Raw genomic sequence first — 72,089 nt, forward strand, 5'->3', positions numbered from 1 at the left:
TACATTATACATATGGGTAGTATATTCAGTTCATGAATCAATTTGTAAATTTTGAGAGTTACAGGTCATGGCAACCCATTTTACAGACAAGTACACCTGAATGTCCCATCAAAATGTTTAGGCCAAACAGATATGTTATAGCCAGCTAATGAGTTCTCTACTCTGTCCATAGGGAAATTTGAAATATTTTTAGTTAATGTAACCACCCAGGCTGCTTGAGGAAACCTGATCTTTGGATCATACTACTAGGTTTTTAGTTCTAAAAATGAACAATGCTTGGATGATAAATTTTATAAGCTACACTAAAATCAATACCTACAACTTAGCAGAACCATATTTTATGTTATTTTTATGTCTATTCATAATATGAATTTGTTTAACATCCTTTAACCAATTATTAATTTGTTAGTAATCAGAAAGGTACTAAGAAAACGACAATCCATATTTACAGAACAGCCTTAAATCAACTCCCTTCTGCTTTAGAAGAAACTCATGAGGACATGCATGTGTCAAAGTAGTTAAATTAGCTGAACAGCCAAACAAAATCTTTCAGATCATTGCAGATGAAGTCATCATATGTACGGTAAAAGCCAGACAATTTACAGATTTACATACAACAACAAATGATATGCTGTATGTATGCAGCCAACAAATGGTCAAACTAGGGCAACAGATTTTTCTACCTAATAATCCTGAATTCCAGAAGCACTTGTAGAGTTATGGTCAGTTTTGGAGAAGACTTCAACTAACAACCATAAGAAGAGTTCTAGCTCATCGACTCACTGGCAAATCTTAATGCACTTTCTTAGCTCATCAACAAATTTGCCTTCCTTCTTGGTGTCCCTCTTAACATACTCCACACTAATTCATGGATTTTATTCACGGATGTCTCAATTGATTTTCAAGCCTTTTTGAACAATGACTTCCATAACTTACACTTACACAGATTTTAGACGCTTGACTAGAAGAACTAGTCTTTGCAATGATTTGGAGATTTTGTTATTGAGGACATGAGTTGGTGCTAGAAATAAAGGGTGAAGTGGGTTAGAGAAGGAGACTATGATTTGGGATTCTTTCATAGAGTAGCTAGTGGAAGGAGGAGGAAGAATGTCATTAAGGAATTGGAGTAAGATTTTGAGAACAGGTACAAGTCATAGTCAGATTGGAGTGTGGAGTGGAGATTACAAACTTCCAAAAGCAGATACCGAGGACTGCCTGAGTAGGCTGATGTTGGAGGGCCTTGATTGGGGTCCCATCGACGTAAGCTCAGCTCAATGGCTTGAAAGGCCTTTTGAAGTGGAAGAAGTTGGGAAACAGTGTTTGAGATGTGTAGGGAGAAAGCCCCTGGCCCTCACAGTTACACAATGGCCTTTTTTCAGGATTTGGGAGATTTTACATGAAGCTATAATTACTTTTTTTTGAAGAATTCCATAGAAATGGGTTGGTGTGAATTGGGTTTTTTGGGTCATGTGATGAGCAAGAAAGGCTTCAGTGACGTGTGGATAAAGTGGATTACAACTGAGTTCAACCTGTGTTTTTGTCACTGTCAATGTTCAACCTAGACTTAGAGAGTGGTTCAGTGCTTCCTGGGTGCTTAGGCAAGGAGATCTGTTGTCTTTGTTTTTTTTACCCTGGTGACAGCATGATACTACGTTATTTCTTGAGGACAATATTGTAAAATTTTGGGAGACAATTATTTTGCTGAAAATTTTGAAAAGATTTTAGGATAAAGATCAACTTGTTCAAGAGTGAGGCAGTGGGCATTAATGCGGATGGAAGAGTCGAAAGGGTGGAAAAAGATGTACTTATATTTAGCATGTTGTGCCACCCTCATTACAGCTTCCTTTTCTAATGTCCCTACTTAATTCCTTCCTATTTTCAGAGCACCTGAGGCTGTCGCTAGGATCCTTGAGAGGACGAAGCACGATTTTCTTTTTTTGAGGGTTTTGGGGTGAATGAGAGAGATCACTATATTAGTTGGAAGGTGGTTAGTACATCTACACACCAAAATCAAAAGTGGGGCTGGGACTCGGTAATGTGGTTTCCAAAAACATATTTCCAGAAAATGGTAGTGAAGGTTCCCCTAACAGGTTAATTCCTCACGGGACAAGGTGATTAAAAGTAAAGTATGAGGTTTATGTGAATTGGTGGGATTCTAAACGAAGTGGCATTGCCTCTCGTGCAAGCACCTACAAGTTTTTGTGTTAGGTTGCTTATCCTTTTTTCCCCTTCACATGATTCCAAGTGCGCAATGGCGACAGGGTTCAATTTCAGGGGGTGCTTGAGTGGATGAGGGTTCTTTGGGTTGATGGTGCCTTACTTGTTTAGATTCTCTAACCTTCACAATGCACCTATCAATGCCTTTTTTGTCTTTTAAGGGGGCCTATTTCTTGAATTTCTATTTTTCTAGGACTCTAAATGAAAAAGAGATCAATGAGCTTTCCATTTACTTAACAATTTGGATCATTTTGTTATGTTCTGTACGGGAAATGAGAGGGTTTGGGAGGGTGATATGTTCAGTCTCTTTTCCACTAAATCTTTCTTCCTTACCTATTCAAATCACCTTACCCAGTTTCTTGCCTTGGAGCAGCATCATTTGTAAGGCAAAGAGGCTTTAAGATTCAGACTTTATTTTGGATTGTGATTCTAAATAGAATTAACACACACAATTTGTTACAAATTAAAAGGCCCTGTGAGGCCCTCAACCTTGACACTTTGTGTGATGTGCTGCAAGTCCAATAAAACAAATGCTTAGCTCTTCCTTCATTCTCTGTACTCTTGTAGTGTACTCTTTTAGCTTGGGTGGCACGTGGACAGTGGGTGAAATATTGGGTTTTGGCAAGAGTAGGAAGGGAGAAGTTTTATGGTGCAGTGTTATTTTTACTATTTTGAGAGGAATGCGAGAACTTTCAAGGATTCTGTGGTTCCTAATGGAAGGGATAACAAAGCTACTTTGTCCCCCCACCCCCTCCCCCCACTGCTACTAAATCCCCACCCCAAAATTGGTTTCCGAGCAATATGAAAACTGAAATTTGAGGGGAAAAAAAAGCGTTCATTGTCTAATGGATAGGACAGAGGTCTTCTACAAAAATATTTTTTTTTAGTGGGGCAATAGCTCTGAAAAGACAAATTGCCTATCTTTTCTTTCAGCGCAGGAGAAATACGATCAGGGGAGCTAATTTGGGTACAAATATCTAAATTTAATAATTTTAGATACTTTTTTTACACCTATTGCTGATAGAAAGTAGCAGTCAAAAGTTTGTATCATGGAGTTTCTCCATTATTCATAGGGTTTTGTTTTTGTATTTTTTTTAAAAATAAAATAAATCTCACTACCTCTCCTTGTTTGTTGTGGGAGAAGTTTTATTGCGCAGCACAATTTTTGCTTTTTTGTGGACCTTATGAATTGTTGTGGAATAGCACAATATTTTTGGCCTCTGCCCATACCACTAGTTTATTATTTATTTATTTTTTGGGCTTTGTTGCTGCCCAATCTTGTTAGCGATTGGAAGGCAACATTATTGTAATTTTTTGGATTGTAATTTTTTTGAACTACTTCTTGTACGTTGCTCAATGTCAGCATCATTAAAAAAAAAAAAAAGTTTCTTCTCCCACTTATATAAAATAATACAAATATTAACTGCATTACGATATGAGAATAACATGTGACAAGCTATCCACATAAGATAAATGTGAAGAAGAATAAGAAACTAATGCAAACCAACGGCAGCATTCAAATGGGTATTGCTGGATTAAAAGTGCAAATAGAACATGCAAGTGTTTGCATCCAATTAAATGATGACAAGTCAAGAAATGAGGAAGACTATGCATCAGGATATAATCAGGCACATTCAGGAAGTGAAGAAAGGATTTACAGCAGGCTAAAACTTGATTTAACAGCGAGTTCAAAACTCAAAAAGAACACTGCAGGTCTAGATATATGTATAGCAAGCTGCACGTACCACCTGTACTTTTAAATCCAAATAACTTTATATAATATTATTGTTAATGGTTATTTTATTCTTTAGGTGTTATTATTAAGTGTGCTAGTGTTATGTTAATTAATGAGAGTTAGTAACGGTATTTTGGTTATTAGAATGTATTTGATTTGTATTATAAATAGAGGGCAAGAGTGAGGGACTTATCTTTGAGTTAGGTCATTCATTTAATAAAAAATCTCAACATGGTATCAGAGCATGATCCAAACTAAACTCTATCACCAACCAACACTCAGCCGCCCTTGGAAAACAGCCTCCCATCGCTGCCCTTCTCAGAACCACCGCAACCCTTCATTATTTCACAAAACCAACCATATAGCCAAAAGCAGAACCCTCTAAACCATTACCCTACAAAATCCCATTGCCGGAAACCTCCCCACATGCCACCATGCGCTGGCCAACTGCCAGCATTCCTGACCCAATGCGCCAGCACGTGAGAGTGATTCTAACCACCTTTTCTGATTTTTTCCTCCATAATATCCAAATTCCTTCCTAGACCATATTATCAAGCTATTGGGCATGTTTTTTCGCTCAAAGATCCAACCTTTTTCGACCATGCACTCATGATAATCCATCAACTGCTGTTCAGTGTTCGTAAAATTTTTTGTGAGTCTGTTGGAGCAGTGGCAGTGTTCATAAGTTGATTTGTTAGGCAGTGTTATATCAGTTTGTACGTAGTTCACCTCATCTGTGGTTGTTTCGGTGGTTCACCTCCTTTGGGATTGTCCCGATTAGTTTTGATTGTTCTTCTTGTTTGACAGTGGTGTGGTAGCTAGTTTGTGAGCATTGGGTGGAGTCTATAAATCCCAAAAGCATGTTCCCTTCATCATTGCCACAGATAACAATTGAAAAGTTGGATGGAAAGAATTATGTTGAGAGGTATAAGATTTTTTGAGTTTATTTAGCAGGATTAGGAAAATTAAACCACTTGGTCCAATTTGGTCCTTCTAATGAGAAGAGAAAAAGTGAGGATTCAAGAAGATGTCTTGATAGTTTCCCTCTTGAGGAATTCACTGGAGCCCCAGATTGAACAAATGTGCATCCATCTAGACACACGCAAGGAGATTTGAGATTATGCCAAGCTTCTATACTCTAGTAACATTACACGTATATATGATTTATCCCAGGAGTACTTTCAGCTACAACAGGGAGATAGGAGCATTACATATTATTTTGGAGAGATGAAACATATTCATAAGGAGCTTAACATCGTGCAACCTATAACTACCGATGTTCGTGTGATGCAAAAACAGAGGGAGCAGATGACAGTCATTTGGGTTCTAGCAGGTTTCAAACTTGAGTTTGAGACAGTCTAGTCCAGATACTTAGTAGTGCAGATTTGCCATCATTTGTCGATATTTATTCTCGTGTCCTTTGTGCTTTCTTCAACATACACTATTGCTTTTGCATCTAGTTTTGAGAGGACATCCTTTGTCACGCATGGTGATTCTAGTTCTATACCAAATGACTGCTGAAGTTATTGAGGTGGTTCGAGTGGTCGTGGTGGTAGAGATAGACGAGGTAGAGGCACTCCTCGCAAGTGTGCTCATTGTGGAGGAGGTAATCATACTATTAAGCAGCGTTGGGATCTCCATGGTAAAACTTCACGTGTTGCCAATGCAGCCACCACCGACTCCATACCTATGGGGGCAAGTAGGGGGACAACATATTGTATCTATGTTAGAGGACGAGTATTTTAAGTTCCATTAGTATTAAGCGTCACAAGAAGCTTCTCTTACCATTGCATCTCTTGCCCAAATTGGTAATCTCACAACATGCATGCCATCCAGTAATTTTGTCCTAGTCCTTGGGTTATAGATTCCACTGTCACATATCATATCATAGGTATACCTAATTTCTCATCTACTCTCCAGCTAGTATCTTGAAAACTTACCTTATGTTACTCTTGCTGATGGATCCACCACTATTGTTAAGGGAATTGGGACTGTAAATCTCACTTCTTCTATTTGTCTTCCTTCGGTTTTGTGTATTCCCAAGTTTCCTTTTAATCTTATGTTCGTTAAAAAGATTACCAATTCCATACGTTGTTCAGTAACATTCTTTCCTAATTTTGTGGTTATTCAGGATTTGAAGACGAGGAAGACGATTAGCGGAGGGCATGAAGCTAGTGAACTTTATCACTTTGAGCTACTATCTCCTTTTAATTTTGTGGTTATTCAGGATTTGAAGACGAGGAAGATGATTGAAGAAAGACATGAAGCCAGTGAACTTTATCACATTGAGCCGCTATCTCCTTCTAGTGCCTACACTACTACTATCACACCTCTCCAAATTCATTGTCACACTGGTCATCCTTTGTTGGGAAAATTGAAACGTTTATTTCTTGATTTGAGTTTTGTGTCTAGTCTTGATTGTGAGTCTTGTCAGTTAGGAAAACATCATTGTGTCCCTTTTGCTTCTCAAATTGATAAACGAGGTACAAGCCCTTTCATGTTAGTCCATTATAATGTTTGAGGTCTTAGTAAAGTTGTATCCAAGTTGGGTTTCCAGTATTTCATAACCTTTGTGGATGATTATTCAAGAATGACTTGGCTATATTTAATAAAAGAATGTTCCGAGTTATTTCATACATTTTGTGCCTTTTGTTTTGAAATAAAGACTCAATTTGGTTAGCTAATTCGAATACTTCAGAGTGATAATTTAAAGAGTGTTTTAGTACTGAATTCATTACTTATATAACTTAGATTGGTATCGTTCATCCTATGCACACATTCCTCAACAAAATGGGGTTGCAGAGAGCAAAAATAGACATATCCTCGAAATCACTCGCACCTTATTTTATCAAATGCATGTACATAAAGTGTTTTTTGAAGTGATGTTGTACTTATTGCTTGCTATCTTATTGACAGGAAGCCGTCCTCGGCTTTTATTGGTAAAATTCCCTACTCCATTCTCTTTCCTAATTTGCCCCTATTCTCTCTTCCTCTTCATTATATTTGGGTGTGTGTCCTTTGTTCATCAACTAACTTTTGGGGTGGATAAGTTGGATTCTCGTGCTATAAAATGAGTCTTTCTAGGCTACTTATATGCTCAAATGGGATATCATTGTTATAGTCCTACTTTGCATCACTTCTTTGTTTCCACAGATATACCTTCTTTGAGTCTACACCTTACTACACTCAATCTCTAAGTGCTTCTAATCTCAATGAGTCTCTTCTTCTGCCTAATCTTCCAGATTCTAGTTTGCTATCATTACCCAATCAACCACTTGTGTCTTCATGTAGTTTGAGTCCTTCTCATTGTCTTGATCATCCTAATTTGCAGGTGTATCACAATGAAGGCTCCAAGGACGAGAGTCCCCTTTAGCTTATACTACCATGCCTTTGGTCTCCTCATTTGATGATCATATTTTCCACGATGTTGATCCTCCCATTGCTGCCCTAAAGGTAAACACACATGTACACAACATCCCATCTCCAACTATGTTTGCAATGGCTTCTTATCACCCTCCTATACGTTTTGTTAATACTTTGTTGTTTCCTATGCTTCCTAAATCTATTTTGGAAGCCTTAGCCCACTCTAGGCAGAGGAATGCCATGGTTGAAGAGATGAATGCTTTACAAGACAATGACACTTCATACTTGGTGGTATCTCTTCTTCCTGAGAAGCCATGGTTGGTTGATGCTGGGTATACACAATGAAAGTCAACCCTAATGGTTTTGTGGCTCATCTAAAGGCATGTCTTGCTACTAAGGAGTATACTTAGGTGTATGCACTTTTTCCCCAATTGCCAAACTTACGCTAGTATGTTTGTTCATCTCTTTGGCTATCACTTGTCACTGGCCTTTGCATCAATTTGATGTGAAGAATGTCTTCTTGCATGGTGATCTTGAAGAGGAGGTCTATATGGAGCAACCACCTGAGTTTGTTGCTCAAGGGGAGTCAGACTTAATGTGTTGGCTTAAGACGGAACTGCATGGTTTAAAACACTCTCCCAAAGCATGATTTGGTCGATTCAGTGTTGTAGCACTTGAGTTTGATCTACGATGGTGTGCAGTGGATTACTTTGTGTTTTATCATCACACTTCATCAAGTAGGATCCTTCGTATTGTATTTGTGGATGATATTGTAATTATAGGTGATGATGATCAAGGTATTCTGAGCCTTAAACAATTTCTATAGACTAAGTTTCAAATTAAATATTTTGGATCGTTGAGATGCTTCTTGGGTATAAAAGTATCCCGATTTTGTATGAGAACTGTTTTGTCACAAAGGAAGTATGTTCTTGATCTGTTGATGAGATTGAGTTGTTAGGATCCAAACCAGTTGAAACACCCATGGATCCTAACAACATATTAGTGCCGGATATTGGTGACTTGTTGCCTAATCCTGGGCGATATCAGAGATTTATTGGCAAGTTGAGCAAGTTGAATTATCTCATAGTCACTTGGTCGGACATATCATTTGTAACAAGCGTTGTGAGTAAATTTCTAGAATCTCCAAGGACAAGTCACTATGACGCTGTAATTTGCATTTTTAGATATATCAAAGGTGCACTTGTGCGAGGTCTTTTATATTGAAATCAAGGTCAAACTTATATTCAAGGATATATAGATGCAAATTGGGTTAGATTGCATTCCAACCAAAGATCCACAATAGGGTATTGTATCTTGGTTAGTAGTAATTTGATTTCTTGCCAGAATAAGAAACAACCTATAGTGGCTAGGTCAAGTGTTAAGTCATGGTATAAAGCTGTGACTCACACTATGTGTGAACTTATTTGGTTGAAAACATTTTGGAATAATGGGATTTTCCATATTCTCAGCCTATGGAGTTGATCTCTTCATATTGCTTCTTACCAAGTCTTCCATGAGTGAACAAAACACATTGAAGTTGATTGTCATTTTATTTTGGAGAAATTTGTGCAAAAGCTCATTATTACCACTTTTGTGAAGTCCAATATGCAACTTGTTGATTTGTTTACCAAAGCTTTTGGGGGGTGCTTATGTTAAAATTTATTTGTAACAAGCTAGAAGCATATAATATCTATGCTCCAGTTTGAGGAGTGTTAATGGTTATTTTAGTAATTTAGTAGTAATATTTAGTGTGTTGGTATTATATTAATTAGTGTGAGTTTGTAAGAGCATTATGGTCATAAGAATGTATTTGATTTGTATTATAAATAGAGGGAGAGAGACCTATCTTTGAGTTAGGTCATTCATTTAACAAAAAATCTCAACAATTATGATACACAATATCTTTCAGGCCCAATTACAATGTTACTATAGCAATTATATTAACTCATTAAAATAGCAAAATAAATACATATTTTCTTTGAATGGTCCAGAAGAAACTTCACATAACCTCAGCGCTCAAGATTTTATTTGTCAATTGATTTTACCAGTAGAAAAACAGTACTAAAGAATCCCACTTTTTTTTTTTTTTCCCTACAAAAGGCAAGGCCAAAAAAAAAAAAAAAAAAAAGAAAGCAAAATATTGGGAGATATATAGCTAAACTATATACTAAAATAGCAAAACATTTTAAACCAACAAATGTACCTTGGACATGAATAGAAACATAAACTCAAGAGAGAAAAACAGTGATCACATTAATCTGAATGGCAGATTTAGGGATCTATGGAAGCAGCAGCTACTCAGCTTCCCATATACAAAGAGTATGTTCATATAATTCACATACATCCACACCAACATGTACACAGAACACCATTTCATCATAAGAAGATCAGATTAAAATGCTTCCAACAAATAGACAGCACAGCTAGCCATCTAGGTTTTAAATGGATTAACAGATAACACGCATCAAATTCACCTAGGTCAATCAAGGAAATAATGCATGGAGGATACAATTGACATTCAATTTACTTGATAACAAAGAATGATGATTAGCTCTAATCATTATGCTTCTAATTAAACCCCAAAGAGTAAACAGTAAATATGATAACAAAAAACGGAAACAACTTGAAACAAACAATATGGAAGTCATTACTGCGATCTTAAAACAAATCATGAAGTGAACTTGAAAGCTCAAAGATACAACAAAATAGAACGCTTGGAAAAAATAAAAATAAAAATTAAGATGTATAAATGACAATTTCAAATACTAGAAAGATTCACAAACTAAAACCCCTAATACTTCATAAATAGTGAAAGGATAGCATGTCTAATCCAATAGTAATGGAGAGGAAAAGGGTACCTAGAAAAAATAAAAATAAAAATTAAGATGTATAAATGACAATTTCAAATACTAGAAAGATTCACAAACTAAAACCCCTAATACTTCATAAATAGTGAAAGGATAACATGTCTAATCCAATAGTAATGGAGAGGAAAAGGGGTACATAGAAAGATGATCGCAACATACACTTTACAGAAACAGCATGATCAAATAAGAGAGATATGATTGATGATCAGCCCTAATCCCTTTGAAACTACTGTTCAAGACCCTGAGAGAGACAGAAAGATCAGGCAGGGCAAGGGTAGAGAGCAAGTCAAGACTCATGAGAAGAGCAATTACTTTGGGCCTTTTGGCATATTAGGGAAAAGGGTTAAATGGGTTGGGGGCAGAGGAGCAAATCCATTACTACCAATTTAATTCTTGGGTCTAAATGGGTCACATTAATGACACATAGTTATAAGGTGTACCCTGGGTCCCTAACCCATTTATCTGTACAGGGTATGGTTAAGGGTGGGGCTATAATTGCCACATCTAACCATAATTAGAGCCTGACCAAAATAACTGGACACCACAGTCACCTTACCAAAAAAAAGGAAGAAGCCTACATTACAATCAGCTCTCTCAACTGAACTACTTGTTCTATACTTTTTTTTTCAAGGGTTGTATAAGTTAATCCAATTCTGCAACCCACAATTCTGAATCCAGTCCATCTACTCTCTCTCCAACTGAAAAAGCATGCACCTGGTCACCAATCTGAACCCAACTGCATCCAGGGCTTTTTCTCACTCTCCTTGACTTCATCAATTCCCTAATCCTATTGGCCTCATCCCATTTTCCCGTTTCTGCATACATGTTTGAAAGAAGTATATAGTAACCACAATGCCCAGGCTTCAGCTTGAATAGATGCTCTGCTGCCCAACACCCCAACTCTATATTCCCATAAATTCGGCAAGCCCCAAGCAAGGCACCCCAAATATTGGCATCTGGTACAATGGGCAGGCCTTTAATAAGCTCTACTGCTTCTTGCATGAGGCCAGCTCGACCAAGAAGATCAACCATACAAGCATAGTGCATATGTGTTGGCTTAATATCTTGAGCTTGCATCATGTCAAAGCATTCTCTGCCTTTCTCAATCAGCCCACCATGACTACATGCTGATAAAACTGCAATATATGAAACTGAATCATATTCCATGCCATCTTCTCTCATTGCTTCAAAGAGATCAATTGCAATGTCAACCTCGCCCAGCATCCCATAACCCAAAATCATGGCATTCCATGACGCTACATCCTTCCTAGCAATTCGGTCAAAGATCTTCTTGGCAATTTCAATCTGTCCACATTTTGTATAAAGGTCTAAAAGTGAGTTTGCCACAAAGAGATGTAAGTGACACAGTCTTCTCACTAAAAATCCATGGATCTCTTTTCCCTGCTTGATGGCAGCAAGATTTGCACAAGCAGAGAGAACGCCCACAAAGGAAACAACATCATGCATCATACCTCTAAGCCCCATTTCTGAAAATAAAAATAGAGACTCCATGCAATCACTAGTTTGAGAATAGCCTACTACTAGTATATTGTAAGTTATTTCATCTCTGACGGAAGAATTAAAGACACTTCGAGCAAGGGTCAGGCAACCACATTTCGCATACATGTCTACTAGAGCATTGGAGACAAAAAGATCAAAGGCATGTCCTGTTCGGATTGACCTGGCATGAATTTCTTTCCCAGCATGAAGAAACCCGACTCTAGCACAAGCTGGAAGAACATTTGTCAGGGTCACAGTGTTGGGTATCTCACCATGAGCTTGCATTTGTTGTATAAGTCCAATGGCTTCTAGCTCAAGACTGTTTTGAGCAAAATTAGCAGCCATGGCATTCCAGGAGACAATGTTTTTCACCTTTATATTGTAAAACACCTCGGAAGCTTCAGCTGAATGCCCTGACTTTGCATATATGTCAATCAGTGAATTTGCAACGAAAACATCAGATTCCACACCCATTCTAATACTATAGGCATGAATTTCTTTTCCTGCTTTGAAAAATTCTAATTCAACCAACACAGGTAGCATACTAGAAATAGTGACAGAGTCTGGTTTTGCTCCTACATCAATCATCAATCTGAACAGGTCGAAGCAGTCTTTATCAAGTCCTCCATGAGAAAAACTAGTAATGATAGCATTCCAAGAAACCACATTCCTTTCAGACATTTCATCAAAAACTTGCTTAGCAGTCCTTGTATTCCCACATTTCCCGTACACATCAACAAAAGCATTGCCAATATTCAATTGCAGATCGATACCCACCTTCACAGCATAACAGTGAACCACATTTGCTGTTACCTCATCTTCAAGCTCTGCACACACGGGCGACACAGTGACAACAGTAACCGCATTTGGCATAAACCCAGATCTCAATTTCATCTCTCGAAACAAATTAAGTGCCTTGACGAAGAAACCATTAGCTGATAACACCTCGAGAGTCGTGTTCCACGACACCACATCCCGTTCACACATTTCATCGAACACCTTCTGTGCATCCTCCACGGCTCCGCAACTGCCATAAAACATCAAAAGGGTGTTCCCCACATAAACATCCGAATTAAAACCCAACTTAAAGGCCAACCCATGAATCTCCTTACCCTTTCCAGCCTCCAAAAGATCAGCACAGACCTTGAGAACGAAGGGGAGCGTGTGATCGTCGGGTCGCACGCCGTTCCGAATCATTCGATTGTACGTATCAAACCCGCCACGGACGCCAGCAATGGAGCAGCCCCTTATGAGAGTGTTCCACAAGAAGGCGGTATGACAATGGGGAACAGTTGGTTCGAATAGAAGATGAGACGCCGAAGGGTCTCCAAAGGTGGCGTAGCTTAGAATGAGGGAGGCACTGATGGACACACTGTGAGGAAGCAAGCCGTGGAGAAGTGCAAAGGCATGAGCTTGTTTGGTCTGATTGAGGGACTGGGCAGAGGAGCAGAGCGTGAGGATGGCAGAGCAGGAGTCTGATTGGAGACGCGGCCATGGCAGTGCGGCGGCGAGAGATGAGTGGAGGAAGAATTGCTGGGTTTGGGTTGGTTTGGGAAAATTGAAAGGAGAGGGGAAGACTAGACGGAGAAGACGAGCATGGTGTAACATAGAAAGATGGAGAGACCTTGGAGTTGGTACAGACGACGCTGCTTCTGCATCTGAGGTTGCCGAAGGAGTTCGGGGTTACGACAGCAGAGGTTTCGCTCTCTTCGATCTCCACTGTAGGAGGGAGAAAGACGGGACTTTTGTAAGTTTAAATATTAATACAATTGGAGGTTCCAAATCTTTTGTAGGAACTGTAAGGTGTTAAATTTCAATTTCAACTCTGAAGCTACAAAAATACTGACAAAAAAAATTAATTTTGATGTCAATTTCAATTTTAATTTAAAAAATAACAGAAATTAGTAGTGAAGCATGAAATTCTTTTCTTTGTAAAATTTTATAAATGGTTAATAGACATTATAGTATAAATTTTAGGAGTAATATATTACAAATTAAATACATCTATATTTTGTATGAGGTGAAAAAGTTATACAATAGTATGTGCATCAAATATATTTGTAAGATAGTATACATTAAATATATTCAGTTAATACAAATAAAATTCATAAATCATTTAAATATAATTTATTATACAAATAATGATAATGTAGACATGAATGATTAAATAAAATGTTATTGTAAGTTATTTTTTCATATAATATAATAGGCACTTATAATAATATTTTGTTTCAATAAAATAAGTAAAATAAATTAAGATAGAAATTTCACTTCACTCTCTAAATTTCTCATTTGAATTCTAACAAATTTTCATTGCATAATTAAAATTCAACAAGTTTCACTAAATTTCGAGATTTTGATAAGTTTCAGACGATTCATTGAGATTTCAATGTAAATTATGTAAGACGGAAATCGAATGTCATTTTGATTTTGAGGGTGAAGGAAATCGAACATTTTGACGAAAATTTCAACAATTTCGTGGAAATTTAAGACCATGTTCGCAAGTCTTTCTCACTAGTTTTGTGCTTTGTTAAAAATTTAAAAAAAAAAATTGGTTTTTACAAAATTATAAGTTCTTTTAGTTGAGAATGTAAGACATGAGGTGACCAAGAAAAATTATATGTATACAAAAAAGTTTGGCCAAATAAAATGAAAGGTGGGCTTACATAAAAGCCTAATTTATTTACAATCTCTCCTTTCTCAGCATTTGATTACATTATTTTACAAATAATATAAATAATTTAAAAAATAATTTCAATTTTAAATATTTAAAATATTAACCCATATGCGAGCAAACATATTAATATTTGGACTCACATTATTTGCATGTTTGGTGTATAGGGGGGAAACTAAATCATACATATCACTTACTATCTTTGTAATTTTAATTAAAACTTCATTCCATTTTATTGTTACCCCATTTTATTTTGCAAACAAAATGCACATGTTGAACTAATATCTCTGCAACAAATTACAACCTATGCTGAAAGTTTACAAATTAAAGCTTCTGGTTGATGGAGAAAGGCCTTCGATTTTTCTGGTGGTAAGAATTGCTTCCAATCCTGATGAAGGTTGAACAATCTCTGCATGCCTCCACTCACTCCTGGGGATTTTGATTTTTGTTTTTTTGGCTTAGTCAAGCAGGGGAAGTTAAAAACTCACACATACTGCACATTGGTAAGCAGCAAGCACATCACATTCCAAAACTGAATTTCCTTGATTACAACTACAAGAGTGCAATGGTCATCTTAACATTCAGCAGCAAGGACCAGCTTTAAATTAAGACTTTAATTCAAATGTCCTGAGTTTGATATCTCCTATGGTAATGTTTGAAAACATAGAAATATTTTGTCCAACATCTCAGGAAATTTCTGGCGCAAGCATTCAATTTGTTCAGACATGTTTAGTATTAAATTGGGACTAAGACAAAAAAGGCTCAGCTCTAGTACAAATTAGATCCGAAATCTATGCTGCCAAATAAGATCAAGCTTGTAATTAACATGAGGTTGCTGCACTAAATGTCCCACATGTAACTGATCCATTTACGAGTAACCCACCACCACTTAGAAAAAGAATGAATGCAATGGCCTTAACATATAAAACAGGGCAGATGTCAATGGCAGGCATATAATTCCCCAGCAGGGGCTGGGGAAAGCGACTTGTTCCACCACCCCCCCCCCCCCTTCCCCTTTTTTTTTCTTCTCTTTCTTTTCTATTTACGCCTTTCTTTTCTTTTTATTTTTTTGATCCCTCAATTGCAGGAGGGGGGGGAATCTACTGTATTCACAGAATAAGGGCAATTGATCTAAATTCAAATACTCTGACCACGCAACCGTTTCAACAACCAGAGTTTTCTCAATCTCTCATCTAATTTCATAAACATCTTCGCCCTCTTCTCATCAAAAGAAAGAAACTCACATGCCTCGATGATGAGATCGTCATCAAAGCCGGGAATATTCTGAACCATCTCAAACAGTTCATCCAAGCAAACTGCCTTGCTATTTTCTGTTAAAACATCAGCAATCCTACCAATATTTGCAGCCATGGCGCTCATCATCTCGATCATAACATCACCAGTACGTCTCTTCTTCGAGGGCTGTTCTGAATGTGACGATGAAGAGGGCCTAGCCCCTGTCTGCTGAGATGACCCTTGTGTGCCATCACCAGTATCATCATGGCTTATTTCATCTACCATAACCTGTAATGGAGTCACTGCATGCTCTTCATTATTTGAAGTATGATTTGCATCATAATCTGCACCAGTTCTAGACCAGTATCCAGCCGCCTGCTCATTGCCAATGATAATACGCAACTCATTGTAATTCTCAATAGACTTAGATCGTAAAGGCCTTGCATCAGGATGCTTCTGCAGGGGGGGAAAAAGGATAAATAATTAAGCAGCATGTGATGGAATATAAAATACTAAGGATACTTATGGAAGCAACTCTCCACCCCCAAATTCACAGCCTCTAAAGTGATATCAAGGGCAAAAACCATCCTTAATGGATTCCTTTTAGTGCGTCCATTCTATAAATATTTAAAAAGGCAAAAACCATCTGCTCAGTTTGACAAAAAAGATGCGAACTTCTCCTAGCTTTCAAAGATCTCAAGGGACCTTCTGCTTAGAAAAAAGACGCAGACCTCTCCTAAAGGTTTAAAAAATCTCATGGACCTTCCTGAACATTTAATTTCTGGGACACTTACATGGACTTGATAGTAGATTAACGAAGGTGGGTAAGTGTCCCAGAAATCAAACGTTCAGGAAGATCTAAGGGTTTTTTGAAATCTTAAGGGATGTTCGAGGGATTTTAGAACCTCTAGTCTCTATCTTTTTAGGCAGTGCCTTTCGCCTTATTTGTTTGATACACAAGAATGGAATGGAATGGAATGCAATTAAGTCTTTGTAATTTTATATATTTGCATTCCAATTATATTCTAGCATATCATTGGGTTAGTTTCTTTTCTAAGCCATCACTATAAAATTGGTGATTGTACACTCCTGTCATTTTCTCTAAGCAAAAATCTCCCACCAAATGTCCCATCATTGCTAGCAATTGCACAAGCACTGCCCACCACCACCCCTTGTACCAGGTGGTGCTACTACTTATTATACCATTCACTTGCTTGCTAGCAGTTGCAGAACTTGCAGTTGCGCCCTGCTCTACAAGCACTTGCCTTGGGAGTGTAGCAGTTGCACCTAGCACTACTTGAAGGGATGCTTGGTGAAGATCAAGTGGACAATTAAAATTATTGGTTCCTTAATTTTTTTCCAAACACTTTAAAATCAATTCAACAAGAATGTGTTAATGTACTTATGTACCTTAATGTATTCTTTCCATACAGAGCCACTGGCAACAACCATCTTTCTTTGCTCATCCCATGCAAATCCACCATAAGAGAGTAGCTCTTTCACAAGTCCATACTGCTTTTTCCATGTTTTCAACCTGCTCCTAATGTTTTCTTTTGTTAATTCGAGTGCAAACTTCTCATTTAAAGTTGTAAGAACAGCTGTATAAGCGCTGGGCTTAAAATTTTTCTCGAGCTTGTTTCCCAACCTCACTTGCTCCATGAGCTTCTCTGTCAGACAACGATCCATATCATCTGTCCATAGCATGTATTTCCCTTTCTCTTTTCCACTGTCGCTCCGATTATTAAATGCATCCTCATTGTCCATTCCTTCAGTGTCAGCAGTCAAATCAAAATCAATTTCAGCACCATCCAAAGAATAACTTTCACTTGGCTCGTCACTGCCAAAGATTACACACAAATCACCATAATTTTCAATGACTCGTCCTTGAATAAGCCTTGCATCAGGGTTTATCTGTTCAGAGGGGGAAGAAATGCTTAGCAAAATTAAGAAGATTATAAAGAGCTACCAAAAATTTCTTCTAAATGAGATATACCTTGATATAGTCATACCATACAGAGTCAGTTGCAAGGACCATCCTTCGTCCTGCATCCCATTCAAATTGACCATGATCGAGGAGTTCCACCACAAGTCCATGCATTTTCTTCCACGTCTTGAGCCGGTTCTTAACATGGTCTTTTGTTAAGTCAAGCTGAAACCTTTCATTTAAAGATGAAACGGCTGCCACATAAGCTGCAGTCTTTAATTTGCTATCAAATTTACTTTTATTGCCGAGTTTCACTTGCTGTACAAGTATCTTGCTGAGGTGATGATCCATTTCACTTGTCCACCTCAAGTGTTTCACATGATCTTTGACATTGCCACCACACTGTTTAGGAGAGTTATTAAGAGCCACTGAGCCTCGAATATCAGCTGCTAAACACAACACTAATTCATCACCAGTTCTTGAATAGCCTTCAACTGCACTATTATTTCCAAAAATAATGCACCATGGATTGTAGTTCTCAACAACCCTTCCCCGGAAGGCCCTGGCATCAGGGTGAGTCTGTGTAGGGGACAGAAGTTAGCAAGATGTTATGGTCACAATATGGATTAACCATGAAGATCAGATTTACAACAAGTACTGGTATTTTCGGCTCAGTCTGAAGAAATCTATATGATATAAACCTATTCAGATCCTTATCTTGTCCAGTATAGACACCCACTTGGCATGATTGGGATTTAAATTCGAACTTGGCTTCAAATAATTCAAATACCATGTTTGAAACTAAAGAAGATTTCGTATAAAATGTTATATATGGACTTTCTATACGATGACAATGGCTTTTCCTTTTTAACAAGAAGACAAATGTAAAATTACTTGAGATTCTTGCAACATGCTCAGTCTCAGTACAGTTTCATATACTAATCTGCCTTGGAAATAAAATAACCACTCAGGTCAATAATTCTCATAGTTTTTTCCTTACATCTGCATCAGATCATCTAAAATAAAAAAGTTTTAAGGAGTACTAGAGGAAGCAGTGCATTTATTCACTGCATTTCACATACTACATGCAAACGCAAAAATTATCGCTTTCATACTTTATTGATTAGGCCCTGTGAACACCTTAAATATCTGAGAAAGAACATTTTTTATGACCAGGCTAAAAAATCATGCTATAAAATTTTAAATTTCATTTCTTATTCATGATTCTATTCAATCTAAATCTATTCCCATTCTATGGCATAATTTTATAACATTAGAACTTTAAACGGTTCTACCAAATATAGTCCATGATACAAGCATACCATGAGGTAGACACACTACGTTGAATCATCTGCAATAATCATCTCCTTCCCTCATCCCACTGAAACCCATTTAGCTCAAGGAGTTCTTTCAGTACCCCACAGTCAATTCCTGACATGATCTTTCAAGTTGAAATCTTTTGTTTAAAGCTGTAATAGAAGGTGTACATGTTCTGGACTTTAAAAATATCTACTCTACTATCCTCTTTCATTTGCGGTACAAGAATGTCCCAAGGCAACCATACATTTCTTTTGTCCATATCATGTATGCTGCCATTTTGAATCTGACAAGTATCAGAAGCTTCTACAACCTCTGTCAGAGTCAAGCTAATTATTGTACCATTTATGGAACTTCCCAATGCATAATAGCCACAAAAATGATCTGAAACTGATCATAATTTCTATAACCCCGCCTTGGAATATCACGGCGTCAGGATGTGTCTATTGGAAGTGAAATCCCTTCTTATTTCACAGTATTTAAATGAGTTCCTGAGAGATCATTTACAGTAAGCACACCAACATAAAGTTTGCTCTCCAGGCATTATATGATCACGCCTCTAACATTTAGCAGCGTAGCGGAAAGTTGGAAACTTATCTTTCTGTATGTTAAGATCATTGTTTAAGGCTTTGATGTTCTAGTCTAAGTTATCAAAACTCAAAATTCAATATGGTGCATTCAATATGATACATCTTATAAATATCCATATTGCTAATATGAACAACATCTTAAGTATCTTATGATGCAATTTTCAAGTTTTTTTTTTAGAAAAAATAAATTTATTAAGAGTGGTGAACATACAAGGGGTCAAATTTATTAAAATACGAACTTGCACATGATATTGTCTTGATCAATGAAACTAGAAGTAGAGTAGTATTAAAATTAGAATTATGGAAAGAAGCTTTACAATCAAGAGGTTAATATCTTGGGTTGAAGCTTTAGAAGGGAGGGGGTTTTAAGACTAAATATATGAAATATAATTTAAGTCATGTTAGGAGAAATATTGAAGAAAAAATTAAACTTGATGGTCAAGAAATTAATAGCACTAGTTATGCAAGCTGAAGGAGAAATTAATGAAAATGTGATACAGAATTCATACAGGATGCTTAAAAAGGAGGCATGCTTCAAGTGTGTTTTGTGATGTAGTTGGGCAACTAAGAAATAAGATATCTAAGAAGTAAAAGTTTTTGAAATGAGAATGCTAAGGTGGACGAGTGGTACTCTAAAAGATGAATTAAGCAATGAACAAATTCGTTGTAAGTTAGGCATATCAAATGTAGAAGACAAGATAAGGGAGGGGCAAATAAGATGATTTAGGCACTTGCAGTGTAGCCAAATAATGCACTAGCGAGCAGCAGTGAGCTGGTTAATGTTAGTGGTAGGGGGGCTAGAAATGGACTGAATAAGGATTTAATAATCCTCCACTTGTCTGATGTTTCTTTCTTTTCATTGTTTTTAATTTTTTTCCTGGTTTGCCCCAAATTATTGTGGGTAAATATCTTATTCTCCCTCCTTGTAAATTATTTCCCTATCAATGAATTTTCTTTTGTAATAAATAACAATCCTCCACATTTCAGAGGAAATTGCCCAAGATTGTGCAAATTGGCACAAAAAAGGACTCATGTAGCTGACCCACCAAGTGGGACTTAAAACTTGCTTCTTGTTGAAAGTAGGAGAAATACGAAGAGGATAAGATATCCTCCTAGAAGGTCAAAACAAATAAAAATAAGAGAAACAAAAAGAAAGAAAGAAAAACAAAAGATTTCAAGCCAAAAGTCAGCACCAATCCTCCTAAAAGTCTGAAAGACACATTGCTTTGAAGCAACCAAAAGAATAAGCCCATAAAAATGCAAGAACCAATTCCTTCCTAAAGCAGCTAGAAAGTCAAAGAATGGTCAATAAAAATATGTGCATTCCTCACCAAATACCCTAAAGCACTGTGAAGAATGCACATAGTCTACTAGCAAGCTTACCCATTCCAAAACCTCTAACAGTAAGCAAGAAAAGCCTCTAAGAAGCCCGAACACACAAGATTTTCCAAAATAATCAAAACAACTTGCTCCATAAAATCCAAACCACCAAAAAAAAAAAAAAAGACTGACATATCACTGTCAAATCACATCACACAAATATCATGAGAGAAAGCCTTGTGAAGTCTTCTCATTTGCAACATATTTCTGGTGTTAACTTTATCAGGATTATTAACCAAATAAAAATAAGAGGATTCAAAGAATGTGTGTCAAATGATAACAACAGCAACAACAAGCCTTAAGTCCCACTAGGTGGGGTCAACTACAATCCTTTTCTACCAATTCATTTGATCAAGAACATTTTCCTCCTCTAGCTTAAGAGCTATTAAATCTTTTCTCACTATCTCATTCCAAGTTATTTTAGGTCTCCCCTTACCCCTTTTAATACTAGAAACAATAACTAACTCCTCCTCAGAGTTGCACTGCTAGGCCTAAGTTTCAAATGCCCAAACCATCTATGCCGTCCCTCCCTTATCCTGTCTTCAACCGTGTATGCCTAGTTTATTGCATATACATGTTGGTTCCTCAATTTATCTTTTAATTATACCACTCATCCACCTTAACATTTGCATTTCAGAAATTTTCACTTTTCGTACATATCGTTTCTAAGTTATCTAACATTCCGATCCATAAAAGCATGGCTGGCCTTAGAGCGATCTTATAAAACTTTCCTTTAAGGGTATTCTACGATCACACAACACACCTGACACACTCCTCCATTTTATCCAACTTACTTTAACTCTATGTATTACATCCTCTTCAGTTTCCCCTTTCACTTGCATAATAGATCCAAGATAAAAAAATCTACTAAAGCTATTAATTTCTTGGTTATATCAAGTTTAATCTTCTCTCCAATGCTCCCCCATACATTACCGAAATTACATTTCATATATTCTATCTTATTCCTACTTATCCTAAAAACTTTAGACTCTAAAACAGTTCGCCAAAGTTTTGACTGAGATTCCACACCACTCATACTTTCTTCAATCAAGACAATATCATCTGCAAATAACATATACCAGTGGATCTTGTTTTGGATATTCCTAATGAGTTCATCAATCACTAAAGCAAAAAGATAAGGACTTAAAGTAGGACCTTGATGTACACCTGTTGTGATTGGAAATTCTCTAGATTTCCTTCCTACAATCCTAACGCTAGTCCTTACTCTATCATGCATATCCTTAATGACCTCAGTATATCTAATACACACTCTCTTCTTTTCTAAAACCTACCAAAGAACTTCCCTAAATACTCTATCATAGGATTTCTCGAGGTCAATAAAAATCACATACAAGCCCCTCTTATTTTCCCTTAACTTTTCCATTAATCTTCCTAAAAGATAAAGATTCTATTGTCAATCTCTTAGATATAAAACTAAATTGATATCTTAAGCTCCCATTTCTAGTCTTATTCTTTGTTCAATTACTCTTTTCCATAGTTTCATTATATGATTCATGATCTTAATTTCACAATAGTTATTACAATTTTGAATATTGCCTTTGTTTTTGTATAAAGGTATTAATGTGCTTTTCCTCCATTCTTCTGACATTTTCATGGTTTTTATAATAGTGATGAATATAGTAATTAACCATATACTTCATTTATTCCCTAAACATTTCCAAACTTCAATTGGTATGTTATTTGGTCCTATAGATTTCCCACTTATCATATTTTTTAAAGCCATCTTAATTTCAAGGATTCTAATTTTGTGAATAAATCTCATATTTTTAGTCTTTTTCTCATTTGTCACTTCCAACGTCAAGCTTTCAGTTTGATTTACATTAGACAACTTATTAAAGCATCTCCATCACCTCTCTTTTATGTCTTCTTCTTTGATTAGGACTTTATTGTTCTCGTCCTTTATACATTTTATATTACCTAAATCTTTTACATTGTCTTTCTCTAGCTCTAGCAAGTTTATAAATGTCTCTTTTCCTTCTTTTGTGTTTATTCTAGTATATAAAGTATCATAAGCCATATATTTAGCTTCACTAATAGCCTTTTTTTGCATTTTTTCTTGCCTCCTTAGACTTTTCAAGAGTTTCTACATTTCTACAACTTTGCCATGTTTTAGACCAGTTTTGTTTTGTATTTATGACTTTTTGGACATCTTGATCCCACAGTATTCACACCACCAACCTTCTTACCCGAGTATCTTACTCTAGATTCACCTAAAACCTTTTGTTTTTTTGCTATCTTTATGATAGAATTAACCATTTTATTCCACAGTGTTTGCATTGAACTTATCCCCCTATTGTACAATCAGTCTTTTGGATCATTTTATCTTTAAATTTTAATATATTTTCTCCCTTAAAGCTCCACCACCTAGTCCTCTTGCATTGATTTATGTTGCTCTTTCCCTTCCATTTTTTTTTAGTTATATATGTCTAATACTAGGAAATGGGTGCATCATGTAACCCAAGATTTACAGGTCAATTTATTCTTCATAAAAGATAAAAACAAAGAAATTTGCAATATGAATTTCTAATTATTCTGATGGTAGAGCCAATGTTACAATCCAACCCATTCTCCAACAAACCAAATTTGCTTTTAATGACATTATGCAGAAAAAAAAAAATCAATTTCCAAGTAGAACCACAACCACTTCCCTACAAAAGCAATGTTCTTATTGCCACGACTGAATCCCAACGGTCTTAGCCCTACAAACAAACCTTCCACCTTGCTAAGTGACCCCACCCCTCAACCTCTCCATCCCAAAAGAAGTCCACCATCACTCTAACTAACTTAGTTGCCACTCCAATTCAAATCTTAAATGACGACAAAAAATGGGAGATAAAGGAAAGAATGTCTGAATCAAAGTGATGTGGCCACCGAAGTAAAAAAAGTGTCCTTCCAATCACCAAAGCCCTTAAAGACCCTTAATGATTGCAGGATCCTAAAAAGCAACAGAATAAAGATTACTGCCCAAAAGAACTCCTAAATAAGTCAAAGATCAATACAAGATACCATAATCTCCAAAAGAAGTAAAACCTGAAATCACAACAGGGCTCAAACTAATGGCAGCCATTCCACCCTTATCTGCATCACTCTCAAACCTGAGCAACTCTTAAAATTCAGTAACCCTGTGTCTGGGAGAGGCTTTCAATTTGGATTTGTAAAAAACGCAATACCAAATTGTGAAATCCACACAAATCCAAATCCAAGGCTCGAAATCCATGCTCCCAAATGCGGCGTAAGAGTAAGAATATTAAGGAAGGGCACCCTGTCGCGAAATAGGATCATCAGAAAATTGCAAAGAGACAGAAGATAATCACAGCAAAACACAGCGAAAAACCTCAGTCAATGACCTTATCAACCACCCTACTCAAAAAAATCTGCCACGAGAATAAGTAGGGGGGCAGGGGAGAAGTTATAGCAACAATAAGTGACAGAATGTATTGCATCAACATGCCTCCAATGCATTCCTGGTGTCAGACACTTCATAGGCATATTGGGCTTATTTTTACTTCTGGACATGTTTCAGACGCGACAAATGACACTTATAAGACAAGACGAGTATTATTATAAGGAAAAGAAAAAATCTCAGGGGTCATGTCATAATATTATCAAAATTTGAGAGATCATATATATATATATAAAGATATATTATCTAAATTAAGTGAGCTTGGAACTTGCATCAATTGCATTACCAAAAAAAATTGCATCAATCAATGAATAGTTTGAAAATCAGTTGGACAATATTTAGCAACATCTTTTTAAAGGAATATATTTGCATTTAAAAAATGTGCTATTAGCATAATCATAAATTAAAAAAATATAAGTTTCTTTTTTTCTTCTTTAAGCATCTGTGTCATTGCCTTGTCGTGTCTTGAATTTTTAGGATTTGGCATATAAATGTGTCAAGACATGTACTGTGTCTGATAACAATCCATGTGTGCTTCATAAAATGAAATATTAGTGGTCGACAAATGATTCCTAATTCAACTCCATCTAGAACCAAAACCTTTCACAATTTCAACCTCCAGTGCCACCCTACACCCTGAAAAAAATCCATTTAAAACCATCTGAATGACCCTCATCTCTATCCATGCAAAAAAGACATGTATGATACTGTGAGCAAGATATGATACAAGTCATTCTTTCAAATATGTAAGACATGTAAAATACAATTTATAAATTATGGTAGTTCATTTTAATAAATTATAAGCATTTTCAATTAAAAAACCTGAGTCATTGTCTAAACGATTGATGCCAGAACTCTTGATTGAGTAGGAAATATGTACCCACTTTGGAAACGTAAACTTTGAGTTTTATAGGCTTGAAAATGAAACCTTTTTGTTTTGGACAAAAAAGTCTCCAGGGTAACTATTTAGGTTCATCAAGTAATTTGACCTCAGGTTCATCATGTAATTTGGACAAAGATTCAGTTATTTGGACCTCTGGAGTTCATTGTCTAAACTATTCAAATCATCAAGCTATTATAACATTGCCACAGCAAGCATTTTCACAATGCAAATTATAACTTACAACAATAAAATTTAACATGTATTCTTCATGCCACTATAGCAATGCACAAATATGGTTTTTCCTCCTGTCCTTGGCTGGGATTTTAATTATTTTATTGGAATAAAAAATTTTATTAAGAAAATAAGGAAACAAATACTATCTAAAGGCGCTCAAGAAGTCCCCCCCCCCCAAAAAAAAAGAGACTGAGAGAGAGAGAATGGAATGAAAAAGGCTAGCCCTTCCCTTCCTAGTTAATTGAACATTTAACTTGTCTAACTCTGATTGAATGGTGTCTTCTTACTTATCACAATCCTACCTGACTTCTTGCCCTCCGGGAGTAGACAACCTTAGGATTACTTTATCCAAGAGATCTTAAGCTTCAATGTACATGTCCTTTTCACAAATCTCCTTCTAAGGAAAGTCTAAAGCGGGCAAAATACCATTTTCTTTTACCATCCTCCTTGACCTTACTTTGTCCATTATCTGCATCTCTATTATCTCCCTTATCCTTAAAGATAGGAAGTCCTTTTAAATCAATCATAGGAGTCTTTGAAACATGGAAGACATCATCCATAGAGTCTGAGGAGTATATTTTTTTTTTAGACAACAGAAAATTTTTATCAAGAACGAAAACAATGTGCAATAGAATGAGGAGAAGGTGTCCTAAAAGAACAATGGTCAACAACCAGTACGATTAAAATAGAGCTGCCTGTCAATCCCTTTGAAGGTCGGACAACGATAATCACCCCACACCCCCTCCATCTCCCCGAAAAAGGAAAAAAAAACAATAAAAAAAAATGGGCCGGAAAAGAGGCAAAGACCACCACTCTATCCCATAATAAACAAGGACAAGTTGTGCTCCCCTTAAAAGTTCCCGAATTCCTCTCAAACCATAAAGTCAATAAGATGGTTAAAACTGCAATGTTTTATAAAATACAGCTCTTTGTGCTTGAGCCAAAACCCCAATAACTCACGTGCAAGAGATCTTTCACATTCTGAGGTGCCACCCAAGCTTCTCCGAGGTAAGAGAGGAGAGCATTGCAAAGATAAGATACCACCTTACATGTAGAGCTCCTTATTTGTAGCATAGCATGCATATTAATCTTACTTAGAGTCAAAGTCAAAGGTCCAAATCTTTGAACCTAAGCCTTCCAAATTATGTTGCTCCAAGGAGAAAAGTCAGGGGAAGGGGTTTTTAAGAGAAGTGCAAAAAAACATTTCGAAGAGAACCACCAAAAACTGTTTCAAACTCTCTCATCCTTCCTATTGGAATTTGGAAGGAACAAAGCAATCCAACAAAGAAAGCAACACGGTAAGCTTGTCAACCTCTCTTTCATTGAGATTCCTGAAAAAATGAAAAATTCCACTGAGAGAAATGTAAGACCTTATCTGTAGCATATCATGCATATTAATCATATACAGAGTCAAAGTCAAAAGGTTAAAATCTTTGAAGGAGCCTTAGAATTCCCTGATGTGGCTCCAGGGGAAAAAGTTGCAGGAAGGGGGTTTTTAAGTGATGTGAGAAAAAAGATTTTGAAGAGAACAACGTCGAAGAATCACCCTCTCAAACTCTTTCATCCTCCTTATTGGAACGAACAAAGTGGTCCAACATGAAAAGAAAAATGGTAAGCTCGTTAACCTCTCTTTCATTGAAATACTAGATGAAATAGAAATTCCACAAGAACAAGGCCCTCTCAAAAGAAAACAATGAGTTGATAGGTGCATTGTGGAGAGAAGAAAGCTTAAGCAACCAAGGTGCTTTCAACTCCAAAGAATCTCGCTCACCAAAACACCCTCCCAAAGATAGACTCTATTCCCATTACCCACTTTGAAATGGGTGAGAGGAAAGAACTGTCACACTGTCTAGGACACGAACTTCCAAGGGCATACATGAGAAGTAATACTACTTCCTCTAGTTCCCTACCCACTTCAATGGAACCCATATTTACTTTTAATCACCTTGTGCCATAGAGAGTTCATTCCAAAGGAAACATTCACAACCATTTACCAATTAGGGAGATGTTTTTGGATACCACGTTACCAAGCCCTATGATCCTTCAGGTTTGGGTTCCCTAACAACCTCCAACTAACCAAATGATCTCTCTTACTCACCTCGAAACCCAACAAGGGGAAATCATGGATCAACTTCTATAGAGTCCTAGCAACATTTAAAGGCAGTCTAGAAAGAGAAAGGAACTATACAGGGACATTGGAAAGCAAAGCACTACTGAGTGGGACACAACCCACAAAGAAAATATGCCCTCTTCAACCCTTTACTCTCCTACTCACCCTCTTAATCACAAGGTCCTAGAAGGACAATAATTTGGATTGCCCCCAAGAAGGTTACTAACCACTCAAGGGTAACACAACTAGCCAATATCTAAAGCCTTCTAAAACCCTAATGCCCAAATTGATAACAACCATCCCATTCATAGACAAGTTGAATTTAAACCCAAGATCTTCTCAAAGATTTTAGCAAGGCAATGACTTTACAAAATTTAGCAACACTGTCCTCAAGAAACAACATGGTATCAATAGCAAACTTTGAGATGAGGCACCTCCACTTCCTCCCTCTCCATGCAAAGGCCTCTAATCACCTCAAACTCTAAGCACACATAAGCATCCTACTCAAGGTGTGAAAATGAGACAATAGGCCCCCTTGCCTAAGCCCCCATTTGGGAGCACTTAAAAAAAAAAAGTGCTTATAGCACTAATCACTTAAAATGAGCACTTTTACCAAAAAAAAAAAAAAAAAGAGTGCCATTTGGTTATACTATTTTATAATTTAAAAAATAATCATATATTATTTTATTATATATTATAGTATATTAATTATTAATGAAAGATAATTCAATTTTAAAATAAAGAAGAGCCATCTATTAATTGAAATTAATATTTAAAATTAAAAATACTAATTTAATTAATAATATTATTTTAACATAAATTAATATGATAATCATATGTTATAAATATAAATTAAAAACAAGATTATTGTTAATCAAAAAATAATATTATATTATTTTTACTTAATAAAAATATTTAAATGTTAATAAAAAAAGAGTTAACATAGTTATTAATTAAATCGTTATTAAAAATTAATCATATATTACTTTATTATGCATTATAAATTATTAATTATTAATAATATACAATTAAATTTTGGAAAGAATAAAACTAATCACCTATAAATTTTAATTTACATTAAATAAACTATAAATTTAAATTTATTTATTAATAACATTTTAAACATAAATCAATGTCATAATCATATATTATAAATATAAATTAATAAAATATTATTGTTAATTAATAAATAATATTATATTATTTTAGTTCATAGAAAATATTTACATTTTAATTAGAAAATTAATATAATTATCATTTAAAATTTTAATTATAAAAATAAATATATTTAAAAATACATATTAGTTATTATAATTCAATTCTGGATTGAACAAGAACTATTAGTCAAAATTAATATTAAAAAATTAAAATTTTAAATTTAATAAATAATATTATTTTTTATCATAATTTAATATGATAGTAATATGCTATAAATATACATTAAAAACAAGATTATTATTAATTAAAAAAATAATATTATTTTATTTTTTAATAGAAAATATTTAAATTTAATTTTAAGTAATTAAAATAATTATTAATGAAATTGTTAATTAAAAAATAATAGTATTTTAAATTTAAAATATGTTTAAAAATAATCATATGGTACTCTATAATAAAAATAAGGATCTAAATACTATTTATTTTAAATACAACCAAACATCACTTATAACTTTGAACACTTTTCCAATTCAGCACTTATTGAAATTCAGCACTTTTTCTGAAAAACACTTTTGCATAAGTGGTTCCAAACGATCCCTAAGCCCCCGAGTAGCTTTAAATCAGTCTTTAGGTTGACCATTGACATAACTGACAAAATAGTTGAGCCCAAGATCCTTTGATCCACTTTCTCCACACCTCCCCAAAACCTTTTTTGCACATCACCCTATCCAAGAAGCTCCAATTTACTATATCATAGGCTTACTTGAAATCCATCCCCTTCCCCTCCTCACATCCTCAATCACACCTCATTAGCAACAAGCATGGATTCTAAAATTTGTCTATCTCGAATAAACATAAATTGCACTATGGTCACTATATCCCCTTAAGACCTCTTGAAGTCTCTTAGCTAAGACCTTGGAGAGAATCTCATAGAGACTAGTGACAAGACTAATAGATTTGAAGTCCCTTACTCTCAAATATCTCTCCTTCTTGGGTATCAGGTCTAAAAAGGTAGAATTCACACTCTTACCCACCACCCATTTCGATGAAACTTCTAAAAATACCTCAAGATGCCATCGTGCAAAACTTCCCAATTCTCCTCAAAGATGGCTACTGTGAACCCATCCAAACTGTTCTTTTAATTTCTTTGACCTCAAAAGGTCTCTCAAGCCACTTAATAGGCCTCAATGGGGCTCCAATTGAGACCCTCCATCAAAATTGTTTGGAAGCTCCTTAGAAAACAATTATTTATAGAAGTTGGTAATCTCATCCCCAAACTGGAAGTGCCCCCTCATCAAAGTCCCTGGACTTGGCTCCAATTCCTTGATAAGACCTTTCTTCCTTCTCTCGCATGCCATTCTAATGAAAAAAAAATTGGAATTGAAAACCCCCTCCTTGACCCACTTCTCTTTGTTTTCTGATGCCAATTCATGTCCCAACCCAAAATGAGGACCTCCAACCCTAAATCATAATTTTTTTTAACAAGATCACAAACACAGGACTTCCATCTAAGTTGCTTTGACTCGAGGCTGACGAAACCAAAAAGAATTTTAACACACAGGTGAATCCAATTGAAGCTTTTATAGCCTCACTAAAAGCCATTTTAGAAAAGACTGAAGTCATAAATTTCTAGTTCTGTACTTTATGGGAGTCTTAACCATGGGCCAGAGAATTTGTTTGCTCAGATTTTGTAGATAGACTGAACATTTGCAGGAAGTTCCCGCTTTTTTATTAACCTAGATTCTGGTACGAGGTGACTACCTCTTTTGTTTTCTTTTTTCCCCCATTTAATTCTACTTAGTTTTCCAAAAAAAAAGAGTTGCAAGTTGCAAAATTCAGGTTTAGGCTGTTTTGTTCCTTTAACTTCTATACCCAACAATTATTACAAAAATATAAGGCTATTTTTAAAGAAGGGGAATGTTTGAGCTAGAAAAGGCCATCTTTATTGCATTGTGAAATTATGGAATTATGTTCATATATGAAAGAATTTCAAATACAGTTTTAAAGGCATACAAACATTATTCAAGTATAATTTAGTAACAACTGTTTGAGGCCAAAATTTTTAATATAAGTTAGAAATCATGTTTCATAAAATATCAATAATATGGGAACTCAGGACTGGAAAACTTATGGGCTCAATTACTAAAACCACCACATTCGACAATACATTTTATTTGGTGTCCCAACATCCCATAAATCATACATGAAAAATATTTCTTGTCATACCTTGGTATAATCATTCCATGCTGAATCATTTGCAACAACCATCTTCTGTGCTCCATCCCATTCAAATCCAGTTTGAGAAATAAGTTCCTTCAAAACTCCATACTGTTTCTTCCACGTTTTAAGGCGATTCCGAATGTGGTCTTTCGTCAATTCAGGACCAAACTTTTCATTTAAAGCAATAACAGCTGTGTCATAAGCTTCGCGCTGTAAAATATTATCTATTTTAGAACCCCTTTTCACTTGTTCTACAAGAATCTTGCTGAGGCAACTGTCCATTTCATCTGACCATCTCAACTTTTTTGTCTGCTTGTCATCAGTTTGGTTTTCAGACATAATGGCAGGCTTCACACCCTCCTTTTCAATTGTCAAGTCAACATCAGCTTCAGCAACATTGTCAGAATAGCTTGCTGTTGCTTCATCATTGCCAATGATAATGCACAACTCATCATAATTTTCAATGAGCTTTGCTCGGAATGCCCTTGCATCTGGATGTGCCTGCAGATAATTTAGGTTCTACAGTAGTCAAGAACACAAGAACATATCTGAATGTAATTAGAAAAGGCTGATAGATCAACTGCATACTCACATAACAAAGTGGAGAATATGAATTATTTTGCAAAAGGAAAATTTGATTTTGAATTCTTTAGAATATAACATAAAAAAGGTGAGACATCAATAACAAGCTTGAAAGAATATTGGAAGAATGTTTTTTAACAGTAAAAAAAACTTAGAATAAATTTAAGAAGGAAATTAGCCAAAAGGATGCATGAGTTGATCCCAGGAATTGCTGAATATATAAATGTACCTTGATGTAAGCACTCCATACTGAGTCATCTGCAACCACCATTTTATGCACCTCATCCCACTCAAATCCTTTTTGGGCAAGAAGTTCCTTCAAAATTCGAAACTGCTTTTTCCATGTTTTCAGCCGATTCTTAATGTGTTCTTTTGTCAAATCAAGCCCAAACTTTTCATTTAAGGCTGCAAGAGCAGCCGTAAATGCAGCAGGTTTCAAAGTGTTATCTAATTTATTTCCCTTCCTTGCTCGCTCTATAAGTATCTTGGAAAGGCAATTGTCCATTTCACTTGTCCACATCACGTAATTTATCCTGTCCCTAGCATTGAAACTTCGGGTCTCATACACCTTTCGATGCATTCCTGACAATATGGGGGCAGCAACATCATGCTCTGTTAATTCCATAATAAACTACAGATAATGAACAAGGTGAATAAAATCTAGGAGGATTATGGAACATTTTTAATACTTCAAGGCAGCTTAAATATGTCAACTGGAGGTCCACCAGACCTTGGCTACACATCAGTGGGTAGCCTATCTCCCAGTTTCCCTTCCCACCCCTTCAGGAATTGAACTTGAAACCTCCAACGTGGAAGTCCCAAGCTTTAACCACTGGGATGTGTCATAGGAGACTGGCAGCTTCTAGACGTAAAGGCACCATTCAGTGATATCAGCCATGCACTAGAGGGAAACTAAGAAAAGGGAAATTGCATGCAGTTTGTCAAATTTCATTCTTCTTTTTCAGCCTGTGGTTGGAAGGTGGAGTCCTCCTTTCTAGCTTACCTGGGGTTTTCAAAATAAACCATAATCTTTGCTCTTCTCAACAGAAGGTAATGCTTGCCAGCCAAACAGACTTCAAGGAAAATCATAAACTAATATGATTACCAAAGCACTATTATTATTATTATTATTTCATTCTTAGCAGGAAATGATTTAAAAGTTGATCATTACAATCTTAACTTAAAAGCATGCAGTTAAAAACAGTTATAAAAGGACAGTGAGGAAGTGGGAGCAGAAACATATGCAAGTGCAGGAATTAAAACTGCCTGGGAAGCAGGAAGCATCTGAGTAACGCCATACGTAATGTTGTCAAATATATGTATAAAACTCATAAAAATGTGTCTCCAAATTTAACACATGAACTAACACAATTACATAAAATGGTACCTTCATATAACAACATCTAAAAAAGTTGCGAAAGTTACATATTAATACCATCTTTATCGATCCAAAATAGTGAACTTTTTACCCCAAACAAAAATATTTTAGCTATGATGGGACTAAGGGAGCGAAATTTTGTTATGATGGGATCAAAATAATCATAATTGGAGCCAGATTCTGTCATAGTTGGAGGAAAATTCCTGTCATGGTTGCACTGAGGTTTCTAAAGGTTTCGCGAGGAAGTGCTTACTGAACAAATTGTAGTACTTTAAAAAGTCATGAAGAATATGAGAGGAAAAATGAACAAACTCTTTGATGGATGGCTGGAAGTTATGTGAGATTGAGGAATACAACAATAGTGTAATGAACTAAATATAGGAAAAATAAAAAAGGACAAAGAGTAGCACCTAAAGAAAAAGGTAGGAGAAAAATAAAGAAAAAAAATAACATTAAAAACTTCCAGAGAGTACAAAGAAATTATTAAGGTGACAATTTAAAATAGGCTCTCCCGTTCCCAGAAATTACCCCTTCCCTCATAATCCAAAAAGGAAAAAGGTTTCCCAATCTCAAAATCAATTAGACATACACCCAACTCACCATATTTCAACAAACTCTAACTAGAGCATAATATCCTGAAAGCTCCTTCACACATGAAAACCCATTCGCAAATTGCTTCTAGTGTAGAGAGGTGAATCCCTTTTGGAGTCTCCTCAAATTTTAGTTCAAATCTTCTTAAAAAATATTTTAACTTTGTTGGTCTCACCAAACATCTAAAAAACGCATCATGATGCCACTGGCCACCTTTTTTCTGATGTAAATATCGAATCAAACTGAATTCCCCTCAAAAAGGCAACCTACTTTTGGTCCTAAAAGTTTTGTGGAAATTTCAATTTCATTTTTTTTTTAAATGAAAAAGAAGAAATATCATTAAAGAGGAAAGAATATCTAGACTATAATATATATATATATATATATAAATACAAATAGTGTAAATCATTTTATGGACAAAAATATCCTTATTTTTGAAAGTAAGACAAAAAATTACTAACAGAAGTCAATTTCTACACCATATATAGAAATATGAAATGTGTAAACCAATTTGTAGGCAAAAGTATCCTAATCTTTTAAAAGCAAGACTAAACATTCCTAAATAAAAAGATTTTCATACTATATATTGAAGTAGAAATTGTGTAAATCATTTTGTGCACAAAAAATATCCTCATGTTTTTCAGAGTACAACCAAAGATTTCTAAAATATACTTATTTTATATACCATAAAGTAATTCAACCAAAATTAGATAAAATTACATTTAGAATGTCTAGAAGTTATTTTTTAAACATAGACGAAAAAACTTTCATCTGGTTAAAAAATAAAACAAAATGACTAAATATATAAATATCTTATAGTTGTTAGAATTGTACGATTCTTATTGAGAAAGGCATAAATCGGTTCGAATTGCATGGGAGAATCACAGAATGCTGTGATTGAGGTGAATCGTACTATACACCTCATGAATCAGTGAACTGAATCGAATTGTAAGATTCTGATCCAACTCCTTCAAAATGCAACTTAAAGATTTTTAAACTTCTTTTTTTCTTTTTCTTTTTTTTCATTATGACCTTTTGCTATTTACATATGAGTTCTGTCTTCAGAGAGAAGAAAGCAATCTCATGGCCCTTTCATTCTGCACCTTTCTTTTCTGCCATTAGATAAAACTAGAAGGGAAAAAGAGTTGGTGAATGAAACTAGAAGATAACCAGAGTTGACAAAGTGGGTGAGCTTTTGGTTGGCACATTGCCCTCTCCATTCTGTAGTTTTAAAGATCTGACTTTTATTAGTTTTTATATTTAAACAGTTCTGTTTATGTTTTTTCACTTATTTTCTCTTGTTTGAGTTGCTAGAGCAAGCCCATCATTAAAAATGACTTTTTTTTTTTTTAAACACCATAAGTTCAAATTTGTATTGTTTTTTTACTGATTCATTCCTTTAAGACCATAAAATTCAATTTCTTCATCAAGTTTTTTCTTGATTCCTCTCAATTTTTTTTAAAGAAAGCATACACATGACTTTTTAATTGTTAAACATGTGTTTCACACCATAAACATAAATTTTAAATTTTTTTAAAAAAATTTGTGGGTCCTAATTTTAAATTTTTAGTGTATCTTGAACTTTTAGACTTAGTGCTTTAGTTTTGAGCCACATAACACGTGTTATAGTTTCACAAAAACTAACTGAACTTGATGCTTGATAGAGGTGGAATGGTTCAATCATGGTATTATCTTGTTTAGATGGCTAGTTTCCCTTTCGTATCAATATATGTATGGGTTCAATACATCATGGTAGGATTTAGAAGGCAGGTGCCATTCCAATTATCAACATTGTTGATCCATATTTGTTGAAATTTTAGTGTATTTTACTATTTTACTTGTACATATATGCAAGTCATTTGGAATCACTTTTCAAATTTTGTACCAAATCATACGATTCACTCAATATTCGATTCTAGATAAATGAAATTAGAATTTCAGTTCATGATTTGAAGCTGATCAGCAACATCCATGGTGCTATGCGACAGCTACATTGAATTTGCTACAGCACTAGCTTAACAGCGGATATGCGACAGTGGAATCTTGGTTTGACAACTACATATCCATATCAATACCATACATTGATAGAAGTACAAATGAAATAAACAATTTAATGAAAAAATATCCTTATATTTTAAAAGACAATACTTCTAAAACAAATTAAATTTAATCAAAATTAAATAAAATTATATTTATAAAATCTATTTTGGAGTTAAATGTTTAAACCTAAAAAAATAAACTTTATTTAGCTGAAAAACAAACTAGCAGCATATATTCATATCATATTATAAGCACCCATAGTGTAAATCATTTTGATGGCAAAAAATATTATTAAAAATATTTCTTAAAAATTAAATTCAAAAAAATAGATAAATTAACATTTAAAATTCTTATTTCAAACAGGTTAAGATTTAAACCTAAAAAATTCATTTAGTTAGAAAATAAAATAAATACAACAGTACTGCAAATACCAAATAAAGGGTATATTTCAAAATATTATAGGTTAATTCTCTTAACTTCTTCTAAAATTATTTTGGAAGTGTCTAACATCATTTCGATAAATAATAATATATTTGTGGACCTAGAAGTACGCCTAAATATAATTTTTTTTTGAATTTAAAAAAATTTATTAGTTGATCATTAGTAAAATAATAATAATAATAATAATATTTTAGGAAATTCTAATAAATTTACTAACATTTTTTTTGTAAGAGGACATACAATAAGATTTTTTATAAAATAAATAAATAATAAAAATGTTATTTTAATTTTTTTCTATAATGATATATAAATATAAAATTTAATATTTTGTATGATGTTTATTAGAGCGTTCCTATCATATGATATCATATCCTATATTTTTCAAATTTCATGTCCATGCATCTATGTGGTGCCATAATAGTATCTCAAGTCTTATGTTTGTATTTTATAGTTTTAAACAAATATAAATTTTTATAAATAACTTTGAATGTGGGTGGGCCTTAGATTAACAGTAAGGTTGCCCCTTTTTGACCGGTTGGTCATGGGTTCAAGTCCAAGGAAACAACCTCTTTGCAAAAAAGCAGGGGTAAGGTTGTATTCACTATGATGACTGATGACCCTCCCCCTACCCTTGCAAAGCAGGAGGCCTTGCAGCCTAGGGACGCTTCTTTTTTTTTTTTATAAATAACTTTGAATATTCATACATTAATGTTTGTACATTAAATTAATGAAAATATACTATTGATTTTTTAAAAAATACATCTAATCGTATTAAGAATTATAAAAATATTTTACATATCACTACACATGCAAACATGTGACACAGTAGTACAAAAAAGAGCATAAGAAATCCTCCTAAGAAAGAAAAAGAATAAAATGAAAAATCTCCAATCATGTTGTAAATCCAAATAATACACCCCCTTAAAAGTTAAAACATTCATCTGCAAAAGCCCAAAGCGAAGCCAAAACTGAATCCTATCCCAAAGCAAATTCAAAGGAATTCTTTTTTTTTTTGTGTGTGTAATGATACAAGCATTCCTCTCCAACCAAATACCACATGAAATAGAAAATATCTCACACCTCCACAACTCCAAACCATCTTTACTCCTAGCAAACCTAACCAACAAATCCTCCACTGAATGAGGACACGCCCAACTCTCTCCAAACACACTAAAAAGCTTTTTCAAAACCCTCCAGGAAATAGAACAGCACAAAAACAGATGATAAACAGATTCTGAACTATCAAACAAAGAAACCATGCATCCAAGGTAGAGCCTCTGTAGGCCTCCTATTGTTGACGTTAACTCTATTAATAACAACCAATCAAATAAAAGCTTTAATCTTAGAGGAAACGTTCTCCTTCCAAATACAACCATGGAGCTCAAAAGGCACATTTGCCTGAATCAACTGATCAAAAAAAGACTAACAAGAAAAGTCCCCTCCAAAGAATGGAGAGTCCACAACGAAGTGTCCTTCCTATTAGTAGGATGGAAACCCTCAAGCAAACACAGTAAGGCTATTAATCCACGTCCCTATCATCAATAGACCTTCAAAAATGGAAATCCCAAAAACAGATGATAAACAGATTCTGAACTATCAAACAAAGAGAGCATGCATCCAAGGTAAAACGATGGAAGGCCTCCTATTGTTGATGTTAACTCTATTAATAGCAAACAATCAAATAAAAGCTTTAATCTTAGAGGAAACTTTTGCCTTCCAAAAACAACCATAGAGCTTAAAAGGCACATTTGCCTGAATCAACTGATCAAAAAAAGACTAACAAGAAAAGACCCCTCCAAAGAATGAAGAGTCCACAACGAATAGTCCTTCCTATTAGTAGGACGGAAACCCACAAGCAAACACAAAAAGGCTGAGTATTCATCCACCTCCCTATCATTAATAGAACAACAAAAACAGAAATCCCAAGAAAAGTTATCCCGATTACTGATAGAAAAAAAAAAAAAGAGAGATAACCCCATTGTGCAATGACAGTAGGTGATAAAGATGAGAAAAAGAAATGAACAGAGCAGAATCACCCACTTTAAATTTCATCTTATAATTTACATTTCTTAATTTAGTCCTTGGGTCAACTTATATCATTGTTGTCCAAAACTGACTATTGTTAGTTGCATTATCCATATTCTATACTAGTAAGAAAGCAAAGGCTGAAGCAGGTGTTCAACCTGTAGATTTCTTTCCAACTATACCCTTGTGTATTTGCAGTATATGTAGATAGAGTTGGGCAAGATTCAAAGAGTAAATTTATTAATCAAAACAATTTATAATTATGGTCCATAAGACCATCTGATATTGGTTGGTCCAACTGAGAAAAAGCACCTTAGATGACATCACGCTGAGTTATTATCTCCTTAATGGAAGCCAATGGATGTGGTCACGAATTTTTTCAACTATGTAAACAAAGAAGACTGAAAATAAAATGAATAAAGGAATAAATTTTTTTTTTTGGTAAGAAAAGAAAGAATAGGAAAGGGGAGCTTAGGCGCAACGGTAAGGTTGTTGTCGTGTGACTTGGAGCTCACGGGTTCGAGGCGTACAGCCTCTTGCAAAAAATGCAAGGTAAGGCTGCGTACTATAGACCCATTGTGGTCCGCGGTCCACCCCTTCCCCGGACCCCCCATATGCAAGAGCTTTGTGCAATGGGCTGCCCTTTTTTAAGAAAAGAAAGAATAGACAAAACAGAGGACCAGAAGTCCACCCAAGAAAGAAACTACAAAATAATTCAATGAAGCAAAAATACTACTCAAAACAGAAGTCAATATATAACAAAAGATCTCCAATCACTCGATATGATTCAATGGAAATCCTAGAAAAGAACCAGCTACAGGAGCCTGAAGAAGAGATGCATGGAATAGAGGCAAACCAGTCTGTACATGAAAAGGTCACTTACTGCTACTGCCAGCTGTTAAAGCTTTTAGATTTTATCCTAAGTGCAAGGGTGACAAACTCCCCAAAGCAATTTGAGTTGAATTGTTTCAATTTGAAGGTTTTACAACATAACTACTTTCGTAACTGTCCTGACTTTCAACAGTGCCCATAGTGGTTGGTTTAAAAAATAAAAATGCTGCATATACCCCCCCCCCACACACACACACAAATCAAAAGCAAAACAAGACAAAGAAAAACAGAAAAAATTTTGGACTGCAAAAGCAACTTCCATTAAATAAACATAACCTTTTTTGATTATTGGATAACATTAATAAAAATTAGATACTTGAAGACTAATTTGAGAAAATATAAATTTTATGGATGATTTAAAACTTACAATAAAACCATAATGACCAAAAGTGGTTATACCCAAAATAAAATGCAACTCACTGATACAAACCAATGAAGAAAGCCCTTCCAAATATAACATCTCAAGGCACATCCTAGAGACCCTAGAGAGAGAGAAAGTCTAATCACTCCTTTTCTGAGAGCATAATAGAAAATTGACATTACAGTTAGCAACCTTCACTGTGAAATAGGGGCTACCGTGAACTTCTGAGGAAAACCAATGAGCTGTTTGGTATCTTTTCTATTTTTTTATTTTTCTTGCAGTGAAAAAACAGGTTATGAGTCACATGAAATGTGCTTGTTTACATTACTGGCTCATTTTTGTTGTTAGTATTGCCAGAAGCTGAAAGATTTTGCAGTTCTCAAAAATGTTGGGGCAACCAATTACTACAATACTTTAATATCCAAATTTGACTTTTGTGGATTAAATTGTTCATTTTATACAAAAAATTTAATCAAAATTTAAATCAAATGACCATATGAATTTAAAATAAAATATCCTTAAATTTTCTAAAAATTTGAAAAAATAAAATTCAGAAAATCAACTTTTTTCAATTGTTATGTACTGATTGTCCTCGAAGCACTAAAAAGTAAAAAGTGAGTTTAAAAATATAATAATTATAATTAATTTTATTTTTTATCATAATATTTTCATATTTGCATTCTTTTGCATTTTTATTTTTTTAACTATATTTGTAATTGTTATTTGGTTCGAAGACAAAATGAGTTAAGTTAGGTCTTTAATTCATAATATTAGTCAAGCAGTTGCTAGCTATCAATTTTTAATTTCTATTTCTGGTTTTTGTAGTTTTTATTTTTTATTTTTGTTTCCATAATTTTGACAATGACATAAAACGACCACTACATAAATTGGTGATGCTGGCTACCCTCACTCCCTCCAAATCATAGTTGTCAAATTGAGAGTTGAATCGTGAATTGAAATTCCAATTTTGTGAATTGAGAATTGAGAATTGAATCATAAGATTCAGTCAAATTTCCAAAATCAATACTAAATAATATGTATATATTGACATACGAACAACAAGCAAAAAGTTAAATACACTTAAATTTTGACAATAAAAAAATAATATTTCATGTGTATTCTTTCCTTCAACAAATGAAAAGAAAGGGAATGAGTCAACAAATATTAATTAAAAAAAAAAATTATACTGTTTATGGGAAGGAATCAAGAAAAATTAAAAAACCAAACTTTTTCTGCTTATCAACATATATATATATATATATATATATATATATATATATATTATGCATGTTCTTTCATGGATTAAAAAGAAAAAACAATTAACCAAAAAAGTGATAATAATTGAAAAGTACTAAAAAACCAACTTTCGAATCTTAACAACACAAGGAAATGGGACTACCACCCTTGGTGGATGAGTGTTCTGCCCCTTCCTCTCAATGGTAGAACAATTTACTCCAAGAGCGAAGAAGGGTTTTGTGAAGGCAACATATGATGTAAATTTCTATTTTCTCCTCTTTTTTTAGCAGAAAAACTGATGTAGACACAAGGAATGGACGGTAATCATGTAAAAACAAAAAAGCAACAAAAAAGAGGCAAATGCTGTTTTTGGGGTTTTAAACTAGTCAGGTTTCAAGACATCATAGATTTAGAATTATGTGAATCGATGGATTCAAATTGATTCATTAGATTCACAAGGCGAGTCAATAGATTTAGCAACGACACACTTGTTTTTAGATTTGCTAGAAAGATTCAAATTGATTTGGTGTGGAATTGATACAAATCTTATGAATTGAATCGCAAATAGTAACATTCTAACAAATATGCTTCCAAGAACAAGCACATTACTAAGTGATGGATTGTCCAATGTTGTTTGGTTACTTTCTTCGTTTTTATATCCTCCGTACATTTCCCATGCTAACAATCTATACCCCAAAAAAGCCTGTAAAAGCTGTGAAGCCTCTAACATCATTGGAAGAGAGAGAGAGAAATCAATTCAAAGAACACACTGTAAGTTCCAGCACATACACTATCGATGCTTTTAAAAAGTCAGTGCCTCTACCCAGGTCACATGCTAGGACAACACAAACATTTTTGTGCAATATTCTCTACTCAGTTGAGTTACCTAACTCACATCTCCTACTTCTTGTTTGAGGTACAGGAATCTGCACTCGTAATTAGGGCCTCTGAATCAGTTAAGTTAGGAAAATAGCACACTGCAAGGAGCAGAGCTCACAACCAAAGCCAAGTTTGCTTAGAGCCCAGTTACCTGCACATTTACAGATGAGCTTGAAGTTTGTAAAGAATTGTCAACAGTATCATTTTAAATTATTGTGTGAATAACATTCACAGCGGCTAACAATTCAATATTTGTAGTTTGAATCAATCTCTCTGGCCCTCTCCAATGACAAGCAAGTCCTAAGGTGAGTAAATGGATGGCTACAGCCCAAAGCAACTATGATAAGCTAGTCAAATTTTTTGGACAAGATAGGCAAGAGGTAAAAGGACTAAAACTGAAGAGAAAATGAAAAGAATGGGTTGTGTTAGAAAGCAATGATATGCTTAATTCAATCCATGGCATTGACAAACTAGTGTCCCAAAGTAACATAACTTTGAAAAGTTTCAGTTATGGAGATGATGATTTTGAGATTGCTTCCCCTAAAGTGGCTCAAAGCAAAACATCTTCCAAAGGCCAAATGAAAAGAAAAGGTTTTGTCCAAGACTAGTTGGGGTGATGTTGATGCTTTAAAGTCTGCACTTTTTGAAGGCATATCTTTTCCTTGTTAATAAGCCAAAAATGGTGAAGGTGTTTTTTGGATGCCCAATGGAGGAGAATAAGGAATTACTGTATCGAATAATGCAATGATATTTGATCTTGAATTGAAATTTTAATTGTGGTTGTTTCATTTTCAAATAGAGATTATGGTTTTTTGGACATCCTTGTGAATTTTTTTGTCACACACATCCTAATTTTTGTAATGTGATTTTTTCTTTTGTTGCTAATTTTTATAGTCTTGAACTTGTTTATTATATAACCTTAATCTGTGAAAAATGGGTAGTCATCAATCCATGTAGAGCAGGTTGGCTTTTTTTACCAATGGCACACAATTTTTAGGAAGGTGTCAGTACATGGTTCAAGATAAAGGCCAAGTAACTATATTGGGTTTTATATGTTTATTTATTTTAGTTGTTTTCTTCTAATTTTGGTATATTTTTTACCCATGAAACACCAACCTATAATTATGAAATTCTTTTTGCCAAAGAATAACTTTGAATTAGTTGGATGGAGAACCAACATTTCAAGAAATTCAGGAAAAATGTAAGAGAAATAATAAAAAGATAAAGAGTCAATTGGCTTAATTAATAGCTGAAAGATCAATTTAGTAAAATCACATTAAATCTTTTCTTTGCTCTTCAGTTGTTCAAACAATAGAAGAGAGAAACTGCTAGAAGAAATCACTCTCTTTCTTTTCAATTCTGTCCAGTTATCCAATCGATAGAGCAAATAAATTACCCTTCTCTATTATTTATTTATTTTTCTTTACTAAAACAACCACTATCATTTCTTTTCTCTTCTCTTGAAACTATTCAAACAGTATTAGTTGATAGCACACACACGTCTGTATATGTACCTCTATTAGGGCACACATGATCATTCATGATTTTACATATTGTTATTTAAAATGCAATGGATTATGTAGAAACAGTCATCTGATGCAAGTTCACTGAAATTCTTAAATGTGCCAATGAGATTCCCTCAATATTCAATGGAAACTAATGATCTCAAACATCCAAGGAGAATGTGATTAGATATCGGTAGACAAAGAATCAAAGATCATCAGTTAGCATGTTTCAAAGAAAAAATTAATCAATTGATCAAGACAAGCCAAAGTTGGCAGAGACTAATGGTAAAAATAAATATGCAGAAGAAAGAGTAAGAGGATTGAGGTAGATTGTTAACCTGGAGAAGAAGGGGAAGGCAGCGGCGATGCAATGAGGATTGAGAGCGGTGGAGGAGAGGAGCCGGAGTTGGAAATGAGACGGGGATTTCTCTCGCAAGCTGCGTTTGGGCGTTGAATCACAGCTTCTTTTTTCTTTTCTATTTATTTTTTTTTATTTTAAAAAATAATATATTATAACATTATTTATATAGAATAATTAACATTTTAAGGATAAAAATATTATTAAATTTAATTGGCAGAAAATAATTTTAAAAAATACTTTTATTTTTTCATGTCATGTGTAAGAAAAATATTTCTAAATGAAAAAATATTTTGTTTGAGGGTTGAAAATTTAACCAAACAAAAGAAAAAATTTTCTATTCAAGTAAATAAAGACAAACTATGAAAAATATTTTATTATTAAAAAATATATCTTTAAAAAAATTTATTTTTATCCTCAATTTAAAAATATATTTTATCCAATTAAATAAATTCTTATAATTTTTTTTCCTTTTTTGCTGCAAAAGCAAAGATCTAATTTAAATTTATACAAGAGGCATTTAAATATTATATAACATTATATGGATATATTTTAATTGAGATTCGAAGCGCATGTGTTGTCAATTTTGACTTTAACCTTAGATAAAAGTATGAAAATAGAATTTAGCAAATGACATAAAAGGGATTTTGAAGGATTAATCATGGTAATAAATTTTTTGAGTGTTTTATAAGCTCCGTGTATCATAAAAAAATTCAAAATTATATTAAAATTGAAGTGATTTAGTTGATTTTAATTTGAAAGTAAAAAATTATTTAGTTTTCAATATTAATTTTTATTTTTTGGTAAATAGATTTAGTTATTAAACAAATGATAGATTTTTTTTTCTTGAAAGCATTTTTGTTAAGCTCCCAATAGCTAGGCTAAGTTCCCACACCAATACATTACTACATAATGTATTAGTTTTTTATATATAGGGGTGCTCAGATTGAATTGTCAAAACTAGGTTTAAGAGGAATGGAGAAAGTGTGGTGCAAATAATGTTAAAAATTAAATTTCTTAGGTGTTTATAAATTTACGCATCAAATAAATTGAATTGAACCTGAATTGCCAAAAAATTTAGTTTTATGATTTACAGGGTTGCAATTTTTTAAGGTTACGAAGGAACTTTTCTTACCTTAATTTGCTTAAATTGTGATTAAGTTATACCTGTGTAATGACAAAATTACACCAAGTCTTGGTCAGTTATACTTATTCTCATCCATCGAAACTGTAGAGACCCGAACCCGTAAATAAGGAAAATAAATAAGGAAGGGGTAAAAAGGGGAATAACAGCAGGATTTGTCGATGAAGGCAGTATGTTCGTCGACGAAATCCTTTCTACTCTTCGTCGCTGAAATTCAGAGAGTCGTCGACGAAGAGATACCGAGTGAACCAAAGAAAATATCTGGATAGGGTTCGTCGACGAAAGTAGGACTTCGTCCACAAACTGAGCAGCTAGTTCGTCGATGAAGGCGCTGCTTCGTTGATAAGTTTAACTCGGTCAATGGCTCTATAAATATCATTTTTAGTTGCTTAAGGGTTTAGAAAACCCAAAAGCTCTCTCTCTCTCTCTCTCTCTCTCTCTCTCTCTCTCTCTCTCTCTCTCTCTCTCTCTCTCTCTCTCTCTCTCTCTCTCTCTCTCTCTCTACGATTCTTTGTCGTTCGTTGTCCGCTTCGACGATCGAAGGTTCCTGCATGGATCAGAAGGAGAATCTCTTCAATTATAGCGGATCAAATCATCGTTTTGAAGATTTTCGGGTTTTTCCCTAAAATCGAGGTAAGGATCCAAATTCATTTTTGTTTTGGTAGATCTGTAGTAGGTGGAATAATACTGAAGTATTGTTCTTCGATTTTTAAGTTTTGAGGATCCCGTGCTGTAGTTTTGGATCAATAAGCTCGCGTTTCAGTTTTTACGTTAAAATGTAAGGGGATTTGTTTACATCAGTATTTTTAGAAAAAGAAACCACAGAATATGTAGCTTATGTTTATATGTATATACTGACTGCTTATTTGCAAAGTTTTATCGGGTATAAATGTCGATTCTTACAGTTTTCACTATTTTACGATTTTGAAAAAAATGGGGTTTTTGGCATATGATCTCCAAATTTCTTAAACTACTTTATTTGTACTAAAACTAAAGTAGGAGATGCTTGAAACTTTTAATAGTAGCAAAAATGATATTTTATGAATCAACTTTTATGAAATGTATAATTTACCAAATAAGTGTGACGTATGATATGAATTGAATCTTTACTGATTTGAGGTGTATGTATATAAACTATGGGGACAAAAGTACCAAGTGATTATCAGAAAATATAGAAAACAGGTGCCGGTTAGATACCGTGCCAAGTATGAAAACAGGGTAAACCGAGAGGTTACGAGCCAGTTTTTACCACAATATGAATGAAAATATGCATGAATGAGATTGTGAAAATACTGGAATTGCACAGGTTATTATGTTTTAATGTAAATTATATATATGATATTGGGACCACAACTTATTTTAATAGTATATGAAGCCTTAAAAAGCTTATTTTATGTAGGCTCGGTACCGTTGCCAAAACAGAGGTACAGTGCAATCATACGTAGTTATTGTTCAATGTGGGTATCTAGTAGTAGACTTGGTAAGAAGGGCTACTGGTCAAAAGGGATTAGGGTGGTGATGGCCAAGTTGGATTGTAATATGTTATGATTCCTGACGATGCCTGTACGTACAGGGCTCGGTCGGTGTTTTCTTATCGCACAACCCTTGCCACGGGGAGTTACTGGCATAGTTATGATAGTTTCGAGCTGGATGGTGTTCTAAATATGCATATACATGATTTAAACGCTTTACTGGGCAAAGTCACAGGTCTGAGTACCGGGCGGAAGGATCGTATAGTGTATGGGCATGTACCCTACCCTAACCTCGGGAACTCTCACTTGTAATGATGCTGGGTTATACATTATTAGGAATTTATATATGTACTATATATACATTACAGTATTGATAATGTGCAATCTATGTAACCATTTTCAAACAAGAATATAACTGTATAGCCACATACTGCTGTAATATCTTCCTCCTTACTAAGAAGTGTCTCACCCCAATCTTACTACCTTGTTTTCAGGAGTTACAGGAAATCGGTCCTAGTCGTTTGGGGAGGCTTTGGAGCGTAGAGTCCTGTTAGTTAGTGTAAGTTTATGTATGAGTACTGGGTTGTTAGCCTGATTGTTTTTGGGAATGTAATATAGTTTATGTTTTACGTATTGTTGAATATGTGTAAGGAACATTTAGATACTACGGTATATCCATTAGAATCCATATGAATGTTTATGTTTTTCTCAATTTATGTGAGTACAGATCATTATGAAATACCTGTATGTCTCTGTTTAGGGTGGGTAGTTATGTATGTCACAAGATTTGTACAGGATATGTATATATAGTAGCACTACGGGGCCGTATTAAGGATCGGGGCATTATAGTTTGGTATCAGAGCCCATAGCTAGCCGGAAGTGTGATGTGAATTGCACTGCCTGGTTATGGATATGCTCAGAGCTTAGGTTGCTAGGTTCTGTAGATTAAACCATACCAGAGTTTAGGATGTGAATATGACTTCGAGTTTAGCTTAGTATACCTAGGGATAGAAATCCATTGACAGAATTCTGTGTTTTTTTGGATCATTCTAAGGGTTCAGAAAATCACGGCAATCTATCAGCAGTTTTGTTTCTAAGTGGAAGGGCGGAACTCGGGTTAGAATGAGAGTGTGAGTCATTAGATGTAAGAACATGAACCGTGAAATATGGGTTTAATTAATGAAGAGAAGGGTAAAAAGATAATTAAACAGGCTTTGTCGACGAAGCCAGAGTTCGTCGACGAAGGCCTCATATTTCTCGTCGACGAGGAGCAGGTGTTCGTCGACGAGGAGAAGCCAAGAGGTATTGTGAAGTGCGATGAAATTCAAGGCTCGTCAACGAGGAGAAGCCGAGGGGTTTCGAAAAATCGAAAATCCTAGGCTTGTCGATGAGGTCATGGTCTTGTCAACGAGAAGACTATAAGGTCTCATTGACGAGGATGCAATTCGTCGATGAGAACTGCTGAGTCAAGGATGCTATAAATATCCATTTTCATTACTTCTCAGCTAAGAAATCTCATTTTCTCTCTCTATCTCTCTAGAAACTCTTCCTACTCTCCATCTCTCTAGATTTCTTCGCCGTTTGTTGCGAGAATCATTAATCCAAAGTTACCACGAGGATCGTGGAAGGATTCTCTACAAGTTCTACGGATCGGATTTTTGGTTCGGCCTTTTTCAGGTTTTGGCGTAGAATCGAGGTAAGGCTCCATTTTCAATTCCGATCCAGTAGTTTTGTAGAGAATAGTCTTGTGAGTATTTTCTATATAGGGATTTGTTGGTTTTGGAACTCGATTTGCTGTTTAGGGGCCTTAGAGTTCGGGATTTGCCATTTGGGCGAAATGTAAGGGGAATTATGTTTATATCGATTATTTTCAAAATCAGACTCAGTAGAACTATGGTTCACGGTCTTGTGTGTGTTTTGACTACTCATTTGGGGGAATCTAACGGAGAAAACTATGGATTTTTCATGATTACAGTTTTGGGAAAAAGGGGGCGACGGGCTGCATCCTTGATTTTGTTGAAAATCAAATGTATATGTTGATTTATACTGTGTTATAGAGATGGTTGTGCCTTGACTTGTTTAAACTGTATGTGTTTGGAAAACCATGATTTCAGATTACCAAATGAGTGTAGATTGTTTGGTTATATGAGCATGCATGTTTATGTTGTGTTTGGTTGAAATGCGAGTAGGAACAAGGTTCCGAATTTGTTCTAGGTACTAAGAGTGTCCGGCTCTATATCCGAGGGCGTATAAAATTGCTGGCCATGTTTAGCAAGAGTGTTCGGCTCCATATCCGAGGGCGTGAGCCTTACTGGCTGTTCACCGAAGGGTGTGGATCCACCAGTTAGCGTCGATACGATGCCATGGGAGTTTGGGACTAGCCATGTGCCGGTGGCGCCGTGTTCACGGGTTGGCTACGGGCCAATTGTAGTAACCCGACCCCGAGAAAAAAAAAATTAAAAAAATAAAATAAATAATAATAATAAATAAATAAACATAAAATAAATAAATAAATAAAGAGATATTTTGGAGAAGATATTTTGAATAGAGATATTTTGAGATATTTATATATAAATATCTTGGAGGAGATATTTATTTAGATTACTTAAGGACTAAGTTAGGTTTTATTCTATAAATTCTCTTATTCTCTCTCTCTCTCTCTCTCTAAGATCCTTCGTCGTTCGTCGTCCGTTTTCAAAAACGGAGGGTACTGCGTGGATCAGAAGAAGAAACTCTACACTTTTAGTGGATCGGATCGTCGTTTCGGAGAGTTTCAGGTTTTCCCAAGAATTGAGGTAGGAATCTAATCCTAATTTTGATTGGATATTTGGATAGCAGTAGAAAACATAATAAGGTTATGTTCTGTGGTTTTAGGTTTTCGGGATCTCGGGTTGTCGATTTGGACCGTTTTTATACGAACTTTCATTTCGAGTATAAGATAAGGGGAATTTGATTACAACAGCTATTTTAGAAAACTAAACCACTAAAAAGCTAGTTTATGTTATTATGTATGATTTAACTGCTTATTTGTGAAATTCTACCGAGTAGAAATGCCGGTTTGACGATTTTACGATTTTTGGTAAAAACGAGGATTTCGACATGTGATCTCCAAATTTTACAAATATGGTTTATTTGTGTTTATACTATAGTAGGAGAGGCTCAAATCCTTTATTTATTCAGTTAAACTATGTATATTGAATTTCTATCATTTAGCAGGTTTTTGAAGCAAACTTGTGTGATATATGTTGAAATGGAAATTGATGGAAATTTCTATACTATTGATATAGAATATGGGAACGAAGTTCCAAATTTTTTATACTGAGAATGTGATAAACGGAGGCCGGTGATACACCAAACTGAATCAGTAAACAAAGAGGGGTAAATTGAGTGAAAAGACGCCGGTTTGAACCCAATGCTATTATTGGAATTTGTGAAAAATATTGGAATTGCGCAAGTTATCATATTTGTATAAATTGAATTTATGATACACGAAACTACAACTTGAGAGTCCTGGGAGGGTTGAAAAATACTTTCTTTGCAGGGTTGAAATGAACTACTGTTATATGATATGACGCGATATCGTAGCTAGATGTACACGTGCAACCACACGTACTAAACGATGTGGGTACCAAGATGGTCGGCTAGCAGGGTGAAACCATTGGCTGATATTGGGCCAATGGAGGCAGTCAGATTGTAAGTAGGTATTCGACAGTGCCTGCACGAACAGGGCATTGGACGAGTATCAGTGCACAACCCGGGCCACGGGGTAAAACTGGTTATAGGGATATTTTGCTGTTGGTCATCTGATAAATCATTAAATTGTCGAAAGACAGATGTGGGAATTTTTTAATATGAATAATGATATACCTGATGCATTACTGTATTGAAAATATTTGATTTATATTCCAGATGTTGAATGAAAATATGCATGTATGCAGTCACACACTGTTGTAACTCCTTCTTCCTTACTGAGAGGTGTCTCACCCTATCATACAATCTTTGTTTTTAGGTCCATTAGTACTTCGGTCCTAATAGCTAAAAGGACTGGGGAGATTGCTTTTGGTTAGCTTATGTAAGCATCTAAATCTTGTATTAAACCTAGATGAAAGTTATGTTGGAGGATTGTAATAACAAGAATTTTATCCTATGTATGACTTTATGAGAAATGGTGTGGATGTATTAGTAAACTCTAGTATAAATCTAGTAGAAATCCTAATGGATGTTTATGTTTTTCCGCAACATTTACATCGTAATTATATATGATTTACACCCGTATGTCCCTGTTTAGGGCGGGTTGTTTCCATATCTTGAACAGGTATAGGTATTGTAGACACCCCATTTTTACCCAGGCCCAATATATATATTACTATTATTATTATTATTGTTATTTTATTATTATTATTATTATTATTTTATTTATTCTTATCATTATTATTATTATTATTAATTTTCACTAATCTTATTATTATTATTATTATTATTTTATTTATTTATCTTTGTTATTACTATTATTATTATTATTATTTTATTATTATTATTATTATTACCATATTATTATTATTATTATTATTATTATTATTATTATTTCCTTATAACCATAATAGTAGTATATATTATTTCCAAAAAAAGAAAAATACCAAAAACCGAAAAAGGAAATGTTTTTAGGGTTTTTTTTTTCAAAAATTATTTTTATAAGAGGGGCGGTGCGCACGGCAGCAAGGAGACAGCCAAATAAAAAGAAAAAATTTTCTGCTTCAATTCTTCTTCTTCTTCTTCTTCCTGCGAGTCATCTCCTGGGATCCATCCCAGCCTCGCCCACAAGGACCAGCCCCCTCTTTCACCTTCATCTTCACCAGCCCCCTCTTTCACCTTCATCTTCTCCAGCCTCCGACCACCCGCAGCACCACAGCCGGCCCCTACACAACACCGCGCAGAGGCACAGCAAGAAGAACAAAAAAAAAACCCTGTTTTGCTGCAACACACAGACAGCCGCGAGCCACCAACTTCCCAGCCTCCATCCTCTCTTCTCCATCCCCATCTCACCAGCAACCCGAGCCCCCTCCAGCCACGACTCCATCCACGACTCCAGCCACACCCGCTGCTAACACCACCACTCCGCACTCGCCGTCGCCCTCCGAACCGAGAACTCGCAAACCACCCCCTATTCCATCTGTTGCAAGAGTCCCGGACACCACCACAGCAGTTCCGGCTACCTGAAAGCCCGTCTTCGCCGTCACCCTCGTCATACCAACCCCGCCAACATCATCAACGTCACCGTCTTCAAGCACCGGCAACGACGGAACCACGCACCACCCTCTGCTCCGGCCAAACATTACCGAGACCTCCCTCTGCAACTTCCCTCCAGTCACCGAGGCTTCCAGCCGGACCTGCTGTCTACTTCAGCGCCTTGCAACTTTCCTCCAGCCACTGTCGCTCCCTGCTCCAGCCTTCCGGCCACCCAGCATCATTAGCTCCGGCGATCACCCACGGTAAGCCCCTGCTGTATCTACACACACGTACACATAACACACACACACCTACACTGAACACCCACAAACACACACACTGAAACACCAGCAAATATATGTAAAAATGTTTTTTTTTTTTAGTTATCCACATATTTATTTAATTTTATTATCATCTTGTTTTTTTTTATTATTGTAAATATTAACCGGTTTGCTCTCATTATTGTAGGATGTTTTATTTTATTTTATTTTATTTTATTTTTTTTGCGGAGGAATTTTAAGGTCATAATATTCATGCATGTTTAAATTCTTTTTGTTTTTTTTATGCATTTTAAATAATAAATATTTTTATTTTCATGTAATAATATTTGTTCATGTGGTTAATATTTGTGTTCCTATTTTTTTTTTTATTGTAAAGTTTTTATTATAGAAATTTGTTAAAGTTCAGATTTTCACTACATATATAATATTGTTGTATATTTGTTTAAAGTACTTATATTATCGGTGTATTTTTTTTTGTAATCATTTTTATTGTTACATATTATTTAGGGTGTTTGTTTTATTGTCTAGACATTATTTAGGCTTTTTGATGTATTTAGGATATTTATCATGATTATTGTTTATGGGATACTTAAGGATTTTGTGTATTATTGTTTATTATTTAGGATTGTAATATTTATGTATGTTCATGATTCTTGATTATTTACATTATTTTCACGATATTATCATTTAAGATTTTGTTTATTGTTTTATGTTAGGGTTTTGACTATTTTACGTTATTAGGGTTTGGAGTGGTGTTTTATCCGTCTCTATATTGTTATTGTGTACTAATTTTAGGGATTCCATACCATTGGATATTGATCTTAAGGGTTTCCATAAAATGTATATTACTTTTTTGGCTTTTATATGGCTTGGAAGAATTTGATTTATTTTCCATATTTATGTACAGCATTTCCATATTAAGGTATATTAATATTTTAGAGTTTGTGTATATTTTATAATAGATCCATGATGTGAATTATTGTCCATAATCTCATTCTATCTCCTTATATGTTTACAAAAAGTACATAATTTTTAGGGTTTGATTATTTCTATTCTAGAGTATATCATTAGGGTTTGATTATTAATATTTGGGGTCTTATCATTGAAAATTTGACTATTATGATATATAATATTTACGGGTTTTGATTTATATTTTAAGTAGTATATTATTTTTTGTTATTAGCTATTTGAAATTTTTGTGAAATACAGAAAAATAAAGAAAAAAAATAGAAAACTAAGAGAAAATTCTAAAAACATTTTTGACTTGACTTTCACTATTTTCTTTAATTATATATATATATATATATATATATATTATTTGTTATTTCAAAAACCTCCCAACTAGTATTTTAATACTAAAAAAAAAAACTCTAGAAGATTTCCAAAATTTTGGGAGTGTATTTTGTAAATTATTTTCAATTTTTTTATCCCTATGATTTTATTGCGGGGGTATGAGCCTTCGGGCATCACGTACCTTTAAGCTCTGAGGGAATATATATGTATATATTATCTTTATTTATTTATTTATTTATTTTTCACATATATTTATAAATTCATAAAAAGGAGTAATTTAAAGAATTATTAGATTAACTTAGGGATAATTTCAGATTAATTAGGTACCGTTCGTAAGAACGGGCGCGTAGGGGGTGCTCGTACCTTCCCCTCGCGTAACCAAACTCCCGACCCCAACTCTGGTAATGTAGACCGTTTTACCCCTAACGGGGTAGTAATCATGTGTTCTAACCGCACTAAAGGTTAGTGGCGACTCCGACATTTCAATTCTTAATTGAAAATTAAAATTGATTTTAATTTCGCCGCCCGGGGCACACGCGCTCCCGGGACGTCACGACAGCTTGGCGACTCCGCTGGGGACCTAGAGAGTCGAGCCATTAATTAATTGAAAATTATCCCAAGTTTAAATTTAATAAATCTATTAATTACTCCTTATTTTGTAAATATTGTAATTTGTAAATAACTTTACTTAATTGAAAATATTTTACTTCCATAATTTGTAAAAAACCTCAATTAATTAAAAATATTTTGTTTCCTAATTTGTTGAGCATTAATTGTAGATATTTTGTTTCTAAATATTCTGAATAAGCATATTAATTGTAGATATTGTGAATAAGCATATTAATTATAGATATTTTGTACACTAATCATAAATATTTTGTTTCCTTATTTTTTGTTTCCAAATTTTTTAGAATCAACATGTTAATGGCAGATAATATGTTTCCATATCTTGTGAATAAATACATTAATGGTAGATATCTTACTTCCATATTCTTTATAGCATGTGAATAAATGTGGGGAAAGCGGGATTAGGTTAAAGTTTGAATTCACACACTCTCACGCTCTATACCCGAGCTTTACCTGCTAAGATTAGATAGGGGTGTAATAGCATTTGTCCCTTCATAGCTTAAGCTTGATGGGACCCGCGAAGCACCCCGCTCAATGCGAGTTTTGTCCGGACCCCTATGGGGGAGGATGAAATTTCAAATTGGGGACCTTTTTGTCAATAGGGATTAAAGCCTACCCACACGTAATTGTCCATAGTTTTCCCTTAATTAGGATAGAGCCATGAAGAAACCCTATAAAATAGGTGTACCTACCCTGGGTTGGGATAGGAGCCACATCCTTCTCCATGTATAGTGTGTTGTATATAAGTTATGAGATACTTTGTATTATATCATACATTTGACATCCATACATACTACTTAGCCAGTATTCTGGAAAAGCCCAATAATGAGACCATGGCCCATCCTTTCAAAAATTGAAGCACTTGGCCCAAGCATTTTAAAATATGGGTTGGCCCAACCCTTTTCAAGTAACTCGGGCCCAATTTTTTGAGAAATAACAAGTATAGGCCCAACCTTTTCTTAAGTAAAAACTCGGTCCAGGCCTGATTTTCAAAATGGGTCAAATCCAGATTTCCATAAATGGGCTTTGGCCTTATTACCTTAAAAATCCGGGCCCATATTTTCTAAACAATCCAAGCCCAAATCCTTTTAAAATTAGGGTCTGATCCCATCATGAAGTATATTGAAGTCCATATTTTAAAATACTTGAGTCCCAAGTGCACACTAAAGTCCATAAGTCCGCACTGAACAAATCCAACGGGTTGACCAACCTGGGTCAACCCCAACCTCAGATCATAATTTGACCCTTCATAGAATCTGAGATACATGAACCGATTGAGGGAAGAATTGAATTTAAATTATGGCCCATCAATGATTGTCTTGAAATCTCTCATTAGTGGGACTTTTCCTAGAATGCTGACAAAATAGTTAATTAGGTTCCATTGCATCCATGTATTTATGCGTAATTTCACGCGTAATCATGCACGCTAGGTCACATGCATGTTCATATCTCTATTTGTATGTGTAATTACACTAGTTACATCCATGCACAAACATACATTGCATCCATGCATTCATACCTATGCATTCACGATTCTAAAAAGGGAAGGTTTTGGTTTGCAGTGCCTAACCACAGAATTCATCTGAGCAAGCAACATTGAGACTGTCACGCATCAATACAATACCAGGAGAAGGGCAAAAGAAATGAGTGAACAATTGGAAGGTAGAGTCTTGGGCATAGAACAAGGACAGGAAGAATTGATTGAAAAAATGAGTAAAATTATGGAATTGTTGATGAACAAAGGAAAAGCGGTACAAAATGATTCTGAAACAGATATAGACCCTACTCATCCTCCAGGGTTCACCCTAAATCATAGACAAACATCAGCTCCACCGCCGGGTGTCATGGGGGATCCAATGCCAAATATGCCTCCATTTATCCCAACTGTGCCTGCACAGGGGTTTCCAGTGGCAGGGACTTCCCCCTTAGCAACTCCTGATATGGGGATAAATAGACCTGAGTCTGAGCGTCGTTGTGACGTATTGGAGGAGCGCTTGAAAGCAATTGAAGGGTATAATACATTTGATTCCGTTGACCCTAATGACCTTTGCCTAGTACCAAAGGTCACTCTGCCGCCAAAATTCAAGTTGCCGGATTTTGAAAAATTCGATGGGACCCACTGTCCTCGGACCCACCTACGCTTGTATTGCCAAAAAATGGCTGCACATACTGATGATGAAAGGTTGATGATGCATTGCTTTCAAGATAGTTTGACTGGAGCAGCTATCAGATGGTACATTCAGCAGGATCGAGCTCAAATTCGTACTTGGAAAGATCTGGCAAATTCCTTCATAGCTCAGTACCGCCACGTGATAGAAATGGCACCTGATCGCATGACCTTACAAAGCATGCAAATGAAACTTAATGAAACATTAAGAGAATATGCATATAGATGGAGGGACATGTCCATCCAAGTGAGCCCTCCAGTGGAAGATAGGGAGGCTATCTCCCTATTCGTGAATACATTGAAAGATCCCTACTTCAGACATCTCCTAGGGGCAACCCCACATGACTTTATGGATATTGTTGCTACTGGAGAGAGAATTGAAACGGCCATCAAAGTCGGAAGAACCAAAAGTGGTGATGCAGAAACTGACCCAAGTAAGAGGAAGAAAGACGAGGAAGCACAGATGATTTAGGGGCATCATTACCAAGAGGGTAAAATCCGGGGGACAAATAAGAATTTTGCCTACAAGCCCATAGTCCATCAGATAGTGCATTCAGGTGCGCAACCCCAAGTAGTTCCCTTTGGACCTAAGCCTATTTCAAGGCAGCTGAGTGTTCAGGACACGGGAGGGAGCCCCCTAATGGAAAGAAAGAGAAAAGAAGTTCAACCTATTCCGATGACTTACGCAGAATTGTTCCCGCAATTGGTGAAAATTCAAATGGTTGCACCAATACCAGGATTGTTGCTACAATCCCCTTTCCCAAGGTGGTACGACCCAAATGCTCGATGCGAGTATCATTCTGGGGCAATAGGTCATTCAATCGAAAAATGTTGGCATTTCAAGCATAAAGTACAAACCTTAAGAGATTTGGGTCTATTGGCAATTGACGTGGAGGAGCCTATTGTGCAACATTGAAGGAATATTTTGAAGATCAGATCTGTCAAAGAAGTACAACAAGTTTTGAACCAGAGATATTCCGCATATAGTCTGAATAAATGGGTTTACTTTTGACCATGGAAACAGAGAAATACAAGTGGCAAGCTTTTGATTATTCGCCCCCTACATGGATGCTTTTATCTTCTTTTGTTTTCTTCTTTCTTTTGTTGCAATTTATTAAAGGTTTTATCTCCGAAGTTTCCTTTGCTATCAAAGAAACGAAATTATGCATTTTCGTATATCACTTGCATCGGGAGTTCAATGTCCAAAATTTTGTTTACTCGTGTTTCTTTGCTAAGATAAGGAAAATAAAATACCAGTATTCATGAACCAAAAGCAGGTGTTAGTTATGAAAAATTCAAGCTACGAGATAAAAATAAAGCAAGATGAAACAATGTTCGTCACTCCATGAGTTCGAATACTGCGAAAAAGTTCTGAAAGCCTCAGTAAAATATGGGTTGGTTCCATGAATCTCATGTCAGTCCACTAATCAAGTTTTGATCGAATGATAGATGGCCATCTTTGGCCGATCAGTTATCCCTAAAAAGAACCCAATATTGATTTACCATTTGTTAACCCACTTGAGCTTGATTGTTAAACTAATTTTTCTTAAAAGTCAGTTCACCAGAAATTTAACTCGGGTTTGGGTGCCTTAGCATTTGACAAGTCATTTGAGACAATAATCATTATCAAAAGGATGGCAGGCTATTTTTTCTGCTACCCAAAAGAAAGGCAAAAGAGAAACCCCTTGCAAAGCCCTTTTTGAGCCTGAAAAATTTCATTCTTAACCCGTCAAAGGATCACACCCCATACTGGGGCAGTTTTAAGAAAATGATCAGTCCCAAATGGAATTCAAATGAAAATAAAGTTAAGATTCCTTCATAAAAGGAAAAGCAAAAGTTGCGATAAAAGGAAGAAGAAAAGGAAGAAGAAAGAAAAATAAGGGACGTACTACATATGTGATTTTTGACCAAATTACCCTTGATAAAATCAACGATTTTGAGCCTTATTTAACTCTTTTATTCTTTAACCCAAACCCTAGCCTGCATTACAGTCCAAATGAAGTCCTGACCAGATTGGTATATATTGTTGTGTCAAATGATTTGTCAGACGCAATATTGTGTTTGAACTACGTAATGACCTGATCCTGAAAGGGTACGTAGGCAACTTGTCCAAATGACAAGTTCGGTCAATATCTTGCAAGTGCCTCAATTCAAACTGGGAGCATAAAACATCATTATGGGATGGGATTTTTGAGCCTTAGTTTTCCTTTTATTCTGAAAACCTGTATCCCTCATCCAACGTTTTGTCCCGAGTCTTAAAGACCATCTTGAGATCAAAACATTAGTCGGACTTGACTGAACTAGGGGTAACCATTAAACAAAAGGTTCTCAATGGTTTCACGGAAGAACAAGGTGGAAGAATAGTCCCCCAATAAAACTGGGGCAATCGGTTAAAAAAGAAAATCAGTTATTCAGTTCGAAAAGTTAGCACCATCATCATTAGGGCTCTCGAATGCTGGTATGAATTTTTTCCATTGAAATAGCAAGTGAACTCAGTAAAACATCTATTTTGTGCATATGACCTTTTGATTTAGCAAGTTGATGTCCTAAATGCATGATCATTCATCATTCATTCCCCCATCCAAAAAAAAAAAATCCATTCTTCAAAAGCTCTAAAAGGAGGACGGATGGTCAAAAGGGCTTAATCACTGACACATTCGCCAAAAGAGGATCCTTGTGAAAGACAGGTAAAATGGTCAAGAATAGTTACAGATGCACTCAAATGATCCAAACTCCGTGTTGAGTTCTAGTGACGCTGATTTGGGGTGCCTTCGTGTCAAAGTCAAATTTGAAGCTAATATCAGTAACAAACGATGGTAAATGGGGCAGATTTTGGGTTGAGTTTTGTTTGGACTAATTCCGATGCCGTCATATCAGAGTGCATGATGAAAACATAGCCAATATCAGTGGATGAGGATCGAAACTAGGCAATTTTTGAGTTCATTGGAGCAAATTCAAGAGCTTTCAGGACAGAATCAAAGTCAAAAACAGGGTCATGACCAGTGGCATGTAAACACTAGGGCAGATTTTGAGTGCCTTTTGAAATTTGAAACATGGCCAGAATCAGCAGGCACACCCAAGATCAGAGATTGGGTTGTTGATTACAAGCATGTTGGAAGGAGAAAAGATTCATGCATTACCATGCATTTCATTCATTACCATGCATTTCATTCATTACCATACATTTCATGCATTGCATAAGAAAGAAAATATAAAGGGCATCTCATTCAATATGCATACATCTTTGCATTCACGCATCACTATGCACACAGAACAACATTTCACTGCATTCTAGCATCTTAGGTAGCAACATGCATACATATAGCAATAGAGCACTATTCAATCACACTTGCCTGGTTGAATAAAATTTTGAATAATTCTTTTGCCTCATTGACTGAGCCATTCTGGTCTAGACGTATTTTGAAATTGGGGCAGCTGGCCCCAATGCACAGATTAACATACTTTGAAATTGTGGCAGTTGACCCCTTGGTTGTTGAGTCTCAAAGAGGGTAATCTAAAGACAGCCAAAGAAACTCATGTTTTCATTCCCGATTGATAATCCCCAATGGAATAATTCTGAGCCCTATGCTTGAGGACACTTTCCAAAAAATCTCAAGACTTCGTACCCGATTCATCATCCCGCATACAAAGTAGCTATTTCCCTGGTCCAAATTGAGTCATCTACCTTAAAATTAGGGCATCGACCCTCACATCCAAAATTGGTGTTGTTCACGATGAAATCGAGGTGTTGGATCACCTCAAAGCTTTCTTGATTACCTCATTCATGAGATCAGTTTCATCCAAATTATTCTGATTATCTTATTCACTTTTATTTGACCCATCGCGGTCCACTCTTATTGACCCATCGCGGTCCACTCTTATTGACCCATCGCGGTCCATTCTTATTAACCCTTCGTGGTCCCATCTTATTGACCCTTCGCGGTCCCACCTTATTGGCCTATCACGGTCCTATTCTTATTGACCCATCGCGGTCCCATCTTATTGACCCTTCGCGGTCCCACCTTATTGACCTATCACGGTCCTATTCTTATTGACCCATTGCGGTCCCACCTTATTGACCATTCGCGGTCCTATTCTTATTGACCCATTGCGGTCCCACCTTATTGACCTATCACGGTCCCATCTTATTGACCCATTGCGGTCCCACCTTATTGGCCTATCACGGTCCCATTCTTATTGACCCATTGCGGTCCCACCTTATTGACCTATCACGGTCCCATCTTATTGACCTATTGCGGTCCCACCTTATTGACCTATCACGGTCCCATTCTTATTGACCCATTGCGGTCCCATCTTATTGACCCATTGCGGTCCCACCTTATTGACCCATCGCTGTCCCATCTTATTGACCATTCGCGGTTCAACTCTTATTGACCCTTCACAGTCCCACTTTATTGACCCTTGGCAGTCCCGTTCTTATTGACCCATCGCGGTCCCACCTTATTGACCCTTCGTGGTCCCACCTTATTGACCTATCACGGTCCCACTTTATTGACCCTTTGCGGTCCCACCTTATTGACCCATCAAGGTACCATCTTATTGACCATTCACGGTCCCACCTTATTGACCCTTCATGAACTATAGCTCGGGTTCCTACACCCGGTGCGAGTCACCCTTCGTGAACTATAGCTCGGGTTCCTACACCTGGTGCGAGTCACCTTTCCGTGAACTATAGCTCGGGTTCCTACACCCGGTGCAAGTCACCTTCCGCGCACTATAGCTCGGGTTCCTACACCTGGTGCAAGTCACCCTTCCGTGAACTATAGCTCGGGTTCCTACACCCGGTGCAAGTCGCCTTTCCGTGAACTATAGCTCGGGTTCCTACACCCGGTGCAAGTCACCCTTTCGTGAACTATAGCTCGGGTTCCTACACCCGGTGCAAGTCACCTTCCGTGCACTATAGCTCGGGTTCCTACACCAGGTGCAAGTCACCCTTTCGTGAACTGTAGCTCGGGTTCCTACACCTGGTGCAAGTCACCTTCCGTGCACTATAGCTCGGGTTCCTACACCCGGTGCAGGTCACCCTTCCGTGAACTATAGCTCGGGTTCCTACACCCGGTGCAAGTCACCCATCGTGAACTATAGCTCGGGTTCCTACACCCGGTGCAAGTCACCCTTCGTGAACTATAGCTCGGGTTCCTACACCCGGTGCAAGTCACCTCTCATGAACTATAGCTCGGGTTCCTACACCCGGTGCAAGTCACCCTTCCATGAACTATAGCTCGGGTTCCTACACCCGGTGCAAGTCATCCTCCGTGAACTATAGCTCGGGTTCCTACACCCGGTGCAAGTCACCTTCCGTGCACTATAGCTCAGGTTCCTACACCCGGTGCAAGTCACCTTTCCGTGAACTATAGCTCGGGTTCCTACACCCGGTGCAAGTCACCTTCCGTGCACTATAGCTCGGGTTCTTACACCCGGTGCAAGTCACCCCTCCGTGAACTATAGCTCGGGTTCCTACACCCGGTGCAAGTCACCTCTCATGAACTATAGCTCGGGTTCCTACACTCGACGCAAGTCATTCTCATGTGCTCTCAAGCATACATGCAAATCGGTTTTCACAAATCATTTTGGTCTCTTCCGTTACAATGGGCCTGGTCCAAAATCAGCGTCTTTTATCTTTGCAGGCTTGTTGCCACAAATAACGTAGGAGAGATCTTACTTTTACTTTGAAGCAACGAATCCTACAAAGAGGGGCAGCTGTAGACACCCCATTTTTACCCAGGCCCAATATATATATTACTATTATTATTATTATTGTTATTTTATTATTATTATTATTATTATTTTATTTATTCTTATCATTATTATTATTATTAATTTTCACTAATCTTATTATTATTATTATTATTATTTTATTTATTTATCTTTGTTATTACTATTATTATTATTATTATTTTATTATTATTATTATTTTTACCATATTATTATTATTATTATTATTATTATTATTATTATTTCCTTATAACCATAATAGTAGTATATATTATTTCCAAAAAAAGAAAAATACCAAAAACCGAAAAAGGAAATGTTTTTAGGGTTTTTTTTTTCAAAAATTATTTTTATAAGAGGGGCGGTGCGCACGGCAGCAAGGAGACAGCCAAATAAAAAGAAAAAATTTTCTGCTTCAATTCTTCTTCTTCTTCTTCTTCCTGCGAGTCATCTCCTGGGATCCATCCCAGCCTCGCCCACAAGGACCAGCCCCCTCTTTCACCTTCATCTTCACCAGCCCCCTCTTTCACCTTCATCTTCTCCAGCCTCCGACCACCCGCAGCACCACAGCCGGCCCCTACACAACACCGCGCAGAGGCACAGCAAGAAGAACAAAAAAAAAACCCTGTTTTGCTGCAACACACAGACAGCCGCGAGCCACCAACTTCCCAGCCTCCATCCTCTCTTCTCCATCCCCATCTCACCAGCAACCCGAGCCCCCTCCAGCCACGACTCCATCCACGACTCCAGCCACACCCGCTGCTAACACCACCACTCCGCACTCGCCGTCGCCCTCCGAACCGAGAACTCGCAAACCACCCCCTATTCCATCTGTTGCAAGAGTCCCGGACACCACCACAGCAGTTCCGGCTACCTGAAAGCCCGTCTTCGCCGTCACCCTCGTCATACCAACCCCGCCAACATCATCAACGTCACCGTCTTCAAGCACCGGCAACGACGGAACCACGCACCACCCTCTGCTCCGGCCAAACATTACCGAGACCTCCCTCTGCAACTTCCCTCCAGTCACCGAGGCTTCCAGCCGGACCTGCTGTCTACTTCAGCGCCTTGCAACTTTCCTCCAGCCACTGTCGCTCCCTGCTCCAGCCTTCCGGCCACCCAGCATCATTAGCTCCGGCGATCACCCACGGTAAGCCCCTGCTGTATCTACACACACGTACACATAACACACACACACCTACACTGAACACCCACAAACACACACACTGAAACACCAGCAAATATATGTAAAAATGTTTTTTTTTTTTAGTTATCCACATATTTATTTAATTTTATTATCATCTTGTTTTTTTTTATTATTGTAAATATTAACCGGTTTGCTCTCATTATTGTAGGATGTTTTATTTTATTTTATTTTATTTTATTTTTTTTTGCGGAGGAATTTTAAGGTCATAATATTCATGCATGTTTAAATTCTTTTTGTTTTTTTTATGCATTTTAAATAATAAATATTTTTATTTTCATGTAATAATATTTGTTCATGTGGTTAATATTTGTGTTCCTATTTTTTTTTTTATTGTAAAGTTTTTATTATAGAAATTTGTTAAAGTTCAGATTTTCACTACATATATAATATTGTTGTATATTTGTTTAAAGTACTTATATTATCGGTGTATTTTTTTTTGTAATCATTTTTATTGTTACATATTATTTAGGGTGTTTGTTTTATTGTCTAGACATTATTTAGGCTTTTTGATGTATTTAGGATATTTATCATGATTATTGTTTATGGGATACTTAAGGATTTTGTGTATTATTGTTTATTATTTAGGATTGTAATATTTATGTATGTTCATGATTCTTGATTATTTACATTATTTTCACGATATTATCATTTAAGATTTTGTTTATTGTTTTATGTTAGGGTTTTGACTATTTTACGTTATTAGGGTTTGGAGTGGTGTTTTATCCGTCTCTATATTGTTATTGTGTACTAATTTTAGGGATTCCATACCATTGGATATTGATCTTAAGGGTTTCCATAAAATGTATATTACTTTTTTGGCTTTTATATGGCTTGGAAGAATTTGATTTATTTTCCATATTTATGTACAGCATTTCCATATTAAGGTATATTAATATTTTAGAGTTTGTGTATATTTTATAATAGATCCATGATGTGAATTATTGTCCATAATCTCATTCTATCTCCTTATATGTTTACAAAAAGTACATAATTTTTAGGGTTTGATTATTTCTATTCTAGAGTATATCATTAGGGTTTGATTATTAATATTTGGGGTCTTATCATTGAAAATTTGACTATTATGATATATAATATTTACGGGTTTTGATTTATATTTTAAGTAGTATATTATTTTTTGTTATTAGCTATTTGAAATTTTTGTGAAATACAGAAAAATAAAGAAAAAAAATAGAAAACTAAGAGAAAATTCTAAAAACATTTTTGACTTGACTTTCACTATTTTCTTTAATTATATATATATATATATATATATTATTTGTTATTTCAAAAACCTCCCAACTAGTATTTTAATACTAAAAAAAAAAACTCTAGAAGATTTCCAAAATTTTGGGAGTGTATTTTGTAAATTATTTTCAATTTTTTTATCCCTATGATTTTATTGCGGGGGTATGAGCCTTCGGGCATCACGTACCTTTAAGCTCTGAGGGAATATATATGTATATATTATCTTTATTTATTTATTTATTTATTTTTCACATATATTTATAAATTCATAAAAAGGAGTAATTTAAAGAATTATTAGATTAACATAGGGATAATTTCAGATTAATTAGGTACCGTTCGTAAGAACGGGCGCGTAGGGGGTGCTCGTACCTTCCCCTCGCGTAACCAAACTCCCGACCCCAACTCTGGTAATGTAGACCGTTCTACCCCTAACGGGGTAGTAATCATGTGTTCTAACCGCACTAAAGGTTAGTGGCGACTCCGACATTCCAATTCTTAATTGAAAATTAAAATTGATTTTAATTTCGCCGCCCGGGGCACACGCGCTCCCGGGACGTCGCGACAGGTATAATGTATGAATGACTGATGCCTGGGTCCGTATAAAGGGTTGGGTCATTACACCAACGTCGTATGTCGTAGGCCGACTTCGAGCTGAAGGGTGTGACGACACCAGGATTACTTGATCATGTGTGTGTGCGTGCATGCACTGTTGTGAAATTAGTATTGGAACTGCATTTAACTATATATGTGTTGTGTCATGCTAACACTCAAATGCCACACACCGATATAACATGTATTATTCTTTACTGAGAGGTGTCTCACCCCTATTGTATGTAGATATTTTTCAGGCCCTTCGAGTAACCGAAACTAGCATCCTTGTGTCAGGAGCGTAGTGGCCAGTGTACTGCGGGTAGCGCTTGGGTAAGTGCTAGAACTTGTGTTTTTGTGGGTTGCCATTTTGAGATGTGTTGGGCACACAATTGTACGTTATATGATAGAGCCTTGTTTCTGCTCTTGTATAGACTCTGGTATGGTACCATGCTTGTATAAAAAGACCTTATTTCTGCTGTGTATCTTTGGTTGTGTATAGGGTGCCTGGTAACCCCACGGGGTCGGACCCTCATTTATTGTACTGTATCTTGGATGATTTGTATGATACAAAGACAAGTTAGATTAGATTTTCACCCGTGGGTTCCATTTTCGGGTTCAGGGCGTGACATCTTGGTATCAGAGCTAACCAGGTTGTTAGGTCTTATAGACTTGGTTAGGCTTAGTTATGAGTACATACTAGAGTATAGGATGTTGGATGTGGGTAGAGTTTGTTGAGAGTTGTTTCGTTGCTAGACCGAGACTTGTCGGCGGTATTCCATGTTTTTCCTAGAATGACGATTCCAGTAAAAGTAGGGCAAACCATTGATGACTTTCGTGTTGGTGTGATAGGACAGACCTGGACTTGGCAGGGAGTAGTTAACATGATTGGGGATAGATAATTGTGTAACTGTACATGTGTATGTGTTATAGGAGTCTTAATAGAACTCTAGTGTGTTTTCAGAATGGAGCCCAAGGATAACAACCTGGGAAGTGGCTCCAAGGAGACCGCGAGTGATGAGTCTCCTACTGTGCCTCGAGGATTGACGAGGCAGGTGCTGCGGGAGATCGGGCAGAGTGTTAGGAGACACGAATGCTTTTCTACTGCTACAGGATGCACCATTGAGAGGTTCACATGCATGCGTCCTTCGACGTTCTCTGGGGGAGCTAACCTAACGATAGCAGAGGACTGGGTGGAGAAGACTGAGAGGATCTTGGAGGTCCTGCACTGCACAGATAGGCAGCGAGTCCTTTATGCTACCTTCCAGTTATCTAGGGAGGCGGGTCGAGGGTGGATTGTAGTGAATCTTTTAGAGAAGTAGAGGGGAGGTCCTGAGGAGATGTCGTGGAGTTGTTTCAAGGAGGTGTTCTTTGACAGATACTTCTCGGCTTCTATACATGATGCTAAGGCGGATGAATTTTCTGCTTTGACTCAGGGGAGTATGTCGGTGCAGGGGTATGCGGCTCGGTACATAGAGTTGTCCCACTTTGCGCCGTGTTTGATCTCGAATGAGTACGAGAAGACTCGAAGGTTCGAGAAGGGCCTGGAGAAGGATATCTACAAACTAGTGGGTATGCTTCATATCCGCGAGTTCTCGGTGTTGGTGGATAAAGCAACGGTGATTGAGACTAGTATCCGAGAGCATGAGGTGGATCAGGAATCGAAGAAGAGGACAGTACCTTGTGGTTCTTAGTCTGGATCTCGTCAGGGATCGTGGAAGAAGAGGAACAGGGGCTCGGGTTACCGTCAAAATACTGAGCGCCAGGGTTCTTAGGCGAGCCAGACTAGTGGTCATTGTACTAGATGCCACAGATGGCATGAGGGTGAGTGCCGGTCATTTAGAGGTAACTGCTACAACTGTGGTCAGATAGGTCACATGTTTTGTGATTGTCATGCACCGAAGCGAGATGTGCCTACATCCAGTGTGAATCGGGGGAGCAATCAGATACCTCAGGGAACCATTCAGGCGAATATAGCTCACGCCGGAGTATACTCTTTTACTCCAGTGGATGCTGAACATGCAGGGAACGTAGTGACAAGTACCTTATTATTGCTTTCGAATAAGGCTTTTATTTTGTTTGATTCGAGTGCAACCCATTCTTTTATATCTATGAGTTTTGTTGAACGGTGTGGGGTTAAGACCCAAGTCATGAATGATGTGTTATCTGTTACTACACTGTCTGGGAGTATATCATTCTGTAGGAGGATGTTGGAAGACTGCCCAATGGTAATTCAGGGGAAGCTGCTACCGGCGAACCTTGTGGTATACGACATGTTAGGGTTTGATGTTATTATGGGGATGGATTGGTTGTTCTTTAATTATGCTGTGATTAACTGTTGTATTAAGGTAGTAGTGTTCAGAACTTCTAGGAAACAGGAGTACGAGTTTATAGGATTGTGTGTGCGTTCGATGCCACAGATTCTATCGGCATTACAAGCGAGGAGGTTACTCTTGGATGGATGTCAAGGGTACTTAGCTTGTGTGGAGAATCCACCACGGGATGAGTTGAGACTCGAGGACATTCGGGTAGTCGGCAAGTTCCCGGATGTGTTTCTAAATGATTTACCCGGTTTACCTCCGGATCATAAGGTTGAGTTTGAAATAGAATTGCTACCTGGTAAGGCGCCGATCTCTAAAGCTCTGTACAAGATGGCTCCAATAGAACTTCGAGAGTTGAAGGAGCAGTTGCAGGAATTACTGGACAGGGGATTCATTCGACCTAGTGTTTCACCTTGGGGAGCTCTAGTATTGTTTGTGAAGAAGAAGGACAGGTCAATGCGGATGTGTATTGGTTACTATGAGATTAATAAAGTAACTGTGAAGAATCGCTATCCTTTACCTCATATAGATGATCTCTTTGACTAGTTGCAGGGGGTGTGGGTCTCTTCGAAGATCGACTTTCGGTTATGATATCATCAGGTGAGGGTCAGATCTAAGGATGTAGCGAAGACTGCTTTCCGAACTAGATATGGCCACTACGAGGTTTTGGTCATGCCTTTTGGGTTGATGAATGCTCCAACGATATTTATGGATCTTATGAATAGGGTTTTCCATGAGGTCTTGGACCGGTTCATGGTGGTATTCATTGATGATATTCTGGTATACTCGAGGAGTATGGAAGAACATAAGAACCATATGACGTTAGTGTTACAAGTTCTGCGAGAGAAAAAGTTGTATGCCAAACTGAAGAAGTGTGAATTCTGGTTGAATCATATTACATTCCTAGGCCATAAAGTATCTGGAGAGGGTATCTTAGTTGATCCTAGCAAGATTGAAGCTGTGGTCGACTGGGTAAGGCCGAAGAATGTTTAGGAGGTTCAGAGTTTTCTAAGACTGGTAGGTTACTATCGTCGGTTTGTGGAGGGGTTCTCTAAATTGTATGGACCTCTAACTCGATTGACCAGGAAGGGAGTGTAGTTTGAATGAAATAGTGATTGTGAGCAGTGCTTTCAGGAGTTGAAGCATCAACTGATTACTGCTCCAATTTTGACAATTCCTTCAAGGGATGGCAGTTTTGTGATTTATAGCGACGTGTCTCTGAAGAGTCTGGGATGTGTGCTTATGTAGCAGGGTAAGGTAGTATCATATGCTTCTCGGCAACTGAAAGAATTTGAGAAGAATTACCCTACGCATGATCTGGAGTTGGCTGCTATTGTATATGCACTGAAGATCTAGCGACACTATTTGTATGGTGTGCAATGCGAGATTTTCACTAATCACAAAAGTCTCAGATACTTTTTCACATAGAAGGAGCTGAATATGAGGTAGAGACGGTGGCTTGAGTTGATCAAAGATTACGATTGTACCATCAGTTATCACCCGGGGAGAGCTAATGTGGTAGTTGATGCATTGAGTCGAAAGTCGGAACATATTGCAGTATCTGCGATTGTAGCTCAGCATTACATCAGACGGGATCTGGAGAGCTCAGGTATAGAGTTGGTATGTGGTGATCATTAGGCTTTCCTTGCTAGTTTGGTGGTCCAGTCGACTTTGTTTGAGCGTATAAAAGCCGCGTAGGCTAATAATGTAGAGTTGATAGAGGTTGTGGAAAAGGTGTGTTGAGGTTTGGGACTAGGATATGTGTTCCAAACGATGATGAGATCAGAAGGACGATTCTGGAGAAAACGCATCGTTCATTATATACGGTACATCCTAGTAGTACAAAGATGTATCGTGACTTGCGTGAGACCTTCTGGTGGTCTGGTATGAAAAGGCAAATTGCTCAGTTTGTGGAGCAGTGTCTGACGTGTCAGTAGGTGAAAGCTGAGCATTAGAGGCTGGCAGGGCTGTTGCAGCCTTTGCCTATTCCGGTGTGGAAATGAGAGCATGTTTCCATGGATTTTGTGACGGATTGTTGCCAACACTTCACGGGCAGAATGCTATCTGGGTGATCGTGGACAGGTTGACGAAATCTGCTCATTTCATACCGATGAAAGTTAGCTATCCTTTGAGTAGGCTAGCAGATATGTATGTGCAGGAGATTGTGAGAATGCACAGAGTACCGGTGTCTATTGTATATATCAGATCGAGATTCGAGGTTTACTTCTCTATTTTGGTCGAGCTTGCAGGAAGCATTGGGGACGAAGCTTACTTTCAGTACAGCGTTCCACCTCCAGACTAATGGACAATCAAAGAGAACCATACAGATCTTGGAAGATATGTTGCGGGCTTATTTGTTAGACTTCGGTGGTAGCTGGATACAGTTTATGCCACTGGTGGAATTCGCCTACAACAATAGCTTCCAAGCTAGTATCGGGATGGCACCGTTCGAGGCTTTGTATGGTCGAAGGTGTCGATCTCCTTTGTATTGGGATGAGGTTGGTGAATGTCAGGTGTTAGGACCTGAACTTGTACAATAGGCATCTAAGAAGGTGGGTGGATTAAATTAGCTCAGAGTCGGTAGAAGAGTTACACGGATGTTCGTCGCCGTGACCTAGAGTTCGAGGTAGGGGTAAGGTATTTCTGAGAATCGCTCCGATGAAAAGAGTGATGAGATTTGGGAGGGAGGGCAAGTTGAGCCCGAGGTAAATCGGACCATTCGAGGTTCTTGAGCGAGTGGGTTCGGTAGCCTATAGGATTGCACTATCCCCAGCACTCTCGAGAGTCCACAGTGTGTTTCACGTATCCATGTTGAGGAGGTATGTGTTGGATCCTTCACATGTTATCAGTTATGATGAGTTGGAAATTGGGGATACTTTAGCATATGAGGAGATACATGTTCAGGTTCTGGATTGTAAAGTTTAGAAGCTTCGTACTAAAGAGATATCGTTAGTGAAGGTATTGTGATGAAATCACGAGGTTGATGAAGCTTCTTGGGAACTGGAAGTGGAAATACGCCGGAAGTATCCGCAGTTGTTCTAAGTATGTGTACGACACCCTACTTTTGGTTGGGATAGGTGGTTAGTCGTCGGGAGTGTGTATATTGTAGACTCCTGAGACGGTTTATGTTTGTAACCAGGGTATTCCTTCGCCATAAGTGAGAGTATGTATGTATATATGTGTTATGATGGGACTGCGCTGTAGTAGTCGCCAATTTTTTTTCTCTAGAGTTAAGTGTATGTGTTCAGTTGTATGGATGAGTTCATGAATGAGAGATTGCAAATTTCAAGGACGAAATTTTTGTAAGGAGGGGAGGATGTAAGAACCCGAACCGTGAAATATGGGTTTAATTAATGAAGAAAGGGGTAAAAAGGTAATTAAATAGGCTTTGTCAGTGAAGCCAGAGTTCGTTGACGAAGGCCTTATATTTCTCGTCGATGAGGAGCAGGTGTTCATTGACAAGGAGAAGTCGAGAGGTATTGTGAAGTGCGACGAAATTGAAGGCTCATCAACGAGGAGAAGCCGAGGGGTTTTGAAAAATCAGAAATCCCAGGCTCGTCGATGAGGTCATGGTCTCGTCAACGAGAACTGCTGAGTCAAGGGTACTATAAATATCCATTTTCATTACTTCTTAGCTAAGAAATCTCATTTTTTTTTTCTATCTCTCTAGAAACTTTTCCTACTCTTCATCTCCCTACATTTCTTCGCTGTTTGTTTCGAGAATCGTTAATTCGAAGTTACCACGAGGATTGTGGAAGGATTCTCTACAAGTTCTACGGATCGGATTTTCGGTTCGACCATTTTTGGGTTTTGGCGTAAAATCGAGGTAAGGCTCGGTTTTTAATTCTGATCTGGTAGTTTTGTAGAGAACAATTTTGTGAGTATTTTCTATACTAGGAGTTGTAGGTTTTGGAACTCGGTTCACTGTTTAGGGGCCTTAGAGTTTGAGATTTTCCATTTGGGGGAAATGTAAGGGGAATTATGTTTATATCGGTTATTTTCGAAATCGGACTTGGTAGAACTGTGGTTCACGGTCTTGTGTGTATTTTGGCTACTCATTTGGGGGGATCTAATTGGAAAAATTATGGGTTTTTCATGATTACAGTTTGGGGAAAAAGGGAGCGACGGGCTGCATCCCTGATTTTGTTGAAAACCGAATGTATATGTTGATTTATACTGTGTTATAGGGATAGTCGTGCCTTGACTTGTTTAAACTGTATGTGTTTGGAAAATCATGATTTTAGATTACCAAATGGGTGTGTATTGTTTGGTTATATGAGCATGCATGTTTATGTTGTGTTTGGTTAAAATGCGAGTAGGAACGGGGTTCCAAATTTGTTCCAGGTACTGAGAGTGTCCAGCTCTATATCTGAGGGCATATGAAATCGCTAGCCATGTTTTGGCAAGAGTGTCTGACTCTATATCTGAGGGTGTGAGCCTTACCGGCTGATCACTGAAAGGTGTGGATCCACCAGTTAGCACCGATACGATGCCATGGGAGTCTGGGACTAGCCATGTGCCGATGGCACCGTGTTTGCGAGTTGGCTACGGGCCAACGCTATATGTTGCGGTCCGACTTTGGGCCGAAGGGTGTGATGACACTGGGATTGCTTGATCATGTATGTGTGCGTGTATGCACTGTTATGAAATTAGTACTGGAACTGCATTTAACTGTATATGTGTTGCGTCATGATAACACTCAAATGTCATACACCGATATAACCTGTATTCTTCCTTACTGAGAGGTGTCTCACCCCTACTGTACGTATATATTTTTCAGGCCCTTCGAGTAACCGGAACTAGCATCCTTATGTCAGGAGCGTAGTGGCTGTTGTACTGCGGGTAGCATTTGGGTAAGTTCTAGGACTTGTGTTTTTGTGGGTTGCTGTTTTGAGATGTGTTGGGCACCCGGTTGTACATTATATGATAGAGCCCTATTCTTGCTCTTGTATAGACTCTGGTATGGTACTATGCTTGTATAGAAAGACCTTATTTTCGTTGCGTATCTTTGGTTGTGTATAGGGTGTCTAGTAACCCCACGAGGTTGGACCCTCATTTATTGTATTGTATCTTGGATGATTTGTATGATACAGGGACATGTTAGATTACATTTTCACCCCTGGGTCTCATTTTCGAGTTCAGGGTGTGACATTAGAGTACATCGGTACTAGGAATGTTATTATGGGAAGTAAGTTTATAGTATTGCAGTATTAATTGGTTAAGCCTCTAATTGATTTCCTTAAATGCTTTTCAAGATGGAATTAAGGGGTATTACTGCCAATGTTGGGGGCAGTAGTAGTGAGGGTGCTGGCCATGAGACTGGTAGTGACTCCACTAGTGTGCTACGAGACTTTGCTCAGCAACTTATGGCTAATGTGGTCCGGATGAATGAGGGTCAGGATCGTCCCCTTGCTGAGTTGGGATGCTCCATTGATCAGTTCACACGATTGAAACCTCCTGTCTTTGTGAGGAGTGCGGATCCGATTCGGGCTGAGAATTGGATCGAGGAGATTAAAAAGATTCTAGATGTCCTGAACTACACTGAGAAGCAGAAGGTAGCCTTTACGATGTTCAAGCTGACGGGCGAAGTATAGAGGTGGTGGAAGTCAGTTAAGATGCTTGAAGAGCATCGACCTACTCCTATGGTTCTAATGTGGGCTCGGGTC

At 36.5% G+C, this 72,089-nt stretch overlaps 2 protein-coding genes across 2 annotated transcripts; both read right to left on the reverse strand.

Moving 5' to 3' along the window:
- Positions 1 to 10,227: 10,227 nt before the first annotated feature.
- On the reverse strand, positions 10,228 to 13,438 carry LOC131149328 (pentatricopeptide repeat-containing protein At4g14170-like). The gene has a single exon (XM_058099694.1). The coding sequence runs from the start codon at positions 13,288 to 13,290 to the stop codon at positions 10,825 to 10,827; it is 2,466 nt and encodes an 821-aa protein (XP_057955677.1). The 5' UTR covers positions 13,291 to 13,438; the 3' UTR covers positions 10,228 to 10,824.
- A 1,442-nt stretch (positions 13,439 to 14,880) lies between these two features.
- LOC131149329 (uncharacterized) lies at positions 14,881 to 43,226 on the reverse strand. Its single transcript, XM_058099695.1, has 6 exons — positions 43,100 to 43,226; positions 31,644 to 31,996; positions 30,839 to 31,333; positions 17,586 to 18,095; positions 17,003 to 17,503; positions 14,881 to 16,048 (listed from the first exon to the last, which is right to left on the reverse strand). Exons 2-6 carry the CDS (start codon positions 31,992 to 31,994, stop codon positions 15,494 to 15,496), a joined length of 2,412 nt encoding a protein of 803 aa, XP_057955678.1. The 5' UTR covers positions 31,995 to 31,996; positions 43,100 to 43,226; the 3' UTR covers positions 14,881 to 15,493.
- Between the last annotated feature and the right edge of the window lie 28,863 nt (positions 43,227 to 72,089).

The sequence above is a fragment of the Malania oleifera genome, chromosome 2, assembly GCF_029873635.1.
Source record: "Malania oleifera isolate guangnan ecotype guangnan chromosome 2, ASM2987363v1, whole genome shotgun sequence".
NCBI classification, from domain to species: Eukaryota; Viridiplantae; Streptophyta; class Magnoliopsida; order Santalales; family Ximeniaceae; genus Malania; species Malania oleifera.

Coding starts and splice junctions, on each gene's coding strand:
- LOC131149328 (XM_058099694.1), bottom strand. CDS start 13,290: ATGTTACACCATGCTCGTCTTCTCCGTCTAGTCTTCCCCTCTCCTTTC.
- LOC131149329 (XM_058099695.1), bottom strand. CDS start 31,994: ATGCATCGAAAGGTGTATGAGACCCGAAGTTTCAATGCTAGGGACAGG. Junction 18,096..30,838: donor CATGGAATGATTATACCAAG/GTATGACAAGAA, acceptor TCCCCTACACAG/ACTCACCCTGATGCCAGGGC. Junction 16,049..17,002: donor TATGGAAAGAATACATTAAG/GTACATAAGTAC, acceptor CCCCCCCTGCAG/AAGCATCCTGATGCAAGGCC.